The 72,089-nt window shown below is 39.1% G+C and overlaps 2 protein-coding genes across 2 annotated transcripts in view; one reads left to right on the top strand and one right to left on the bottom strand.

Moving 5' to 3' along the window:
• LOC137258370 (probable methyltransferase-like protein 24) overlaps positions 1-6,526 on the bottom strand; it is a 13,421-nt gene extending 6,895 nt beyond the window's left edge. Inside the window, exons 1-4 of the mRNA XM_067796029.1 lie at positions 6,518-6,526; positions 4,272-4,380; positions 3,894-3,971; positions 3,597-3,694 (exon numbers count right to left, since the gene is read on the bottom strand). Of these exons, the coding sequence (XP_067652130.1) occupies positions 3,597-3,694; positions 3,894-3,971; positions 4,272-4,380; positions 6,518-6,525 (293 nt within the window). The 5' untranslated portion in view covers position 6,526. The remainder of the gene's footprint in view (positions 1-3,596; positions 3,695-3,893; positions 3,972-4,271; positions 4,381-6,517) is intronic.
• A 26,792-nt stretch (positions 6,527-33,318) lies between these two features.
• On the top strand, positions 33,319-65,388 carry LOC137258306 (ankyrin repeat domain-containing protein 27-like). Its single transcript, XM_067795941.1, has 27 exons — positions 33,319-33,398; positions 36,571-36,722; positions 37,713-37,850; positions 38,584-38,643; positions 39,117-39,207; positions 40,132-40,215; positions 41,174-41,268; positions 42,108-42,167; positions 42,382-42,438; positions 43,715-43,857; positions 44,293-44,423; positions 45,367-45,445; positions 46,368-46,433; positions 46,965-47,052; positions 48,099-48,194; positions 49,375-49,564; positions 50,781-50,920; positions 51,631-51,723; positions 53,955-54,063; positions 54,898-55,052; positions 56,514-56,753; positions 57,439-57,582; positions 58,151-58,345; positions 59,284-59,403; positions 59,656-59,814; positions 61,408-61,507; positions 62,515-65,388. The coding sequence occupies exons 2-27, from the start codon at positions 36,618-36,620 to the stop codon at positions 62,946-62,948; spliced, it is 3,372 nt and encodes a 1,123-aa protein (XP_067652042.1). The 5' UTR covers positions 33,319-33,398; positions 36,571-36,617; the 3' UTR covers positions 62,949-65,388.
• Positions 65,389-72,089: the final 6,701 nt, after the last annotated feature.

The raw sequence follows: 72,089 nt of genomic DNA, 5'->3' as shown, positions 1-72,089 counted from the left end.
AAAAGGAACTACCATAACCATTAGCTAATACACTTGATTCAATTCCATTGAAAGAAGATAGATCCATTTTGTAAGCTTGGTTCAAAGTAACACATTTTTTATAAAGTTTCTATCAACGGAATCAAATGCTTATTCAAAGTCTACAAGTAGAAGGAAACCTGTGATTTGATAGGGTTCTGTGTAATCCATCAGATCATATACAAGTCTGGTTATCTCTTCTATGTATCTACCTTCAACAAATCCCTTTTGATCCTCATTTATTATTTCTGGTAGAACAGTTCTGATTCTGCTTGCAACTTGTGTCGAGTCTAATTTATGTGATGTATTTAAGAGGGACGTTAGGCACCAGTTTTTAAGAAATTGTTTTGACTTATTTTCTTTCGACACAGAAGACAAACACAGTTAAATGCATTCATGGCCAACCCATATTTTTCTCCGTAATATTTCGGTCCAATATTCTCCCGACTTGTTATGGTCTCATGACCCCTCCATTAAAGTTTATATGTACCTTTGACATTGTTATCGTATTTATCAAATGGGATAATATTTTGACAATGCACGGTTTCTTTATGTGGCTAGTACATTACATTACCAGTTCAATACAAGTAAGAGAATGGGAAAGCGTACGTAAAATCCTCGAAGCAAGCACGTCCGACAAAACACTCGGTATCGTGCTATCCTTAAATATGCCCTATCCTTAAAAATCTTCAACTGAAATATGTTTGTGCCCCACTGGTTTCATATGTTGGCGCATTAACATTAGAACTACTGCAAACAAGAACGATAACGCTATGGCTGTTTGATTCCAACTGTACTAAATATTACCGAGGCACTGTTATACTGTCTTTTTGTTTTTGTCTGCCTTTCTTTTCTGTATATCTATATATTTTCCGAGGAAGCTGCAGGCATACAGTACAAATACAGTGAATAAATGATCAGTTAGTAGAATTTTTTTAAGAATGCATTTTTCACGTGGGTGCGTAATAGATCTACATTGATAATCTTTCCAAATATATTTTACTAGAGTTGGTTAAAAGGGATATGAATGTGTAAATGTCAGGATATGCAAAGTAGCAGCTCTTAATATACCTGTTACCTATATTAAAATGGTTTGCAGGATTTGAATATAAATAAACAAAAAAAGTTTTCATTTCAGTTTTGCATGTAGATATCTTTAAGTCGTCGGTAAACACATAGCAGGAATAATGAGTGAGATTTTAGTTGCTGTTCATACCATGTACTACCAAATCCAATAGACAATAATCATTCGTTTGGGTTTGTGACCAAATTCCTTTTCCCATTTTTATCGCATAACACTTGGAGCCATACCCAATGATTTAACCAACATTTCCTTAAATACATAAGGGAAATCTACCACACTCGTCTTATACTGACTTGTATGTATTAATTGTTATTCCAAGATATTTCTTATCAGCGTATAAATGAACTTTATGGCATCGGACGCTTTGATTCCCCAGATCAGATCGCCATACAAAAGGACAGAGCATTTTTTAGCATCACAGATCGTGCAAAAAAGAGTTGTGTGATAGGTCACCAAGTGTTTGTATATGTTTCTTAATGCCTATTAGAATCTCTGCACCTCGCAATGAGGCTTGAACTGTATGCGTGGTAAATGACAGGTGGTTTGTAAAATCAGCGTCTAAATATTTATATGAATTACTTCAATAACATCTGGAATACCATCGTTCACCTTTTGCTATTCTTCCAACCATTTTAATCAACTATTTTTGTTTTAGATTTACTAGCAGTCAACGTATAATCATTGCTGTAATGTTCTAATTCATTTATCAATTTCTTGTCAACCACATCTTGAACTCGAGAGGACTATGATATTGTCAAATGATAATAATAATAATAATTATAAACGATTTGAATTGTGTCGGGATGTAACTGAATTCCATTTGAACTGTTTAGATCTGTATCCCCTATTCATTTGTCAAAAGGGAACATAAAAAAGGGCTTAGGGTACAGTCTTGTCTGACTCCAGGTTGACTGGTTATATTGTCTGAACATTTTCACATAATACTACGCAATATCTTGTTCATTTTAGAACTAACATGATGTCCAAGTAAGATATTCCATAATATATACTAGGCACGTAAAGAAACTGTGCATACAAAATTTAAAATCAAAGTTGTGTAGATACATGAGGATTAAAACACAGAGGTTAGTGACACGTATCCAAAATGCATGCACGTGCCACGTTCCGTGACGTCAGTGGTTTAGTCCTTGAGACGTGCAAAATGTTGTTGCAGGTGGTTTGTGGGCGAATGCCTCAACGACAAGAGGTTGTATATTTCCACCGCCACCGGAACACTATTTCTGCACAAATGAACACAAATGACGGACCACCGCAGGACTTCGCCGTATTCACCCCAAACAGTTCGACAGTTTACATTGCTGATTGTTCAGGATACCGTAACTGGGGTGGGCTACAGGGATCAGATTCTTCGACCTGTCGCAATTCCTCTTCTACAAAGTCATGGCCCTAGGTTAACATTCCAAAATGCAATGCCCGTATTCATGCGGCAAGGGTTGCTATGGATTTCTTGCAACGCCACAACGTTGACATGCTGCCTTGGTCTGCAATTTCACAGGGTCTCTCCCCGACACAGCATGTTTGGGACGAGATGAATCGACGTCTACCCCGTCTTCCTCATCCGCCAGATAACGTCCTTGCCTTGCAAGAGAACTTGAGAGAATCTGGCGTGACATCCCACAAGCCTTCCTTGCACGTTTGACAGGCTCTATGTGTCGTCAATGCACCGCTGTTCTCAATGCCGATGGTGGACATACCCGTTATTGAGCTTGTGACATGGTCGTTTGACCCCTGTCCCGCTTGTTGACCCGTGACGTCATTGTGATTTGACTTTTCAGTTGAAGTTCTCCCGACTTGTTATGGTCTCATGATCCCTCCATTAAAGTTTGTACCTCCTTTGACGTTGTTATCGTACTTATCAAATGGGATAATATTTTGACAATGCACAGTTTCTATATGTTGCTAGTACATTACTTTTAAAAAATGAACCAGTTCAATACAAGTAAGAGAATGGGGAAGCGTATGTAAAATCTTCGAAGCAAGCACGTCCCAGAAAACACCCACTATCGCGCAACGTTAATGGTCCTATCCTTAAAAATCTTCAACTGAAATATGTTTGCTATTCTGTCTGTAATGTCAAAATAAGGATAAGGATATCTTTTTTCTTCAGAATTTTTAATCACATAACAAAATGGGTGTGACATCCCCAGACCATCACTCCTAAACGTTTTTAAAGGTACCTAATGCGCTTGTTCTTTCTCTGAGACCCATGAAAGCCCCCGGGTAGAATAGGCCTTCAGCAGCCTATGCTTGCCATAACAGGCGACTATGCTTGTCGTAAGAGGCGACTAAGGGGATCGGATGATCAGACTCGCTGACTTGGTTGACACTTGTCATCGGTTCCCAATTACGGAGATCGATGCTCATGGTGTTGGTCACTGGATTGTCCGTTCACCATATAGCTGGAATAGTGCTGAGTGCGGCGTAAAACTAAACTCACTCACACTCACTCACTCTCTTCTCTGAGAGTATTTACCTGTGATAAAGAAGCGACAAGTTTTCATGAGACATTTCCTTTAAAATATCATCGGTTGGAATTGGAAAAGGTTCCTCCTCGTTTGTGTCCTCTTCTTTCTGAAAGTGAACATAAGAGTTAGCAAAAACAAAACATACTAAATAAAAGGCCTAGAAAAAATTACACTGATCTATATGGGGAGAATGACGAGCCGGTCATAAAAATAATATGTGTTGCAAGAGGGTACAAAAATACGTTGTATTAAATGACAGGGGATGAGGTCAACGACATATGATTCAATCGTAATACCAGTCTCACCTTCGTGATCACATCCTCATGACGGAAATGAGCTTTTGACAGGATGTCAACATGGGCGCTCTGCTGAGACGGCACCACCTCATGAAAAATCAACATGTCTTTTCTGATGACAAAGTCCACACAAACGTTTCATGACACTTTAGTACAATGAAATCATTACGATAAAAAATTTAAAGCTTTCCTGTACCGTTAATAAAAATGCAACCGTAATTGTGCACTGAATGTACAGTAATCATTTAAACTGTTTTCAGAATAGTTCTGCATAGGACAGTGAATAGTTCCTGGACTTCATAGGCAACATTTTCTTGAAAGAATAAAACTATAATTTGTTCGCTATGGAGCGTTTTTTGACATGACTCAAAGAAGCTTTTGGATTACCTTTGGGCAAATCTGTCTGTCCTTTATGAAGAATGACTTTTGCGCAAGGAAAACAAATATTCCAACCATTATCAAAGCTGTCCACGTTTTACAATTCTGTCTGGTCCACCTGGGAAACAACAGGAAAGGAATGCATTACATAGGAAAATATGCAAATCTGAGAGGTAAAAGACAGCATTCACTTTTCATTATGGTCAGAAGAGAAACAAACAAGGAATTGTTATTCAGCGATAGTATGATCTGACATAGTACATGAAATGCTCATGGAATTTAGTTAGCAGTGTTTCTGACGAGTTACTTTTTAAAAGGGATTATCATGTTTGGGCTGAATCTAATTTTGAGTTGTGTATGTTCTTTTGTCCGGTTTAAGACATCAACAAGAAGACAAAGTCATCTATATCCGCCTCAGTGACAAAATATTCTTCATGAATACTAGTATGTCTATTAGTTATGATCATGTCAAATGTTTTGGCGTGTTTATAACAAAGTGGAAGAAGAGTGTTGAAAGGTTTTTACGTTCTGTTCCACATAAGAGCACTACCACTAAAGTCAGTGAAATTCAAAGTTGTTGTCATGGAAACGCAACTACTATTTTATTCAGAAAATACCAAAAGGCAACAGTACATCACCACGTCTATCTATGTGCGAAGTTTGGGAAAGAAATATTGAACAGTTTTGAAGATCCTTTCCGGAAAAGACGAATGTACACGGACGTAGGGATGGACGGAAGCACGGGGTCCATTTTAATACCTCTCGCAATGACACATGAACGGGAACTAAACATTATAAGTTGTTCACTGGTCGCGAGGAGGCCATAGGGCCATGTACCCTCGAGGTTGGTTTATAAACCAGCCTCGAGGGTACATGAGCCCATGGGCCCCGAGGGACCAGTGAACAGTGTAATTATCTTACCGAACACCTGAATTTTAATTTTGAACTGTTTGAAGCACTTCTGTTGAATGCGAGGCGAATCACCATTTTGCAGACGACACAAGGTAAACAGATTTAGAGTTATCTCCCTTCAATCGATTTCCAATCGCAAAACATCGATAATTTCCGTGATTCAATGTTATTCGAGAAAAACAAAAGTACTACCGTGAAGTAGCAGAAGTGTTCTGAATTCCCAGCGGTGTACATTGAAAATAATACATCGCCTGTACGCGGGGTACATTGAATATAATAGAATAGAGCTTAGCCAATCAGACCCGTCACGATATGGCTGAAATACTACAGATGTGACATTAATTTATCAACTCACCCACTTAGCCAATCAGAAAGCGACATTCATGTGTGAGGTAAGATAAACAATCGGACACTATTTTGTGTGGTTGTATCACTCCATGGTTAATCATGTGCTGGTCTTGTCGTGGTATGACTGAAACATTGTCGATATGATGTTAGATGGAAACTCACTCTTTATTATTCTCGCTTTCCAACCCATTCAGTAAGAGATGTACCCCTAGGTACTTAACATTTTGATTCTGTACAAGTAGTACCACCACAGGACCATCCAACCATCCATTTCGACTCAAAGAACCATCTATACATCATTTCCATAACTCAGTACCAAAACCATTATAGCTTCCCACCAGTACATTCCTTGCTATGACCGTATGGTCTTGCATGGAACAAGTGTACATTTCCCACAAGATCTAAATCACCAGCCTCAATAAGCTTCTTCACTTTGATGTGCGCTAAATATATCTCCATCGCGGAGCAACCTGGGACAAGATACTTAGATCCACGTTGTCGGAGTTCACCCGGTTGTAAACTGTATACCCGTGAGGATATGCTGGCAATTTCAGCGCTAAGTTCATTGTGCTTGACAGGCAGCAGGGCTGTATGGTCCCCGGGGAATTGAAAAAGTGTCGGAAAGTACGATGTGCTGTGACTGGGGATAGTAATGTGTACATACCGCCATGGATAATGTGTACAATATAAGAGGATTATTCCTACTAATTAATTATGTCTTCTGTGAGAAACAAGTGCAGAGGCTCTAATGCCAAAAACATCTTAAAACCAGGAGGTAATTGTATGATGATCAACCACAAAATCCTTCTACTTCTTCGAACCTTTCAGTACTCCCGAATGCAGAATATAGGAACAAGCGGATACATTCTTAAGAGACAAACTTTCAGAAAGAATACACATGTAAACTACAAATACTGAGTTTAAGTAATCAGCATGTTTGCAAAAAAACATTAAACCTCACATTCCAAGAAAGGAACAGGTTGATCAACACTTACCAACCCATGATAAACTCTAATATGGCAGCTCGTGTAGATGTCATCAAGACGGGTAGATTCCGATTCGGTTGGTGCGCATGCTTGAGAGGGGAGGAGTGCACGATTAATTTGCATACGTTTACAACAGTCATAGACATTCAGGGCGCAAAGCCCCGCTTCCCCTCTGGACCCTCCTATGAAACGCTTTTGTGTTCATTCACTGCTTGTATTGGTCGTATCCAGCTTTTTGCAGCACACCCAACGTCTCCGTGAGACTCGCGGTTTTTACGCATTTGTCATGCTTTCACGGCAGACATTGATAATCTCCCGCTTTTCTCACAAAAAAAACACGTAAATTAATCAAAGCCACTCTTTCACTCATTTTCGCCTATCAATTCCACTTTTAGGGTGTTATAAACACTACCTTTCTTCAGCTTTAGAGGGGCGCAGTCCTGGACCCGGCTGGGGCCTGCAGCCCCTGGACCCCGGCTTCTCAAGCTTTTTTTTCTTTGGGGGTTGAAACCTCTGCCTTGGATTGAGTGACTGAGTTTAGTTTTAAGCAGCGTTTAGCAATATTCCAGCAATATGATGGCGGGGAACACCAGAAATGTGCTACACACCTTGTACCCATGTGGCAGCCGAGCACTCGTCTTCAGAGTAAGGAGCGAGCGCGTGATAACTGTAGCAATACCGTCGACAACATCGCTTTGTGAGCAGGATTTTAACGAAAATAAAATATCATATCCCGATCACAAATAGGTAAATAAACACTTACATGGTTTTCATGATGAAGTTTCCAGATATGCCGTCCGTGTCGATCCGGAAAACATTGATCCAGTTGGCCTGTTATCATACATGAATGTTCAACCCTGTTGTTATGTACCCATGGAAACAATTAATGAACAGGTCATAGCCATTTCACTTCTTTCGCCTAGCGTTCTATTGATCGTGCTCTTCGGTGAAATGTTTTTGTGTTTCCGCGAAGCTGTTCCCGTCTACAGTACAGCACGAGTAGGTTTGTTTGGCGGAGTTAACAATCGATAACACCAAATGCATAATCTGTTTGTACCAGCCATGCATACTTCCAATGTCATTCTCAATGTAAATATAATCATCAAAAGTGTATGGAAGTAAAATATTGAAGTGTTAGCGGAATGTGGTAGATATTGTTTTAGAATTTTTGGATAACATATTAAATGTATCCGGTACTGGTGTAAACTAAATATGTACTGCCAATGATAGCTACCCCAAGCTATTATATATTTTTATGAAAAATCTAGATAATTATAATTGAATTGCTTTGACTTTTCATATTTAAATATTGTTCAACATGTATGCATTTGGCTTTGAGTTGTTAAGGCCGATCATCTGTCTTATTAAAAATCATTTAATTTAATATTGAATTTGTAATGTCCATATACAGGAGCCGTAAATCTTCTTATATTTAAATATTATTAAACATGTATGCATTTGGCTTTGACTTGTTAAGTCCGAAAAATGGTAGTGAAAATACTTTTATGTCTGTTGATAAACAAAGACTTGTAGATTCTGCAAAGCACAAGTAGACATAACTTCCATGAGGCTAATCCGCAGTATAAATTGTTTTGGTGTCGAGCAGGGAAGCCATTTCAATTTTAGTAAAGACGAGGTAAAACGTTAAACTTGATTCTGTTTGGTATTGCTGGGGAAACGTCAACATAATTGCAAAGAATATTAAACTATCGTAAATGAGTTTAGCGTCCACGATAAAAATCTGCCACAAATACATTGAGTCCCGAACGATTTTGGTACTACCTCAGTTACAAAACTGAAAACTATTAAAGCTGCTAGGCCTCGATAATGCCATAAACGAGTACATTTATTCCATCACTGATATACATTGTATTTTTAGATATTTATGGAAAACTTCCTCGCATGTTTTTTTATACACGGGGAGTTTAAAGCTGATTAAATGAAGTGACAATGCCTATCTATAATAAATGAAGTGACAATGCCTATCTATAATAAATGAAGTGACAATGCCTATCTATAACAAATGAAGTGACAATGCCTATCTATAACAAATGAAGTGACAATGCCTATCTATAACAAATGAAGTGACAATGCCTATCTATAACAAATGAAGTGACAATGCCTATCTATAAACAAACGCTGATCCAAATAAACCAGAAAATCATAGCCTGTTACAGTTTTGAAGTGTATCGGGAAATTCTGCACATTTTTAACAATTATCTTACGAAATTAAGCTGTAATACAATAAAATCTGAAACACAAGCTGGATTTAGAAAATGATATTCTAGAGTGAACCATACTTTCACAATTTATTATCACTTGTAACTGCTTAAAAGTAGCTAAAGGAAAAAGAAACTGAATTGTGCTTTCATTTATTTTCAAAAAGTTTTTGATACTTTCTTCCTGGTGGAATGAACATGATTTGCCGTGAAATGATATGTCATATATCAAATACATTAGTTCAAATAAATGCTGTATCAATAGTATTGATTTATATTGACTTCGGTACGGTTCAATAAAACTCTTCATCACTGAAATTCTATTGTCTCTGTTCTTAGTCAGTGCCGGGAAACTCACATTTGAAAATCGCTGAACCAAAACTAAGACATGTAAAGTCCGTCTGCATTCTACCTATACGTATGTGCTTTGAAACGTCGCTTTCCCGGCCCATGAATATTACCTTTATTGCTAAATGTATATGAAATACTGTAGTATGCTCACATCTGTATTGTCAGGCAGCATACTGCCGCTCGTAGGGACAAAAAAAGGGATTATATGGATAATAAAGAAATCAATGTCAATAAAATCTGTCCGCTTAATCCTACCGGTCACTAAGTGTACACGAGAAGACATGTTGTCTTGGAAAAGAAAGTTCTTTGAACTACTATTTATCATTTGTATGTGCTCCTGGGATGGTAATATTCCTTCAGTTGTTAGCGATCCAACAGCCCGTTTTACACTGTTTTGTTCAAAAATAGTTGTCTACTTTTCAAGATATATGCAGGTTTGAACTCGTTTTGTGATAGTCTAGTAATTTTACTGTCCTTAGTTGACAGTTGGTTTTCTTTGTATATGTTATATGTATACACTATGAATATAGAACTAGTTGTAGACACGATATGGCTGAAATATTGCCAACTCACCACTCATTATGTTAAGTCTTATACTCAGACTACCAGTCTGTCACACGGCAAGGGTGCATCCTAAGTCCGTTGCTCTTCTCCTTCTCTGTCAATGAATTTGCTTTAGAGTCAAGGTGTTACCCAGGTATACAAATACACCATCTTGTACAATTATACCTTCTGTAATTTGCTGATGACGTAGTGTTATTTGCTGATACCATATATGGTCTACAAAAACGTATTCATGTTTTAGATGGCTTTTGTGAAAGACACCAGTTACTTGCAAACTTTAAAAAACTAAAGTTGTTATCTTTGAGAATGTCGACAAGTTATCGAAACATGAGAGTTATTTTTAATGGGAATCGATTACTCACTCTCTCTCATACACACAAACACACATATGTATGTGTGAGCGAGTGAGTGTGTGTGTATACTTATATATGTGTGTGAGTGTGTGTGTGTGTGTATGTATGAGTGAGTATGTGTACGCGCACGCACGCGCGCGTGTGTGTGTGAAAACAGGGCGGCGTCTGCTCAGCAGTCTCTCTTCGTTCGTTTGTGAGTAACCTGTCTGGCGTTCCTTATGCCTTCCTTGTACGACATACGCTGCCAATTTTGACATTTCAGTGGCGTCCTTTCTGCCTACTCTGAGTCTTCTATGTACAATCATATGCAAATAAAGGCGTCCGTTCAGCATTGCCTCTGCCTTCTCACCGACCGTTGTACCTTCCTTGTGCATTCATTGGTGTTCGCTATGCATTTTCTCTGCATTCCCTGGCAACCGGCATACTCAATGTACATGTATATAAGTACCTGGCTACCAGTCTATCGTTAGTTTAATACGAGTAGGCTCAGTGAAATCATCGTATAACGACTTCAGTAACGCGTGAACTAAGAACTGCGGTTGCATTAACCCTTTTCGCAAGGTCAGCAATAGACAACCAGACAGCCATCACCATCTTAATACAAGCATAAACAGACGTAGAAGAAGATTGAGAACCTTGTGGGTCCACATATGACTGGTGCCACACAAGCGGTTGCAATGCCGGGACTACAAACAACTAATGCAAAAACTGCTTCTGGAAGATGAAAGCTCATTTTACAATTATCTGAGAATTGGGCCACCCCACTTTGACGAACTCCTCCAACAGGTTGGCCCAAGAAAAGACCAAAACCCCTGTATATGTATTCTGGAAAGGCAGCGGGGAAGCAGAGTAATAGCAGCGGGGAAGCAGAGTAAAAGCAGCGCAAAAGCCGTAGTTGTTGGGAAGTCGCTGAATGAAGGCAGAGTGAATGCTCAACGAACGCCAATGGATGCTCGACAGACGCACAATGGAGGCAGAGAGAAATCAGGGACAACGCCAGTTTTTACGTGGCTTCCTTTTGTCGACCGTTGTGCCTTCTTTTAGACTAAGGCTTTGTCTCTGAGTGTATATAATTTTGATAGCAACAAACAAACCCACTGTAACTGAAAAGAAGCCCCAGGGAGACCAGAGATTCAGTTTTAGTTGTCCTGCCGATGTTAACAGACCCTGAACCTGAGGAAATCTAGACTTGCCTCATTTAAGGCGTTAGCATCGCAGAGAAGGTTTAGCATTAGGCAAATATAATGTGGTTCAGGGACTGTGAGACAGATTATGCCTTCACTCTGCGACCTAGGCACTATCTTCTCTCTGTCGTCCACCTGCGTCCCGCGACCACTCAACCATGGCGCGGTCGCTCTGCCATTGTTTTGAGCATGTCCAATACAGTCGCCACTGTAGTGGCGTTCCGGGTCCTTCTTGGCTCTGCCTTCTTTCTATCTTCATGGCGCTGGCTGTGTCTTCTCTCTGCGATCGTCGTACCTCCTTTAAGCGTTCAGTGGCGTTCTGAAAATCGGTAGAACGCAAAGGGAAGGCAGGGCTGTCGCCCTCCAGGGGGCTTAAAGGTAGAATAGGTGAGCGCCTTAACCTTACTTCCTGATCACTGTATCATGTAAGCAGAACCTGAAGACACCACTAAAGGTACATGTGGTGAGAAATGAACCATGCCATGTGTTTAATTCAACGCAAATAACTAATGGATCGCCACCCATTGTGACATATGGCAGGACATTAGAGACAGATAGGAATACAACATCATTATTTTCTGCATCCGTTCAATCTTGCTAGTTATCATGTTTCACAGTTAATTATTTACATTCACCAATCAAGCCCAGCCTGGCGTTCACGAAATTCAGTCGAACTTTAAATAATTCAGATAGAAGGCAGGACTTCGCCTATTGTTAAGTCTGGATCAATATCCTGAAGCTGTGTACCACGCTACACACTTGGGACAGCACACGAACAGATACAATTTACGCGCCTCGTGAAACAGCGCTGAAGCCGAATATATATATTCTACTTAAAGGTCACATGCAACAAAAAAATCAAACATAATTACAACACATTTATCACTTATTCATGACATATAATAGACATTGCTGCTTTAAAAAAAACCAAATAAACAAAATTATAAGCGTACAATCGCGATTCGAAAATGCATATTTTGTACTTGGGCTTACTTCCCCCGAAGCGAAGCCCTCGTTCGTTCGTTAGTTTAGTGCTTTTGAGGTCGCCTTCGCCGGTTGGCATGTCGGCAGACCTATCCCTCCTTGGGATGCGTGGGGTGTCCCTCTTTGGGACGCATGGTTGCGGACGTGGTTGTGGCTGCCAAGGGCTGGGGGTGTCCCACTTTGGGACGCATGGGCCGTTGCTGGTGTCGGTGCTTGATGGGGGAGTGGGGTACACAGTGGCCTGTGTAATGGGTTTTTTTTTTTTTTTTTTTTTTTTTTTTTTTTTTTCGTACGGGAGTAGACACGGCCACTCCCCTCGCTATTTGCTGGGGAGTAGACACGGCTACTCCCCGACTTCACCCTGGGAGTGGGCACGGCCATTCCCCTCGCTATCTACTGGGGAGTAGGCACGGCTACTCTCCGACTTCACCCTGGGAGTGGGCACGGCCACTCCCCTCGCTATCTGTTGGGGAGTAGACACGGCCACTCCCCGACTTCATCCTGGGAATGGGCACGGCCACTCCCCTCGCTATCTGTTGGGGAGTAGACACGGCCACTCCCCGACTTCATCCTGGGAGTGGGCACGGCCACTCCTCTGGCTATCTGCTGGGGAGTAGACACGGCCACTCTCCGGCTTGACCCTGAGAGCGGGCACGGCCACTCCCTTAGCTCTCTGCCGGGGAGTGGACGCAGCCACTCCCTCCCATACCTGCTTCTGGAGCGGATATGGCCTCTCCATTGTGGTTACCTATGCTTACCTTGTTCTGTTTTTGTCCCTCCTTGGGACGCATGTGGTTGTTAATTGCCGACGGTTGTGTTTCACACGTGCAATGGTCCCAGACTATGGTGGGGAGTTTCAAACCATGGTGCGGTTGGGTTGAGACCTTGGGGATGGGAGCTTGGGTGCAATAATATCCCTGTGTATGTATGACAATGCACAAAGTCGAACGAAGGCCATTCTGTGTTTTTACAGTATTTGGCGTTACCACTATTGATCACGAGATATATATTCCATTATATCAGTTCTGCTGTTTGTAAGAAAACAAATAAATAAAATTACAAGCGTACAATCGCGATTCAGAGGTGCAATATGTTGTACTTGGACTTACGTCCCTCGTAACGAAGCCCTCGGGAGACCAAACCCAGTTATAGCGGGTGGATGTGCACTCAAGTGTAACGACGGTTTCCGATTGGCTGTTTCATTTGCTGATATGCTGAGGGTTCATTGTGTGTACAGAGAGATGGACTGTTTGATGGGCAGTTTAGAAGTATGGTCACAAGAAAGTAAGATTCTTTATGGATAACAACTTCTTTTTGTGTACTTGATGCGTCGTTTCAGTATGGATTCATATACTGTTATCAAACAAAATCATATACACGAAAAGAAGTCGTTATCCATGAAGAATGTATATAGAGATGTTGGGTTTTGAAAATACATGTTCTCTGAATTTGCGCTCGATCCAATCAAAAATCATGTCAGTAGAGATGGTAAACTACTGCGTGGCTGGAATCTGTCATTCGTCCAAGTACAAAGCAGGACTTGAAACTGACTAGAGTTTGTCAGTTTCCGTCAGATCCAGTCAACCGAAAAAAATTGAATGTAGTTTGTTTGCAACCCACAGACATAAAAACATGTCACGTGCCTAATTACATAATGTGGCAGAGACGGGACTCGGGTGCACGAGTCATAAATCAACTTATTTTCTTTATGTCGTATAGTCTGATAGGTGTTAAGTTCAAACTGCACGTGGTCAATGATTGAATCTGTGTACTGCATGTTGTCTTTAGCAGACAGGCAGGCAGACAGATAGGTGTGAATAAACCAGACATTGAGCTTTCTCTTTGGCATAGACTGCTTACCACAATCAGACGCTCAGACGCTGGGCATGCATGCTGTTTCAAGCTCCGCGGACCGATTTCGCGGGCTTTTTTTTCATCGCGTTTTTTCCAACTTTATAGGTTGAATTGACATTTTTATGATTTGTTTCGGTAAGTGCATATCGAAAGGTACCAGAATCTGCAAAGTTGTGTTTTACGTGGCATGTGACCTTTAACGTTTGGTCCAAGGGATTAAAATATATTGAATACTCCAAATTCCCATCAATGAATAATCACAGATAAACAGTTACCTCAGAGTTGATGAGTGGGTGAGTGAGTTTAGTTTACGCCACACTCACCTATCTTCCAGCTATATGACGTCCGTCTGTAAATAATCGAGTCTGGACCAGACAATCCAGCGATCGACAACATGAGCTTCGATCTGCGCAACTAGAAACTGATGATGTGTGTCAACCAAGTCAGAGAGACTGACCACCCGATCCCGTTAGTCGCCTCTTACGACAAGCATAGTCGCCTTTTGTGGCAAGCATGAGTTGCTGAAGGCCTATTCTACCTCGGATCTTCCAGGGTCAAATGTTGATTGATAGCAATATGCGGACTATATCTCGACGGCCTGTAAATAAGCATACCTTGGTCATTACACAAATCACACAATATCTTCTTTCTCTGAATAATTAAATAGAGACCAAATTCAATTTGAATTTATGAGACAATATTCTTAAACGTGTAACACAAATTCAGCGGCAAGGTGGAAGATTGTTAAAATGTTTCTAATAGATGAATCGTATTTAATGTCATTTTTGGAAAGCAAGTTTATTAGTTTGGATAATATCTCTTTTTTCTGTACAAATTCAACAATACGAAACCAAAACCATATTAAAATAAAACAGATTTAAACAGTCTTCTGTATTTCTGCCGGCTATATATTGTCATCTGAGACATGACCAGTACTTCTGCCCCGGTGGATTCTCTGTTGACGAAATACACTATGGCAAACCCTTAGACAGCAACGTTATTTATTTTGACTGAACGGTCAGTGTGACTGGCCTTTTCGCTTTAAAATCACGAGCTGGATACCGTCGGTTTCAGTAGCAAATGTTTTTTCCCCATATTTCACAGCCATACTTAATGGTCGAACAACTAGCAGCAAGTACCCATTTACAATGAAATGTAAATAAAGCGAGCCCCAGAACCATTTGCGTCTTTTTGGTGTGGTGCAATAAACTAATCAATAACTAAGATCAATATGCCGCTTTGTCGATTGCGTTATACTACTCTGATATCACAAATTCGGCTAAATGTAATTGGTATGCGGCCTTTTTGGCAGTCTACTTCCAATTCACCTGCAGTTATCTACCACAAGAAAAAAATGGTGATTTACAAAAATTTACAAAATGTAAATGTCATATTTACAAACATTTACAACGATTGTAAAGGTGATGTTTACAAGGCTTGTAAGTTTATTGTAAATTTAGGAAGGATTTTACTACTACTTCTTACAATTTTGCCATTTCTCAAGAATCCCCATGATTCTGTAAAGTTACTATTTCTTCTGCTCTGTTAGAGTTCTTACTGTTGATATGCATAATGGATCTTGCATGTGACATATTTATTCATGAAAACTGAAGGAATAAGCCATATTTTGTATAGTCCATTTGTGCTTTATATCATTGCAACTGCGTCTGGTGCGTGAAAACATGAAAGTTGATGTGCACGGCCAGCATTGATCTATATACCAAATACTCGTGCCTGTTAAAACAGATGTCTTGCCTCATCATCACAAGCTCATTCCGGTGATTCTACCACTCTACTCCGTGGGAACTACCTGTATTTTCTAAATAACACCTGCCACTAGACCATTTATGTTGGTGCTCATTAGCGGTGTTATGCAATTGACGTATTCACGAAATCTCATAAACATGTCAATAGATAATTGGTTGTGTTGTCAGTACGTGTGGATTGGAGCAAATACTCAAATGAATTAATAAATCATTGTGTAACAAGATTTATATAATCACTTACAAGAAGTATGTTACAGAATATTTAAATAGTGCGTGACGGTCTATCATTTGTTTGTTTACGTTCAGCATACATAACTTTTTAATTTATCATTCATACATTAAACATAACATACATAACTGCACACTCTGCTTTGCATTTGGTAACTGCGTAAATATAAGAAATTCTTAAAGTGCTACACAATCATATATTATCAGTGTCAACAATGATAGTTCATTTCATACACAACTGACTCAACAAGATGGGGAAAAACTTTTCCATACTCTGTCATGGTCCTCCTTTCTGCTTGAAGATGTTTTTTGTCTCAAGTCTATGGTTACTTCGGTGAGCATCCACAATTTTACCATCAAGACACCAAAATTAATTATCTTACCAATAACATTCTCATAAATGCTCTATATTGATACAATTAGTTTGTGTGTGTGGAATCTTTAGAAGGGGGAAGTCAGATGTAAAACGTATTTAAACGTGAAGTCGAATGGAATGGATTGGCAAACAAGCTAGAAGCTTATGTTAATACCTCTCTAATGTTCTAAGATTATCATATGACAAACCACGAGGTTAATTCTTCAATCATATTTAGTATCAAATCTAAATAAGCAGTGACGATGAGGTGGGCAGATCTTCTTAAGATGGACAGATCATTAAGATCAGATAATTCACCATTTCCGTATAAGATTGTCTTCAAACTTTACCCATGTTTGTAATTCAAATGAATATGTGACAACACATGCTGCATTTAAATTTTGTATTGTATGTTGTATGGTACCGGTGTCGATATAAACTATAAAGCTGTTCACAATTCCATTTCACTTTTTATCAATAAAACACGATAAATAAGCACAAAAATGAGATGTGTAAATCATTCCCTCTGCTGGTGATGGCTGTGTGGGATTAGTTAAACGACCAAACCCAGTTGACCATGCCATATAATCCTCTTACTCTTAAAATAAACAGGTTCAGTCCACTGGCAAAGAGGATACCACTAGTGGGATTATTTGGCTGATTTGGGTTAGTATTTTGATAACACTTAGTCTTGATGAACAAGAGTCTATTTCAACACCATGGTCAATTGGTAAAATTCGTATTAAAGTGATATACCTTTATTTACATGTTTCAAAAACCGTTGTGTACACGTGCAATGTCCATTGTATTTCTTGTACCAAAGCATACAATAGGAATACTACTAGCTCGTGACATGCGTTAACAAGAATTAATGATGTAGACTCAAACGGATATGTATGCTGGTGAATGCAAGCATTTTGAGAAAGGGGTTTTAATTAGTAACATCCGGACTGCTGACGGGCAATTCAAGGCAGATGAAATCAGCAGAAAAAAGTGTTTGTGTGTCTGTCTGAAATCAGCAGAAAGTTTGAGAAGTTACAGAGAGGACGAGTAACTCAAAGTAATTTGATGACTTTTTGAGATCTAAATAAATATATGAACACCCGATGGGAAAATGTAGTTGATCATTGCACACCAACATACGGACATTTTCGCTATCGTGAATTTGAGAGTTTACATCAACAAAGCCGTTCAGAATGTCTGTCAGTGATATTTCTTCAGAGGGCACATTCAGCTCAGGTGAGTATATTGCAGATGACGCAAATATATTATTTGTAAAATCAGTAAGGCAATCCTGATGATGAATCTTACACTCAAGACTACCATACCATTTAGCAGGGAGCTCAATACACAGAGTCGTAGAGTATCCCTGCATTCAGTAAGTGTTTAGTATATTGAATCACGATATGAGAACAACAGCCCGACTATTTGGCTGATCAAAGGTTTATTACATGTGATAAATATCCTTCCTGGAACTTAATCAGGCTATGGGGGTGGAATATATTCACCAGGTAACACCAGCTGTTTTTTGTGGCTGAGCTCAAGGATTACCTGTTGCATGTAATTTCAATTATAATGTATAATTAGTATAAGACTGACTTTGGATGCATTCTTACAGACGTAAAACGTTGTGTTTTATGTTTTTAAGAGATCATCAAAAACAACAATGACGGCGCAATACAGACTAATCCCAGTATTCATGCATATACGTATTTTGGGTTCCCACATCACACGTCATTTTATGGATGGAATAGTGACTTTAATAGATATAAACCTATTTAGTCACAAAACACATCCTTTTCAAAATCGCTAAGGCATTTCAAAATCAAATTTAACACAAATATATTTTAGAAACTAAATTGGTTGTTTATTTCTTTGTAAATGTTTGTAACGTTTTCAGACAAGATATTCTTATACGGTGATGTATTAGCAGTATTTCGTCTTTATTTAAGACTTTAGTTGTAATACCTGCTAGTCATTTTGTTAGGTTTTTCAAAATGCTAATTTTCCCCATCAATCTACTTTCACAGACAACTGTGAGACAGGCTCTACGGAATGCTGTCTGTAACAGGAATGACCCTAAATCCACAAGAGACGTAAGGATATACTTCAATATGATTTAAATACAGTAACTGCAAGAGTTTCAATGCATTAAACCATTCAACAAGTAAAACTGCAGGTGTTTCCACAATAACCTCGCCATGAATTTATCTTCATTGTGCTGACAATAAATTTAGAATTCTATTTTTTCAAGTTGGAAACAGGACAGAATAAAGACGCTAAGGCAGCTCTCCCTGTTATTTCACACGCTGAGTTTCAATTTATTGCAGTTCTGCTTAATGCTCTGTTTTATATGCATCAGTGCACAACACAAAATGAGCACAACCCACTGTCATATAAATAAGAATGCTCATTCCTTGAGCTCCAACAGTGACTTTTGATGCACAATAAAATTATGCAACAAAATGTGATTTTGTTTAACCAGGGAGCCTATATAGAGTTGTAGTGTTGTAGAGTATCCCTGGTTTAACCATTTGAATCGGGTGCATGTGTTTGTTGACGACTTCCTGTTATAATTCTGTAATCACTATATAATATATGTCAGTTTTATTGAAACATAAAGTTTCTGTCAGGGTATTGTATTTTCTTTGTTGCAGTGGCTATGACAAGACGTTTGTAGACAAAAAAGGAAAACGTCTCAAGAAAGAAAAACAACCAAAACAAACACAATGATATCATGAGAAAATGTTCCAGAAAAACTACAGTAAGTAAACATGAAAACCAATTTAACTAGCTTTCGGGAATCAAGAATTAGATGAAACTGTTTTAAGAGGATTCACTACGTAACTTGGCTTACCATCAATTAACAAGGAAGAAGGCATGTTAATTGATGAATCTTAACTCAGATGATATCAATTAACAAGGCATTAGTGAACCTTCACTGACATGATTTGCTCATCAATGAACAATGGATTAGGTCTTGTTATATGTTGAGGCTTTGTTCAAGGCTGGGAGATACAGTAACAATCACCCACAGTATTAGGCCGTGTGATCTTTCAAAGGAGAAAAAAGGTTGTACCATACAACACCTGTGTACTAATGCACTAAATACACAAGTATCAATAATACCTGCTATGAGATTATGAGAATAACCATTGATTCTATTTTCACATTGGTTTACCATTCACTTAATGCAAGTATAATCGTATTGACTGTTTTCTTCAGAAATCGAGTCGAAGGGATGCGACAGGCAGACCTCCCGAGCCACAAGAAAGCAAAATATGAACCAGTATTAAAGAATGCACAACTACAATGCTACCCCATTGTTTTTTATTGTATATTTGATAATAATGTGTAACATATTTTCCGTAAATTTGTAAATGGAATGTTTTTGTATGAAATTCTTCCTCTTTCATGTTGTTTTCTGATAATTCCTTCCTGAAGGTAAATAAACATCTAGTGTAAGCTTGACACTGTCCATTTGCTTTGGGATTATTTAATTCGCATGAAAGACGGTAGTATTATAAAAGTGAAACAAATTCCGCATTATAGAATACCATTTCCATCAACAGTGCAGTATTGACCATGGAGCACTATCAAGCGAACATCAGCTTTATTTCAATGTTATGATATGCTAAATTCCTTGTTCACACGTCATAAACCAAATTCAGCACTTTACAACTTTCCCCACCTAAACAACCCACTCCTCGGTGCATTATCGCGATGATGACACTGCAAGATGTCAAACCAGCCTACAACTCAGCAGAAACAATTTCAAAATGTTTTTTTATCCAATCAAGATGCAGCACAGTACTAATTATAGCAAGGGAAATGGAAGCAGTGTGACTCACCACACCTCAAATATGGTTCCTATGCTATGTGAATAAAATGACAATGCACAAAGTCGAACGAAGGCCATTCTGTGTTTTTACAGTATTTGGCGTTACCACTATTGATCACGAGATATATATTCCATTATATCAGTTCTGCTGTTTGTAAGAAAACAAATAAATAAAATTACAAGCGTACAATCGCGATTCAGAGGTGCAATATGTTGTACTTGGACTTACGTCCCTCGTAACGAAGCACGCGGGAGACCAAACCCAGTCATAGCTGGTGGATGTGCACTCAAGTGTAACGACGGCTACCGATTGTCTACTTCATTTGCTGATACGCCGAGAGCTCATAAGGTGGGGCCCATAGTGTGTTCAGAAAGATGCATTTGATGGGCATTTTAGAAGTATGGCAAGTCACAAGAAAGTAAGATTCTTTATGGATAACAACTTTTTGTATTGTATTTAATGCGTCGTTTCAGTATGGACTGATATACCGTTGTCAAACAAAATCATATACACTAAAGGAATTCGTTATCCATGAAGAATGTATATAGAGATGTTGGGTTTGGAAAATACATGTTCTCTGAATTTGCGCTCGATCCAATAAAAATCATCTCAGTAGAGATGGTGAACTACTGGAATCTGTCATTCGTCCAAGTACAAAGCAGTACTTGAAACTGATAAGCATTTGTACCAGTTTCCGTGAGATCCAGTCATCCGAGAAAAACGGATGTAGTTTCTCTGCAACCCACAGACATAAAAACGTGTCATATGTACAAGTATCACACCTGCTTAATTACATAATGTGGCAGAGACAGGACTCGGGTGCATGAGTCATCAATCAATTTATTTTGTTTATGGCGTATAGCCTGATAGGTGTTACGTTTAAATTGCATGTGGTCAATGATTGAAGCTGTGTATATAGGTGTCAATAAACGTTTATGCTTTCTCTGTGACAGATGCTGCTTCTTACAATCAACATTGCTTTTTTAAATGTAACGAGTAGATTATTTACTTGTTTGTGTACACAACCAAGATTAGACTACTGCTTACGACCTCATACTCCGGGCATGCATACTGTTTCAAGATCCGCGAACCTATTCACTGCGCATGTGTTATGGGCGCAGCGCAGCACAACTATTGAAACAACTTCTTCCCCCAGTGCTGGGGGAAATTTAGTGAATTGCTTGAACTCCGATTTCGCGGGGTTTTTTCATCGCGGTTTTTTCTTTATAGGTTGAATTGGCATTTTTTTATGATTTGTTTCGGTAACTGCATACCGAAAGGTATCTGAATCTGCAAAGTTGTGTTTTCCTTTGTATGTGACCCTTAAGAAAGTTTCGTTCCATGAGATAACCTATCAAAATAATACAACATATCAATAATGCCCTATGTTCCAGGGTGGGCAGTTCTCTCTGGATGTCTTGATGTTTCTTTTTCTTTGGGAGCAGTGTCTGACCAGCATTATGTTGCACCATGTTCAGTTTATTAATTTGCGTCTCCAGTCCAACATGAAATGTATCATCTCGAAAACGTTGGGATGGGCTTTTCCAACAAGTTACTTTAACCTCCCATGCCAACCTCCAACCTGTTATTTGTCCAGGGCACATTTCTGTCATGGGTTCCATTCCTGAAGGTTATTGTTTAGTTATGTTAAATATAGCAGTATGTGTTAACTGCAACTAGCCCATGTACGACAGGTGTAGTCCCACGAAGGTACAGTTCATTCGGCTTATGGGACTTCATGCCTCAATGATTTTATTGGATTATGGTGGATTGTTGCTTGGCTGACCACAAAAAGGAAGAATCAATAGAAACAACAAAAATCAAATATGATTGTGAAATATTTCAAAAGGTGACCTATCCCATCTGTATCACTGGTACTATTGGTAAAGGTTGGATCGACCACATGATTCATAGCAACATATACTGTCATGTGTTATGTTATCACAACACAATCTCTATCATTTAGCATATTATCAGAGGTGACAAGGTGATATTGTTTATGGTTATTGTTATTCACCGTTCCCAAACACAAAATAAGTGGGATAATGAGTCGGAATTCTTTCTGAACAGCTTGCACATAGTGAAAGACACACCCATGCATCTTCACTCCACCGAACACTGTAGTAAGAGCATCAGCATCCAGCCCCTAACAGAGTGACCCCTGTCCACTGAACAGTGGTCTGTCCCACTCTTATTTAACGCCCCAATTATCTCATTAATTATGTCGAAGGGTCAAACTGTAATTAGCCTTTGGGATTTGTTAGGAGTGAATTTGAGGCCTTGCGAATCGTTTTACAATCGCCAACCACGTTATCTCCCTTGTGGATCTTTACAAATTGTAAATGTCTTGTAAACATCATCTTTCTAAAATCGTAAATGTCTTGTAAACATCATCTTTCCAAAATCGCAAATGTCTTGTAAACATCATCTTTACAAAAGATTTACAAGCTTGTAAATGTGAACCTTTTTCCAGTGTACGGAGAGGCGGCAAGTCAATCAAAAAGGCAACCCAATGAAAGAAACGTGCTTCATAATTTAAAAAAAATAAACACTGAGATCCTGTTACTTAAAAGTTATTTATTGCTATAAGTTGTGTTAGTCCAAATAGAAGTTGTATTTAACTGATTTTATAACTTCTGTCTGTAAGAGGATCGGTATTAAAATCACAAACTACAATTGTGTCCATATTGTGTATATTATGTTTAGTTCACTATTATTAGCTGGGCCTGGGTTAGGATGAAGATCAAAAGAATAAGAGACACTACCAAGGAGACTTTGGCATTGAAAACTCACGCAACATATGAACATAATGCGCTCGAACGTCAGCATTTTTTATATATTCTACATATGAAACTTTTACATAATGATTCTGTTAATACTGTTTCAATACTGACAGAAACTTGTGTTTGCAGACCATTTGGAAACAGGCTATTAAATTACACCTGCAAGGGAGATGGCATGCTAGGTAATGTGTTGTGATACTTGCGACGAAAGGGGATACTGTGCATTTTTTTCAGTCCTTTCAAACAAGCATCTCAAAATATCTGCCGGCAGTGCATAATTGACACTGGTAGGGGTTTTCTCGTTACCTCGTTTTAATCACAGGGACTTGTATCGTTTAGAACAGCACTCGAAAGACATATATGTGTATAGACCCTACTCTAGTAACAGCGGTTTTGGTAAAAATGTTTGCTTATTGTCGAGAAAATGACATGTAGATGTTGCAATATGTTTTCCGACCCGCGGAATGCTGCAGTCGATCGAATCCAGCCCAACGCTGGTGCTGTCAACGTGGCTGGAATTAAAAAAGGAATTTAAAAGGAGAGTTTTCGCCGTATTTGTTGATCCATAATTTTGGCGTGAAATAGCGGAGGTAGCTGTTTTCGATGATTCGTGACGTATAACTTTTGAAATAATGATCCGATTGTCGCCATATATAGGTCATTTTGTAGGGAAATCATCTGACTTTCGATCCGTTGGCGTCGACGGGGCCTTAAAATAGTTTACGCAGTGACATGTAACTTTGATCGAACAGGGAGTGGTTCCTTCGTTACATCCCTTTCCTTTTATATACTAGGGTAGGGTCTATACACATATATGTCTTTCGAACGCTGTTTCTAAGCTGTGGTTTTAATAACCTCCAACACCCCTGAAGCCACGCCCCCGCCCACTGTCGTTTTTCAAGGGTGGCAAAGCAGTCATGCGTGTTGATATTGAATAAAAGTAGGTCGTCGTCTCAAGTATTATGTGACGTTTTAAACATTTGATCACGTTTTAATGCATTTACACCTGTAGCAAAACAGGGTCAGTGAGGCAAGCATTACGCCGCTCTGAACAACATTCCGGCGGAGGACACCAGGCGTTGGTTTCACACGAAGAATTTGGTGAATCCACATTATGGATACAAATATGTAAATATTTGTTTGATGTTCAAGAAGATAGTATATATACCTCCTGAAAACTCAGAATACTTCACAAATGAGACAATTAATGACATTTAGCATTCGATACCTCATCATCTGTTGTCGGAAAAAGGGACGTTAATATGTTGTTTTCTGCCATTGTGGATTTGAACGTGTACATGTATATGCGTTTACAGGATATGCTCTTATACCACCAAGACGGTATATGAGAATAAAGAACAGGCATACATGCTACCCAGCCGCCCAGATTGCAACGAAGCCGTTTGCATTTGTGTTCCCAATATTTATTTACACCATCTCACTGATTATGTGTTAACTGCAAGTGCTTTATTTGTTATATTGTTAAAATTGAGTGAACTGTGTTTTCTCATATGTTAGTTTTTCTAGACATAGACATAGCGAACACCGTTAACATTACCATGATGCTTATTAAGCCTGGGTTCAGTTCACTCACATGCTGCTGTGAGTAATGTTGGCATGAACCGCATGCTTGTATAAGTAACTGTTTATAACAGTAACTGTTAATGCTTTTCAGGATGGTGGCAAAACGAGAACACTAGCAAACCACTGCACATCCCCTTTGGAAATTAACTCTCCTGGGAAATGCGAAATTTACATTTTAGCTTTCCCAGGACACCGGACAAATGTTTTCTCCTTCCAGGCAAAACGAGGATAAACCACTCGATAACCCCAGTAGGTAGATTGTACCCACTCATATCCACACAATAGCATTCCTGAGCCAAACAATAACATTCCTGAACCAAACAAAGACATTCCTTATCAGAACAAATGACATTCCTACAGGTGCATACAGGTTCGGTAACTCATACTATACACATTCCTGAGGTGCAACATTTAGACAATACACATTCCTTCAGACATTCCTGCAGGTGCACTCAGGTGCATACAGGTTCGCGAACTCACATTCCACGGGTGTGACATTTGGTCAATACACATTCCTGATTTGTTTGATTGGCATTATTAGAAGCTGGTGAGTGATAAGTGGGTAACATTCTTTATGGATAACAACTTCTTTATTACAGAGTGCTTGACAACGTATAAGGATCCATACCGAAACGTCGCATCATATGTAATAAAGAAGTTGTTATCCATAAAGAATCTTACCCTCTAATACACATTCCTTCTATACAATATCAAATTCTTATGGTTTTTCTTTGTTTTATGTAAAAATAAACTATTCAAGTTGTTTTACTCTCCATTTAAACATGTTCACTTCAAACCAGTTTTACATGTAGACAAGACTCATGTAACTATGCGGGGAAAGGGTTAATGGCACTTCTTCATCACATGTGACAAACTCTCCCGGGTACACTCGAACGCCATGTTTGCATAACAATAAAATGTAGGTCACCTCATCTCGCTTCGCGTTTCATACACAGTATAGTTATAATCTACCTCCTTAGTAGTGCAAAAAAATTAAACACAAAGTATACTAGAACAGTGAGTTGAATTCAAGTCATAATGTACGATGTCTCGTCTTGCATACTCATTCTTAGAATTGTTTACTAGAACAGTGAGGTAAATTCAGGTTTAATCATTCAGTTTGTTTTACACTCATTGTCGTGCTACTAGCCAAGTGCATTCACACCTCATGCTGTCATAACCTGCTTTCATAACGTATATAATGTAGGTCGCTTTATCACTCATACAGAGTATCGTTATGTAATGTTTGCTTGCTAGCAGTTCAAACATGCATTTTTAGAACTGATAAACTGGGTCAGCTGACTCTATGTATATATTTTTCAAAAGTAGACTACAAAGTAAATAGGGTCTATGTGATACAGAAAGTGAACTGAAAGAAGCGTAAATATCCAAAACTTACTGATCCGAAAACTAGAATTGCAAAGTCCTTAACATTGATAAAAAGTTCACCACTTTTAGTTTAAAATACTGATTTCATAGAAAAGAAAACAAATAATTGTTACTTAATGAACATATTATAATTTTACCCACATTGAATGCATACATAGGCGTGACAAATCCAGCATCAATACCAAAAATCTCATTCTCTTTATCCAATCAATCCTGTCACTGCAGATCAAATCCCTTTTCGTGGAAGAACAATCCGATAAAAGGTAATAGCAGTCTCTTAATTTTATTTAATTTGTTTTCTCTCGGCATTAATATAGATCTAGGTCGACCTGACTGCCCATTCTTTTTGTTAATCATTGTGTTTATTTTTCATAAATACTTTTTATACCACAAGAAATGAACGGTTTTTAAAACTCCTCTCATGCAAGATTCTAGAATGATATCAAGACAGATTTCAGGACATATGACTATTTTTTTAACTTGAACCAGTACTTTAGAACTGTGACGAATCCGCTGATATGTTATGGATATGTTTCCAGTTACCTTTAGACAGCAACGTTATTTATTTTGACTGAAGGGTCAGTGTGACTGGCCTTTTCGCTTTAAAATCACGAGCTGGATACCGTCGGTTTCAGTAGCAAATGTTTTTTTCCCCATACTTCACAGCCATACTTCATGGTCGAACAACTAGCAGCAAGTACCCATTTACAATGAAATGTAATTAGAGCGAGTCCCAGAACCACTTGCGTCTTTTTGGTGTGCTGCAATAAACTAATCAATAACTAAGATCAATATGTTGCTTTGTCGACTGCGTTATACTACTCTGATATCAGAACTTCGGCTAAATGTAATTGGTATGTGGTCTTTGTGGATGTCTACTTCCAATGCACCTGCAGTTATCTACGGACAGGCGGTCAGTCAGTCAAAAAGGCAACCGTATGAAAGAAACGTGCTTCATAGTTAAAGACATAAACACTGAGATTCTGATACTTCACAAGTTATTTATTGCTAATAGTTGTGTTAGTCCAAATAGAAGTTGTATTTGACTGATTTTATAACTTGTGTCTGTCGACTTCCTCTACACAACTTTGGGCATACTGTTCACGACATCATCGCCACCCTTACCAACTAACAAACGGCAGTGGGCGGGGCTTCAGGAGGGTTGGAGGTTATCAAAACGAGGTAACGAGAAAGCCCCTACCAGTGCCAGGTATGCACTGTCGGTAGATATTTTGTGGTGCTTGTTTGAAAGGACTGGTAAAAAATGCACAGCATCCCCTTTCGTCGCAAGTATCACAACACATTACCTAGCATGCCATCTCCCTTGCAGGTGTAAGGGTGGCAAAGCAGCCATGCGTGTTGATATTGAATAAAAGTAGGTCGTCGTCTCAAGCATTATGTGAAGGTGAAAAACAGGCACTTACGTTTTAAAGCATTTAAACCTATAGCAATGCAGGGTCAGTGAGGCAAGCATTACGCCGCTGTGAGCAACGTACCGGCGGGGGACACCAGGCATGGGTTTCACACGAAGGATTTGGTGAATCCACACTATGGATACAAATATGTAAATAGTGGTTTGATGTTCAAGAAGATGATATATAGACCCCCTGAAAACTCAGAATACTACACAAATCACAAATGAGACAATTAATGACATTTAACATTCGATGCCTTAGCGTGTGTGTGTACGTGTGTGCGCGCGTGTGTGTTCTACATCTATCATCTGTTGTCGGAAAAAGGGACGTTAATATGTTGGTTTCTGCCATTGTGGATTTGAACGTGTACATGTATATGCGTTAACAGTATGTCCTCTTATACCACCAAGACGGTATATGAGAATAAAGAATAGGCATACAGGCTACCCAACCGCCCAGATTGCAATGAAGCCGATGATGATTTAAGGGGTTTAACGTCAGCTTTTGGCCGTGCCAATCTCGCCGACGGGGTAGGTGGGGGTAGTAAATAATAAATAAGGAGGAATGGGTAATAAACCACTATATCACAAAAACTGTAAATAACGGGGTATAAACCTATGTATAAAGGAAAAATAAAGGAAAAATAAGATTAAACCTAGCGAAATTAAAATAAATGTAAGCTAAAGGGCAATGAAGCCATTTGGTGTTCCCAATATTTATTTACACCATCTCACTGATTATGTGTTAACTGCAAGTGCCGTATTTGTTATATTGTTAAAACTGAGTGAACTGTGTTTTCTCATATGTTAGTTTTTCTAGACATAGACATAGCGAACACCGTTAACATTACCATGATGCTTATTAAGCCATGGTTCAGTTCACTCACATGCTGCTGTGAGTAATGTTGGCATGAACCGCATGCTTGTATAAGTAACTGTTTATAACAGTAACTGTTAATGCTTTTCAGGATGGTGGCAAAACGAGAATACTAGCAAACCACTGCCCATCCTCTTTGGGAATTAACTTTCCTGAGAAATGCGAAATTTACATTTTAGCTTTCCCAGGACACCGGACAAATGTTTTCTCCTTCCCGGCAAAACGAAGATAAACCACTCGATAACCCTTTTGGAAATGAGCTCTCTTGGGAAATCCGAAATTTATATTTTAGCTTTCCCAGGACACTTGAAACATAAGTTTTCTCCCTCTCGGCACGACACCTGGCAAAACGAGGACAAACCAACCCGCTGGTAGCATGGACGACTGCAGCTTAATAAGATGTGTTAGTTTGCATGATACTGCTTTCTTTGTAAGACCCCCTTTAAAATATTTCCAACCTCAGTAAAATTTCAAAACCTCCTATAAGTGAAAGAAATGCATTGGAAATACTGTAGAATCAGGCATTTTTTGTGGTATATGTTTTTTTAATTAATGCTTGGAAACACATGAAAATCCGGCCATTGCATGGTGTACACTTCGACTTTTGGTCCTGTGACAAGATCCGTAAGGGCAATCAATGTCGAACGACTCAAACTACAATCAACAGAGATATGCACTTCTCAAGAGTAGGGGAACCTGATAGAACGTATTTATTTATAAGCGTTTTGAGACATACATGTTATGAACACACTACAATTTCTCTTTATTTTGTACAAAAAATGTCAATGGTAATAAAAATGACGTAAATTGTAATACGTACATTGTAATACGCAAATTGTAATAAAGACTGTGATAATTTAAGTTGCGGTAAAATGTAATAACTAATTAGGTAAATTGTAATAACAGTTGTAATCATTCGGAAAAAGTATGTGCACTAGGTCAAGGGGACTTCAGGTCACTAGGGTACCTGTTACAACGTTCTTCTGGAACTTGAATAGGAAAGTCTCTTTGGCTTTTGTTGAAAAGTGCCACTGTTCGCTTTCATCGCAGACTTGAAAGTTCGAACAAATCTTTCTGCACAACCATTAGAACTTTGATGGTAGTGTGATAATCGGATATGTTTCACGCCATTCTTTTTTGAGAAATGCAGAAGAAATCATTATAAATGAATTGTGTTCTGAAAAACGTTGTTCCGGACAGGATGCAAACAAACATCGGAAAACCCGAATAGTACTGGCCGATAAGGCTGATTTCATTTGTATCACCTCAGGCCAAATGGATTGAGCATCCACAAGAAACGTTTCACCCAAAAACGGTCCAGCAAAGTCAACATGAATATGTTGACAGAGATTCGTGGGCCAAATCAAAGGGGTTCTCTTGTCATCGGTAATGAAGACTGAATATTTTGACATGATTCACAACAGTTTCAATGTCCATGACCCTGTTGGACCACAACATATATAACGTTGCCAGAGCTTTCATCGTAAATTTACTATTGTAGGGTGGGCACGTAAGTAGAATTTCCAAAACACTTTCCATGTACTGATCTGGTACAGTTACACCGACTCCCCACAACAAACAGCCTTCTTCAGTACGCAGCTCATCCGCTTTCCTGAAATAGGGGGCAAGATCCGGAATCCTGGCTGTCTTGTTGATGGTGTTTCAGACGAGGTCCATATTACTGTCATAAACTGTTAGATTCTGTTTCTGCTGATCGATGGCGTTGGTTAGGGTTGCATATTTTCCTATACTTCGTGTACGTTTGATCTCTCTGGAACATGCAATCTATTGTTGACATTCCGGTGATCCCTACTATAGATAAATTTGCTTAGTAATTGCCCGTAGTTTAGAGAAACTCCCCCAACTCTTGTCCGGCCATTTTGTTCAGGCAACTTGAAAAACACTTCAAGGTACTTACCTCCTTTTCCTTTGGCCGGTTAATGTTTGGTGGAATTTCTTTCTTGAACCAAGAGACATCAAGGAGGACCCGGGTCACTGCACCAATAGAGGATCGCCTTTACTTGTAACAAAGTAAGGAATTAGACAGAGGTTGTGGGGAGTATATGTTGTTGATTCGTCACATCAACATGCAGTGGCTTGGATCCCCAGGCAGTGAAGAAGTCCTGGCCTGTCTGCTAAGATCTGCTCCTGCAGTTGCTGGTTCTGTTGCTGTCCTCCATGATTCTGTTTTCTGTCTGACCACCTCCCGTTATGTAGTCTCTTGGTCAGTCTTAAAGGCTCGGCCATCTGCATCCCACATGTCATGCAAACAGCTGGACAGATACCAAAAGGGTCAGCGTTAATTCCCAATATGGATATGGTTTCTTGCAGGTCACATGTAGTATCCAATCGATTATGTGTTAATGTCATCGCGTTGGATTATTTATTGCAGCAGTTCCTTACAGTTTCTTTAATAAACAGTTGCTGACGCATTCAGAGGGCTGACCATGGATTGACCTGGCTCTGACCGGGGGTGACCATAGACTATGTTACAAATGTATATGCACAGATTTTAAAGGAATTAGTTTTGTTCAATGAATATGTTTTATAGACAAAATAGTGGTGCTATAATGATTGACCAGACGATCATTTATCACGAATATTTTACGAATCAGTATAATTGTTTTCGATAATATAATCCGTTTATATTCCATTAAAAATATTGAGATGACAGGATATAAAACTGTAACAATATTTCTTCGACAATTGTTCAGAACAATATATACAATGTCATGTTTTAATTTGGACAAATAGTATGTCATTAATCTATAGTTCCATGCAAAGAGCGCTATCTTTTTGCATATTTCGTTGTATACTTATGAAGAGAAATAGCCACATAATCATAAACAAAGAAAAGTCTTATCCTAAAAACGATATTCTGGTGTTGTGAAATATACTATTTCATTTATGTTAAATTGATACAAACGCACTTGTTATTGACATTAAAATACACAATCAAACCGTCTAATTGTCGATCCAGTCAGGACACTAAGACGTTCAATCACACATTTTAACATCTGTCGAAAGAGCGTTAATACAATTAATGGAAATTCGGTGAGACATCTACTTATCAAACCAATGTCGTCTAATCAAACCAATGTCGTCTTTCTCTGGTGTAACATGATCCCCTTCTCAAAAAAAATATATCTCCCCCCCCAAAAAAAGGATATTTCCACTTCATTATACTCCAATGACTCCCCATCTGCTAGAAACACATTTGACACATATGTTACCATCATACGTATTCGCATGTTTGACCCCAAATTCTCTTTAGGTAGCCGAAGTTACATTTATATGCTCCTTACTAACAATTACGTCAACAGTATGGTACGATTGTAAATGTCAACTGAAAGCGATTGTCCATAGCGAATCAGCTGTTTGAGGTTACAAGTCCAGTCACCCGGTGGTTCTTATTTCATGGTTCTTCTTTTTAAATTGCATTATGGGTAATAGATGGATTAGTCAGTAAGTGAGTTTAGTTTTACGCCGCACTTAGCAGTATTAATTCCTCCTATATGGCGGGAGTCGGTAAAAAATCGAGTCTGAACCAGACAATCCAGTGCTCAATAGCATGAGCAGCGATCTGCGCAATTGGGAATCGATGACATGTGTCAACCAAGTCAGCGAGCCTGACCACCCGATCACTTTAGTCGCCTCCTACGCCCTCGTTGAAATAATGTTCAGTGCCTCGCCGTAACCACTCGTATTCTCTAGGTGTTTTAGAGTCGCGTAAAGCTGAGAATCATCACACCGCATGCAATACAAAACTCGATTCCGTGATTCTTGTGAAACTCGTGAAAGATTTAGCATCAAAATCATTAACTCGTTTTCTAAAAATGGTATTACACGGAAGGTCGTTTAGGATCCTCTATATCTTTTCAAAATATGTTGTACTACCAAAAAGTGTCTGGTCACAATGGGGATCTTGATACTGGAAACGAATTATTCACAGTGAACGAAAACATCACAAACATATAGTGTCCGTATCCACAGCATATTCGTTTGACAGAATGAGATATTTATATAGAGCACATAACTATGCGACTAGTGCTTGCTCAAGGAGATGGTATTTGTTTCCCTGGATCACTGAATGTCAGTCCCAGTATCACATCGTATTATCAATCTCAGCTCCCTGGGGTATACTACTCTTGCTGCCACTAGGTGCACAAAGTTTATCGTGGCTCACTCATCCTAACGAGGTACCCAGTTGACAGTTGCATGGGTGGTTTGGGACACATAGTCACAGTACTTTGTCCAGGTTAACAGCACGTTGCTACTACGTGAACATGCATGCACGTATTCATGTGGCCACCATCTGGTCATAAACCAAGGGATCCGTGGGTTCTTTTAAGTGCACAGGGTCGTGTACTGCACACAAGGGGTTGTGACAACACTGAAAGAATCTGCACACTAAGTTGACCCCAAGCTTTTTACACCCGGTCACAGGTAGACTCGATCCCGACACCTCAACGTACAGCGTTGGATCACTAGCCTGGCGCTGTTATTAACCAGCTGGCCCACCGCGTCCCTAACGATTTGAGTTTCAGTGCCCCCTTTTACGTGTATGACCTCTCTGTCGTCGTTTGACGTCATAGAGGAAATTCCATTTAAAACATTTACTGCCAGTCATTTTCAAGATTGAGCGTATGATATCCAACATATTTATAAGCACAAAAATTAACCCATTTCATAAACATTTAAGTCATTTAATTTCTTGGATATATTTGTATCAAGGTCTGTATAACAGACTAGGCCAGCTTAAATTGTTTACTCGGAATTGGTGACTCTGTGACAATATACATTTTACCTCTCTCTAAACTAATTTCTTCCTTTGAAGACATGAATGAAACTTTATGGTGGTACACGTGTTTAGCAATCATTAGAGTAGCTTCCCTTCGAACATTTCGGACGCGCTCCTTCCCAGCACGTGACACCTTGCTACTCTAAGCTCCTGGTTCTAGCTATCGCTGTGGGGAGCTGAATGGTCGGACAAAGTGCAGATACAATTCTGTATTCAGTAACCTCCCTTCATTGATAACAGATAGATTTCATAGACGCGAGTGGGAGCTGAATTGCACGAGTCAAACAACTGGCGATGTAAACATGGAAGAGGGTGGCGATGTTTTCCGTTAGTTCTTCTCGGGTAGGCGTGACAACACATCACAGTTTGACACCAACCACTACAGTGACAGACATTTATATACAACAAGGGCGAATAGTTATTGGGAACGTTTCCCGTTGCCAATAAGTTTAATGCGTAGTCCAATAAGATAAATTAGTCATCGTCAACATCCTTTCGTTACAATTTCATCCGGTTGTCAGAACTTTCGTAGATGAACATTAAATTCGGCGTATGATGTGTTGCAGCCTTGGTCTGTATAACACGTCAGTTGTATAAACAAATTATGATGTTTCAGTTTTCAAATACACTCGACTTTCAGCATTACGAGCAGTTGTTTCACTTCCACCGTTTCAACATTCATATGATATGGGTTAATTTTCTGGGACACTACATCAAATACTCCAGGTGTGTTTCAGTGTTCACGAATGGTGTTTCAAAGTAACAGGACGTTAGGTCCTGTAAGTTTCAGATGTCAGACTCACTGAAAATTCACAGGACCCAAAAAATAAAATTAAACACACATTTCAGATTTAACATTTCTCATTATTGGCATTGAAATTATTAACATGTAATGACAAACATTATAAACATATATTATAAACAGTGAACAAGTGTCACATGCCACAAATAACAACTTCAGACAAAGTTATTGTGATAAATTCAGTCAGACACTGGGGCCAGCAGGTAGGGGACTTCTGTCTGACCGTTGGCAAATCTGCAGGATCACTGTTCATGAACACTGGTGTTTATTAAGGTTAGGGAGCCATGCACTGACTGACTGACCTCAAGAGTGATCGATGAAGCGACACCCAACCGTTCGTGAGGTATTGATCCATTCTTGAACATTCACTGAACCAGTTGAATAATACATCAAGTGGTTATTTGTAATTCTATTCCGACCTGAGAAGCTCAAGGTTGGAATTGTCTTCAGCAACCCATGCTTGACGGGTAATAGGGTCGTTGATCAGTGTCATTGATCAGGGTCTTTGACCTGGTTGCAGCTCAGTTTTAACAGGACAGTGCAGAATGTTTCATTGAGATTGAATGGTATGTCAACAGCATTAAAGCTACAATATGAAAGTAATTTTACTTTAGCCCTGCAGACTGTTTGTAAAAGCCTAGTGGTCAGTTCTCACTTCACTGACTGGCAACAATCAACCATAATAACCTCTAATGTCCATGACTGACACAAGCGCGAACTATTAGGGTCTTTAATGACAAGACAATTACAACCGCAGCCGAACAGGGACCAAGAGGTGTACCTACCCAGTGGCTTGGACGTCTTTTAGATCATGACTGTCTTTTACCTACATCTGCTGATCACTTGTATAAACTCCCTTGTGTAAACAATGTACTTATTACTTATATAGACCAGTGAAGGTCCCAGGGTAGAATAGGCCTTCACTTTCGAACAGCACTAGTTTCATATTGTGCGATCTCACATTGTCCTACCCAATTTTAATATTGTTGATATATATGTCAAATTAAAGGGGAAATGTTGCTCTTTATGTAACACAATGAAGCTGATTGAAAATGCACTTACCTTGAAAATGGCGAGCACTTGAAAATGGGGGAGTTTTTCAAACGTCAGTTCCACACAGTTCCTCTTAATTCATCGAAATATAAAATATACCACAGGAAAGACCATCTTCTGATCTTATGGTACACCAATTTTCAAGTCATTTTAATCTTAGAATGGCAGCACTGCGGTGTTTTGAAAATACCCCAATGAAACTGGGCACTGCCATCAAACGGTCCACGGGACAGGACCTTTGACAGGTTGCCAAAGCTGACATTCCCCTCGCTGTGGCTGATTAACTAAACAAACAACAAACACCATTTTTGAATATTATTTATTTTGATATGTTGTCTAAACATATCAGAAGAAATAATTGAAAAAGATTCAATAGTTTTTCTGTAGTATACCAATAAAGAAAATATTCCAGGGTCATTAGCCAAATCCAGTCAGTTAGTGGGAGCCAGTGGAATGCTTGTCGTAAGAGGCCAGTAACAGGATTGGTTGGTCATGATTGCTGACTTGGTTAACACATGCTGACATGATGGTCATGCTGTTGATCACTGGATTGTCTGGTCCAGGCTCGATTATTTACAGATGGCCACCATAGAACTGGAATATTGCTGAGTGTGGGGTAAAACTAAACTCACTCATTCACCTGTACATCTTGCCGTCTCAGCGACCTCTTAGCCATTTATTGTATATTGTAACAACACTGGCTTCTTGTACAAATAGGTATATACACTCATGATGTATCTTGTTTGTATTGATCTACGTGATGAAAGGGCAAGGAATAGCCCTGAAACGTTGTGACATTTAATAAACAAGAAGCTGTCATCCATATTATTTCTTTATTTACTTGTACATTGTATCGTCACTATTTGATTGTGATTCTGAAGCAAATGCTCTTGATACACATGAATTTGAATTTGTAGTTTGTCCGATACCGACCATGTTATTTGCAGGTATTGCTGATAACTCTGACACAAGTTTTGAATAGCTATATATGCAGGCCTTACTTCTTATTGTAAACCAAAAGTCAGTGTGTTCTGTAATCTGATTGGTTGAAAAACATGATCAAATGGTATTTGATTCCCAGAAACTGTAAGACTATCCTCTGCGTATTGACACGTAGAAACATCGTAAACATTATGTTTTGTTGTGTAATTCAAATCATATTGTGAAGTAAATTCAGAATGATGTCACAAATGAGCAGCTGCAGATGCTACCATGGGAACTAGCTGAAACGGTCAGCTGATGACACTCCACTGCTGTACCCGTACTCGATGTAAACGAGTGCAGACAGTAGAACGCTTTGGTTTACATTTTTGTTGAAAATGTCGACAAACGTCATGTGTTGGCCAATTTCCGGGTGTTATTGAGTATTTGAAGCATGGGAATATTTCATTTGGAACCGACGGTATCAATTTCCGGGTGTTATTGAGTATTTGAAGCACGGAACACCCGGAAATTGGCCAACACATGATGTTTACCTCCTATTTTAAATACGTGCCTGACTCTGAGGGCGTGGTTTGAATCTAGAATAGTAATAGATAGTACTAGAATCTTTACTTAAATAAGAAAGTGTAATCACAAATAAATGTTTCACATCAATAATTAGTGGATCGATTATTCAGCATGGAACAGGAATATTGCAGTGTGTTGGTATTTTTACAGATTCCAGTTATTCATCATGAGCACCAGGAAAGCTGAGACCTATCAGTATGAGTGATAAGTATGATGAAGATCTGTACGACAATCCCTTCTTCAACGCCCTCCAGTGCCAATTTCCGGACATCCTTAACAAGGCAGCAGCGGATGACTGGCTGGTAATGTAACCAAGGCATTTCAGTAAAATATCAGCTCCCTAGGGAGTATACAGCCCATGTCACAGTCACATTATCCTATCATAGTATCAGGTATCTATTTACTGCTGGATGAACAAGTATATATTTTGGAGAAAGTGACTGAAGGGAAACCACATGTACTTCATAGTGGACCCGTGAAGGTCCCTGGGTAGAATAGGCCTTCAGCAACCCATGCTTGCCGTAAAACTAACTCATTCACTCACTCACTCACTCTCACTCGCTCGCTCACTCACTCACTCCATACATAGTGGTTCAGGACTAAGTCACCTGAGTTTCATTCCTCAAATGGCAGTGTATGAAATAGCGTCTGCCTGGCGACCCGCTGCCTACTAGTTTCATGGTGGGACAGTACTTTTTCTAAGGGTATATATTTGACCATGTCATTGACTTTGGGACATATTTTGAAAATAGTTTACAACTGTGGTAGCTTGATGGTGTCTATACAGTTCATGATCAATCAAACCTACCCATTTATCTAACTCTAAATGTGACTGGTCTAGAGAATGCTTTCAGCCAATGAATAATGTTGTTCTTTTCTGCTTTTCTGATTCTGATGGCAGTGACACTAAACGAATCAACAGTAACCATCAAGTTATGATTTTATTAAATTTGCTTTTGCATATTGTTTATGTTTACCTCACTACAAGAAATTCATTAGTTACTTTTTTTCCCTCACCATATCTCAATTTCCTATTTTTAATACAGGGCTAGTTACATGTTAACAGGGCTGGCAACATTTTTAGTTGTCAGTCCTGTGGGCTTCCTGACTTGTTTTAGGAGTTTCATACACTGCATGTGGGTACACTGTGTGAAGCTCATTTCTGGTGTACTTGCTGTAATATATCTGGAATGTTACTACAAATCGCGTAAAACTACGCTCACTCACATAACAGTGCCCTGTCTAAAAAGTCCTATTTGTTCAGAATCCCTGTGTATCCATTTGTGTTCCAGGTTTGCATCCCCCAGTTCAAGAGTGTGCCAAAGCAGCCAGTGAGCCCTTCTGATGTGGAGGACCACGTTCTAGTCCCTCGGGGCGGGGCCGAGGAGGCTGAAGATGCCCACCAGCTGTACCAGTCCTTGTCCTCAAAGGTGGTAACCAGCCCTGTTACAACTTACAATTTTGCTGCAAGCAGTGTTTTTCACAATATGTTTTTTTTTTTATTATATGGAAAATATGAGTTTTGAAAGTTTTGAACGTAATCATTTGCATGAAATGTTTGTCATTTATGCTTTTTTTATGTCAGGTATAAGATATTCACAAATATATATTTGTATTTGTTGCTATTTATTTGTATTTAACTTTTTGTATTAGTGTCTTTGTTGCCGAACAGCGAACTGAATTAATTTTTGATTGATTAGATCATTGGTAATACTTTTTCAGAAACAAATGGTTTCATAATGTGTTTTAAAGTTTGGTGGTGTTATCGAGTGTATTTCCTTTTTGTCTCCAATAGATCTTGGAATTTCTAAAATGATCATCTTGAGGTGTCTAGAGTCCAAGATGTCTTATGTTATAACCTAGTTATTGTTTAACCAATAAGTCAAGAAACATCTTTTGTGTAAGAGAAACTAATTATATGTAATCATTTGGTCTGGGCTGTAATTTGATACATTTGTGAGTGACCTGCATAAAAGGTCAAGGTCACAGAAAATTTGATTCATTTAGTGTGTATGCCAGTTTAGGAAAATGCCACTTCACTAAGCTTACAAGTTGTGGATGTCATCTGTGACATGACTCTTTGCAGCGCTACTTTAACACTTCATTAAAGGACTGAGAGATTGTGAAAGCATGTTCTGTTATTCTCTGCTTCTTTCATTACAGGACTGTGAGATTGTGAAAGGCAAGATTGTCACAAAGCAGGGATATGAAGTTTCACAGGAGGTATAGAAAATTGTTTGGTATTTGATGACTCAGTAATGTTTCAGATGCATTGTAGCAGTTTTTATATGATGCAATCTACTATTTCACATGAGTTTTTTAGGATGCAGTGGCCAGTATCATCTAGTCCGACCACACCATTCCTTTTATTGTAAATTGCTAAGACATAGGGTATGCCTATAGACTACTTTCTAAATGGTATTGTGTATTCACAGCTGTTGTTGGATAGCCTAGTGGTTAAAGTGTCAGTTTGCTGTAGACCTGTGCTTGTTTCCCCACATGGGTACAATGTGTGATCTTGAAAAAAGCAGTGTAAAACTAACTCACTCACTCTTAGCTGTCGGACATGGGTATCGACTACTGGTTGTTTTGTGGAAGTCGTGGTGGCTGAGTGGGTAAGACGACTGACTTTGTATGCAGGCAGTTACGTGCCTCACTCTCAGGGTCATCACAAAAAGGTTTGCTTTTATCTTCAGGTGAAGATTCTGTTTGAGGAGACATTTCACACGGACAATGATGAAAGCTACAGGGTGGTGTGTCTTGACAGATACCTCAACTCAAAAACAGGTATCTAACTCAGTGATGTATATTGTCTTGTCAAATTGCCTTTTTTATAACAAGAATGTACATAATGTTGGTAATAGCACAGTGCGTTTGAAGAGCACCATACTCATCACTAGTGCTTGCTCAAAGTGCCACAACTTTTGTTGATTATTATCATGATTATTACACTGGAAAATCCAAGCTGTCTCTGAGGTGCCAGATGGTTATAGTTATTCCACTGGGTACCCATTCACTGCTGGGTGGACAGAGGCAGTTTTGAACAAACTCACTTGCATAAGCTCAGACCACATGTATCCCATGTGTTTCATTGCGGCACAGGACTGAAGTCCTAGAAACTCTCAGGAGTCAAGCTGTCAAACACTGTCATCCATCGGAGGACTTTCTGAGCTCTTCATTGCATAAATTCACCTAATTTGTGACCTGAACTCTATGCACAGGACCCCTCACCACACAACTATGAAGCTGCACAACTGATGCAGCTATGTTTGATGAAACTAGAAGACCCCAACGACACATTTTGATGACTGTGTTGCTGACATGTTATCACAAATTGTGGATATGGATCCTTGTTTATAACATCAACTTGGGTGGTTGGGTAGACTAAAGTTAAACAACACATATTGTCAAACTCAAGTTTGAGAGGGGAAACATTCCAACAACTCGCCACAAGTTTGACACGTGTGTTTGATGTGTTAAAGAGCGAGTTTGATAACTTTTAAAATTGCAACAAGATGTTTAGTCAAAGTTTAGTTCGTCATGCGAAGGACGGTTTAGTGCTACAGCTTTTACACCAAGTCCTTGCTCGATTGCTAGTTCTCCACACTGCTCTCTGTCTCTTTTAAGATATTGTAACCAATTTTAATTTAAAATATCTGGTGTGTTTTTGATAAAGATCTTTGTACAGATATCTCAATTTGCCTCTTGTAGATGCAACTGTTCCTGATGAGGGCAGTACCATCAAAAGACCCACGTCGTATGAGCAGTGCATTGACCTACTATGGAACCATACGGGTACGTTAGTCAAGAATTACTATTGGATTGTTGTGAACTTTGACAGTTGTTTTTAATCATTGGGTTCAAGTTCTCTTCATTCTCTTGCGATCTTTTGACATACTTGATCTCAATGTCAATGAGTTCAGATCTTAGTTCTCTTAGAGATCATTATTCTGTAGACATAGATCTTAGCACATGCTGAAAGTATCATAGTTACAAGCTGTTCATTTTTTAAATTTTTAGTTTATGTTTTACTCGAAATATTCAGGTGTTGAAGTCTTCAGTTCTACTGAAGATGCACTATTAGTGCATTTGAACCCCAGATTTTCTCTGAACAGCGTGCAGTTGTAGTCTGGATGGCCTCTCTTCCGTTTGAGCCTTACTGTCCTACCCGGATGAAGTGTCCTCTCTCAATATAAGGCAACCACTAACCGAGCACTTCTTTCCCCATAGTTATAACTTGCAGACCTGTGAAGATCCGGGTTAGAACTGATCTTCAGTTACCCATTTTATCATGAGGCAACCTGCGTGATCAGATCGTCAGATTTGCTGACTTGGTTGACACATGTCATTGTATCCCATTTGTGTAGATCGATGCTCATGCTCTTGATCAGTGGACTGTTTGGTCCAGACTAGATTATTTACAGACTGCTGTCATATAGCTTGAATAATTCTTACTGTGGAATTCAACAACAAAACAAGACAGAACCATTATCTGTCCATGTAGAGGTATCTATCCCTCATTGCTTGTTGTAAGTTACTGACCCATATATATTTAGTTTGTGTTATCAGGACCTGGCTAGCTATTCTCAAAACATTCATTCCTTACAAACTTTTTAAGTCCATTTGTAACACAGTTATGATTTCTTAGGGCTTGTAATGTTTCGAGAATATAGACCCTGATTATTAAGTTCAAATGCAGCTGAATGCAGTGGTAAACAAAACTTTCAAACAATCCTGCCATTTTTGCCTGCAGGAGGATGGAAGGCGAGAGACAACATTGACAAGATGCTCAACACTTTCTCCATGGCATTTGACCAACTTGAAGGTCAAGGACTTCGCAGTATCATGGTCAGTGGCAGTAACTTTTGTCAACAAAACCATTTAAGTATTTTTTTAAAAAAATATTCAGTTGTTCTTATAATTTTAGGAAAGTGTAAATATGGATTATAAACATTCCAGTCTGGGAATATCAGAGATGGGCTTCACATCATTTACTGATGTAGTGAATTGACCCAGGAATTTGTATCCTTGATATCTCCCGGGTGTATGTTCTGATAAATCTCCACTATACCCTGGATGCATCTACAGCTCTGCCTTATAATTTTATTACCTCCCTTTGCTGGCTCCATAGTCTCACAGTAGCAAATCATCTAAGCCACCAATACAACCAAGTTTGCCAGTGTCAGCAAAGATATGGGTCGCAACAGAGATGATTTGTTCTCAGTGCGACTCTGATTTGGGGGAATCATACAGACAAATTGACAGGTCCGAAACTTGCAAGAACTCTTTCTTCCTCTTTCAGAGTAATTCTACATAGGTTGTGTTGCTAAGTTTAATCAGTTAGATAATTTAAAAAATGAAAGTGATTTGTGATGGGTATGCTCATCTTCCCAGCGTAGACACCTGATAGGATAAAGAGCCAGCCAAGGGAGGTACTAAATTGTTCGGGCCAAGCCGTAGATGCGTCCAGTTTATAATGGAGATATTTTGGAACGTATACCCTAGAGATTTCGAGGATGAGGACTTTGGTGTGTGACAAGCAAATGCTTTAACTACTAGACCACCTTCCACCCCTTATTAATTTGACAGGCCGAGTTACTTGTAGTTTTGATGCAGTATAGGTTTGGCAGGCATACAGACTTAAATTTGGCTCTGAATCAACACTTTTGTTTTGGTATTTTCTTCAGGATGCTGCAAATGCTCAGTTCACCAAGGTCATGCAGTATGTGCTGAAGGATGCAGTCCTGGTGAGATGAATATTTATCATGACAAAGTTTTAGGAAAATAAAGGGACATGTTGTTTGGCACTGATCATGTTGTGCATTATATCTTATCCTATTTAAAAACAAACTTCATTTGGCCATATGTGACTTGCAAATCTTACTTTATGTACTGTCGTTCAGGCATTTAACAGATTTTTTGTATAGTCATGATTCAGTCATAATTCAATATCTTTTACAGAAAAGAACAGCTCGCCATAGCACTCATTACATGGAAAACATAAAAATTGCTGTTGAGGTGAGTAGCTTAAATAAGTTGTCGTTTTGAAGTAGTTTGTTGACCTTAAGTGTGTGGTGTATTCACTGCAGCATTACAGAACATTTGACATTGGTATTGAAAGTTGATGTCATGCAAATGCTTCAACATAGTATGCACTGTCATTTGTATGCATGGAGTGTTCTTTGATTTCAAGTTTAGTATGGATACCCAGCAATATATTCTATTAACAAATGATTGAATGGAGTCTGTGAGTTCCTAGGCTGTGTGTTGACATACGAACATGTTGCTGGGTACTATCAATAACCTAGACATCTTGTACAGTTTTGATTTGCTAAAACATAATAATACTAATGGTAATGGTTTACTGATAGTGATGATGTTGATGTATTGATAGTGATGATGTTGATGTATTGATAGTGATGATGTTGATATACTGATGGTGATAATGTATTGATGCTCATGATTTATTGATAGTGATGATAACGTATTGATGGTGATGATGGTGTATTGATGGTGATGATGTATTCATAGTGATGATGATGTAGAGGTGGTGATGATGTATTCATAGTGATGATGATGGAATACTGATAGCAATGATGTATTGTTAGTGATGATGGATTGATGGTGGTAATGATGATGATGATGGTGTACAGATTGTGGTGATGTATTGATAATGATGATGATGAATGGATAGTGATGATGTATTGATAATGATGATGTGTTGATTATGTACTGATAGTGATGATGTATTGATGATGATGTACTGATAGTGATGATGTATTGATGGTGAGGTATTGTTAGTGATGATGTATTGATTGTGAAGATGATTTTGTATTGATGGCAATGATGATTCTGTCTTCATGGTAATGATGATTATGATGTATTGATGGTGATGATGTGTTGATAGTGATGACGATGATGTATTATTGATGATGAGCATGGCGCACTGATAGTGATGAAGGTGATGTATAGATGGTAATGATGATGATGGTGTACTGATAGTGATGTTTATGTATTGATTGTGATGATGCATTAATGATGATGATCATGGTGTAATGATAGGGCTGATGATGCATAGATGATGATGATGATGCTGTATTAAAGGCGATATTGATGTATTGATAGTGATGATGATCTGATAGTGATGATGTATTGATGGTGGTGATGATATCTTGATGGTAATGATGATGTATTCATGATGATGATTTATTGAAACTGATGATCAGGATGTACTCATAATGATGATGATGATGATGATGATGATGATGATGATGATGTTTGTGTCCTATTTCAGACATACTACATGCATGCTGTGTTCAGGAAACTGTTCCGTGTTGTGACTGCATGTGTGGGTTCTGAGGATGCAGACATGAATAAAATGACTCGGAACCTGACTGATCTGACCTTGCAGGATCTGGGCATCAAGAAGATTTTCAGGTGGGTTGGACATATGAGGTCAGTTACCTTGCAAATAATTCTCTCAGACAAAACAGCATCCAGGCTGAGTCACTGTTCAACTTCTTCTCAGATACCCTGCTTTGAACTACAGAGGTGATCGTGATCACCATATTTTAATATTGGTGTACAAATGTTTAATTTCTTTGAATGTGAAGGACAGACTGAAAAATATTTGTTATTCATAAGTAAACTGTTTGCCTTCTCTGGGGAAATGATGATAAGTCATAAGGTAAAAGTACCTTCCCTTTCATCTGAACTATTTTATCCTTCACTCCCAAAACTTTAACAAAGGTTCATACATCTAAGTGAACCTGGTGGCAGAAGGTTTATGAGTGAATTTTGTCAATCAGGATTTTGTTGCAATTTGACAGGACATCCTTTGAACTCAAAATATTTCTTATATGGTTATTTCAGCAAGAATGTGTCCTTGGCAAAGGTTGAACTGTCGAGGCTGAACAACTTCACAACTCCTGTTGGTCGACTATTTTGTGTGAAAAGAATGGTGGCTGCTCTCACCAAGCCGAGGAAGGGATCAGGACCCACAGGTGAGTGTTAGCAAGATTAGGCCCCACAGGTCAGTATTACAGAGATTGGGACTCAGAGGTCAGTGTTAGGGAGATCAGGACTCAGAGGTCAGTGTTAGATGATTGGGACTCACAGTTAGTGTTAGCGAGACCGTGACTCATAGGTAAGTGTTTGTGAGACCGGGACTCACAGGTCAGTGTTAGCAAGACCGGGACTCACAGGTCAATGTCAGCAAGACCGGGACACACAGGTCAGTGTTAGTGAGATCGTGAGTCACAGACCAGTGTTAGCAAGATTAGGACTCTCAGGTAAGTTTTGGCAAGATAGGGACCCACAGGTTAGTGTTAGCGAGACCGTGACTCATAGGTAAGTGTTTGTGAGACCGGGACTCACAGGTCAGTGTTAGCAAGACCGGGACTCACAGGTCAATGTCAGCAAGACCGGGACACACAGGTCAGTGTTAGTGAGATCGTGAGTCACAGACCAGTGTTAGCAAGATTAGGACTCTCAGGTAAGTTTTGGCAAGATAGGGACCCACAGGTTAGTGTTAGCGAGGCCATGACTCTCTGGTCAGTATTAACAAGATCAGGACCCACGGGTCAGTGTTGGTGAGATCAGGACCCACAGGTCAGTGTTAGCGAGATTGGCACTCACAGGTTAATGTTTTTGAGATCAGGACTCACAGGTCAGCGTTAGCAAGACCGTGACTCACAGGTTAGTGTTAGGAAGATCAGGCCCCTCTGGTTACTGGTAAACGGGATTTAAAGGGCTGGTATCTTTTAATGCAGAAGAGAACGTTTCACATTTGCAAATTGATATTTTTAACTTACCTTACCATAGGACTATGCATATTACCTCAAGCTTCAGTTAGATGAGATCAGACAGTCTTTGATTTTGTTTTGTTTCGAGAATTCATAAAGGTAAAACATTTCTTTCTGTAATGCTGTTTTCTGTCTTTTCCAGCTGCTGATGACTTGATGACAACAGATGACTTTCTTCCAATTTTGATATACCTCATTGTGAAGTCAGAAATACCGAACTGGTAAGCCTCATCGTATCAACATCCTATGGCATTCCTTCTAGTAAATGCTTCCCCAACCATAGCTGTGGCCAGTTCAGCCTTATAGGTTGTACCTGGCTGGTATGGTTGGATAGGTCTCCACAAGTCCAAAAGCCTATCAGTGGTTCCACAATACTTTATTTGGCATGGAAATATGCAATTACATGATAGTGCAGCAGCATCCCAGCAGCATCACAGTGGCGATTGTCTGCCAACCTGCCTAAAGGGGCCATTGTTCGGGGGTCAAAAGCTAACATTCTCTGTTTATCTGGATGTATCAAATCCTGATCAGACTGTACCCTTTGCAACAGATGTCTGATCAGCCTGTAGTATCCGACAGCTCATCCACATTACCATGCTTTAATGGCCAGCCAGCCTGTGTCTAACTGTTATTGTTTCCAGGTGGTCTGCTAATGACTCTCTGTTGGTGGCCATTATGACAATGGTCAAGGTACATTGATTTCTATTCACAGTGAAATCATTATTTAGAGAGAAATTTGTCCAAGTTCCTATGCCAAAGTGCCTTCTATAGCTATTATCAGAAGAGAATATTTGAACCTGTCTGTCAGTCTTCCATGTATTGTTTGATTTTCAGTGCATAACTCAAACACTGTTTAATGTTTCTTGATCTCAGTTTATGAGGATATTGATGTATCAATGAATGTATACTTCTGATTGTTTTCTGATTTGTGAATAAATGATGTTCCCAAAACATAACTCAAAGATAACTCAGATGAGATCCTTCAAATATTTCTTGTTTTTATGAACTTGTGCACTGTTCTGTTTTTGAATTTTGAAAAATCATGACAAATTCCAGTCAGTGAAGGGTTAATAATATTGTTGCTTTTACAATTTGAAAAATGGTTTCTCATACTTTTCACAAAGATTACCTTGATGTTTTCAGGACAGCAAACCTTGCCTTTATGACACACTTCCATTTTGCAAAGTGCTCAGAAGATGCAGAATTTGGGTAAGTCAGAGGCTGACCTTGGTTGTTTATTGTCTGTTTATTACGTAAAACACACTCTGCTGTTTACCTTCTACAAGATGGAAGTGTGGAATCTTATTAGACTATCCAGTGGGTTACATTAGATGCATTGGCCTGTGTAATCTGTGTAATCAAATTCATCAACCAACTCATTGAGCCTAACCATCCCATTAGTCACTTCTCAATAGAAGCACTGGATGTTGATGATCGAATCTAACTGGCGACTTATGACAGTGCACGTTTTAGTGTATGACAACTAAAGAAAATCGGGTGTTTATGAGTGATTGACCGAGATTAGTTATATGGCGCTCCCAGCAATATCTCAGTTTGGACCCGACAATCGACGGATCAGCAGCATGAGCATCGATCTTTGTAATTGGAATATGATGTTATGTAGTCAGCCAAGTCATGACTAGAGATGATATTAACAACAGGTGCAATTAAACATGTTATATTTGGGATTATTCTGTCTCAGAAAATGTTACATTCTAGATGGTATTTGTGTATTCATAGGTTCTACCTGGCTTCAATTGAAGCAGCCCTGGAGCACATCAAAAGTGGGAAGGTGAAGGAAGAGGTTTTCAGCAGGGACATGATCAAGGTAACAGTCTCTCTACCTGGTACCCACTTAATGCTTTGTGGACAACAAAGTAACAGTGGTCTCCTAGCTGGTACACACATATTGCTTGACAAAGAGGCACATGATGAAGATAACAGAAATTTTAATTGCCATGCCATCCAGGTACAAACAAATTGTTGGGTACAAGATACTAGTAAGTCTTATTTAAGTAGCTCATGCCCTCTGGATAAGAAATGGTATCCTCGTTATCACCATAGACTGTTCATGTTGACACTCTTGATAACTAGGGCTGTAATAATGCATGAAACAATGAATGGATTACAGTTGTTGTTGCATGTGTGGTGAATATCTCTTGTGTATTCTGTTGATTAACATCTTACATGTCTTTCTTTCATAGAGTTTATGTTGAGATGTGTCAAAAAGTATAATACCTGATACCCATAGAAAAGCATCGTATATAGGTAGCATGACCACTTGAACATCAACAGGACTAGATATTGTTCGTAAATTGTTATGACATGCCATGAATTTCCACTGTTTTATTCTCCCAAGGGATTATCATATCTTAGCTGATATCTCTATCCCTGAGCCTGACCCCAACCATTGTCTGCATCACCTGTCCTTGTTTTGCTTTTGAGATGGCCCCTCCTACCTGTTTCTTTTCATAGTGATTGTGAGTCTCCATGGTAGCTACATCCTTGATAGTTTGAGCATGAAAGTATATTTTCAAGAATTAGGAAAAAATAGAAGTGAATTTTCCCTGCTCAAAAAATAAAATCCTAATGTTTGCATTTGCCAAATATGTCAACTGACAAGAAAATCTTATTTTTGATTGTTATTCGCCCCAAATATACCTCATAAATTGTCAGATGGAATATTACTTTTATTGGTTATTTTACTTTTATATTTTTTCCCTTCTGCCCTTGGGTTTTCTGAGGACAAAATCTGTAAAACAACAAACAAAATTGATCTGGCCTAAAGTGTTGAATTCATCAATTTGAGTTTTACCTGTAACCATAACGATATTTTAAATAGTTGGTCATGTAAGTAAAATGTGTTTCCAACAGGACCACAACTGGCAAGGAGTGAATGGTGTGATAGACGATGGCCTACAGCGACAGTCTAGTGGCCCCAACCTGCCCATTGTTGAAGAATTCTTTAAGGTGAGATCCTGGCACGTGTTCACCGGTCTATTATAGTGTATTGCATCTCCACATCAGACACATCTTGGCTGCATTTAACAGCATAGTGAGTGAGTTTAGTTTTATGCTGCTTTAGCAATATTAGAGCAATATTACAGCAGGGACCACCAGAAATGGGCTTCAGACATCGTACCCATGTGAGGAATTACACCCGGATCTTCAGCATTATGAGAGAATGCTTAACCCACTAGGCTACCCCGTTGCCTGTCAGTGGTATAGTGGTTAAAGCCTTCGCTCATCATTCTGAAGACCTGGGTTTGATTCCCAACATGGATACAATGTTTGAAGCCTGTTTCTATTGCCCCAGCTGTGAATTTGTTGGAATATTGCCAAAGGTAGCCTAAAAAAGTTCTCACTTACTCGCTCACTCAAATATTCTGCTCATGAACTTCAATCAGTAACATGTTATAATGTCCTCTTGCGAACACGTGCACAGCATAGGTCTTTCTAGTCACTTCCTCATCCAAGCCTCATCATGAACACATTTGAATTTGTGTTATAGTAAGTTTTGTCAGTAATGACTTGTTCATTTTTGTTATTACAAGACAGTGCAACTACAGTTATTCACTGGTGGATTCACTGGTTGTTTGAGTGTCTTTTGCAAACATTGCTTCATTTGAGCATTCTTGGAAACAAAAGTGAAGACCTTCTGACAAACACTACCTGTAAAGATCTGGGTTAGATTGGTCTTCAGCAACCCATGCTTGCCCTAAAGGGCGACTGATAGGATCAGATTATCTGTTTCATTAACTTGGTTGACACATGTCATTGTATCTCGTGCATAGATTGATGCTGATATTGTCAATCACTGTATTGTCAGGTCCAGCCCTGATTATTTGCAGATTGACATCATATAGTTGTAAAATTGCTGAGTGCAGTGTTCAACAACAAATAAATCTGACAATATTTACACATCTAGCCAAATGTTGTCACTAAATCAAAGAAAACAATACGCATTGAATTGAGTTGTTGTGGCAGAACATTTCTTTGCCGCCATTTTGACACCAGCTGATGGATTGACCTCAGTGCAACACACGTTACTAAAGGCTGGACAAAATCTCTCTTAAACTTTCTATGTGTGTAATTTGGAGTAGAATATGTCCTGACCAAGCTGTATCATTTTTCCACTGATTTGTTGCAGCAAGTACAGAATGGTGATGAGCCTGCGGTGCAGGAGATGCTGGAGCAACCAAAGAAGGCATCAGATGAGCTGATAAGCAAACTGTGCCATCCATTGTGTACCTGTGACAAATGTGAGAAGATTCATGCTCACATACGATCCAACTCAAACCTTGTTACTGCCTATACCAGGGATACCCGAGGATACACAGGTATTCAATGTGTATTTAATGTATCACTAGTGTAACTACAGTGAGACCTCAGATATCTGGACACATTTGTTTTTATGTAAATCGTCCAGAATATCCGGATATCTGGATTTTAGCTTTTCATCCACTTCAAGGAAAACCCAAAATGTTTATAACCACCTCTCCTTTGTAATTCTTCTTTGAAATGCATAGTGCTAGGTTGACTAGCCATTGTTGGCACCAAGTAATCACTACGAATACCTTGTGAAGCGGTCATTAATCTGAATGTTAACTCAGTGTCAGCTATGCCTAATAATCACTACAAATACCTTGTGAACCGGTCATTAATCCGAATGAGCAGACAGTGTCTCCTGTCAAAACATGTGGGACTCCCACGCCTCACCTCACACAGTCAGCAGTAGATCAAAGCTGTGTCTGGATATGTGAGTCAGTTTTGTGTTGGTTTAGTAGGTTGGTTTGTAAAATATACTGTCCAAAAACAGAAACCTGAATATCCGTTATAGACAGTCACTTTTATACCGTATAAAAAGATTGTTTATTTCTGAAAATTGGACCCGTGAAGGTCCCGGGGTAGAATAGGCCTTCAGCAACCCATGCTTGCCATAAAAGGCGACTCAGCTTGTCGTAAGAGGCGACTAACGGGATCGGGTGGTCAGGCTTGCTGACTTGGTTGACGCATGTCATCGGTTCCCAATTGCGCAGATCGATGCTCATGTTGTCGATCACTGGATTGTCTGGTCCAGACTCGATTATTTACAGACCGCCGCCATATAGCTGGAATATTGCTGAGTGCGGCGTAAAACTAAACTCACTCACTCACTCACTGAAAATTGACCGGAAGGCAAGGTTTCCTGATATCTGGGGTCCGGGTATCCAAGGTCTCACTGTATTCAGGTATAGTAGACTTTCTGTCAGGTCATTGTGTAAAGGTATGTGCTGTTCATGTAGCACTGGTACACTGTCAGATCATGGAGCACAGGTTTATGCTCTTGTTATGTACTACAGGTACACTCCCATAACAGGAACGTGCTCAGATCATAATTAACATGCTTAGATCTTGGGACACAGACACAGTGTCAGACCATGGGCACAGGTACATACTCACTTACTGCATGTCAGGGATAAACTCAGATCTTCGTCACTAACTAGGTATGAAGATTTATTTACAATTCAGATGACAAAACAAGTTTTGTGTGATCAGTCTAACTCATTTTTCCAGCATTACACATAGCAGCTTCCTGTGGCCAAGCCCAGCTGATTGATGTGCTGGTGAAGCACGGAGCGGTCGTAGATGCTACTGACTACCTCGGTCTCACGCCGCTACATCTGGCCTGTCAGAAGGGCTTCCAGAGTACCATGGTAAGTGGGGTCAGCCATACTGTATTGTGGTTTGTGGGGTGGAGATTGGGTACCTTGGTCTCACATCACTACATGTGGCCTATCAGAAGGGCTTCCAGAGTACCATGGTAAGAGGGGTCAGCCATACAGTATTGTGGTTTGTGAGTGGGGATTGGGTACCTTGGTCTCACATCACTACATCTGGCCTGTCAGAAGGGCTTCCATATTTTGGCAAAAATGAATGATAGCATGTTTGTACGTCTGGATGAAAAAGAGCTTTTATTATGCATAACTGGATTGTCTAATCCAGACTTCAATTTTCAACAGACCACTCTCTTATAAATGGGATGTTGTTACATGTGGGATGTAACAACAAACTAAATGACAGTTGTTTAGCCCTGGTATAACTATATTGCATTAGGATCTGTGTTTATGAGGGTGCCATTTCTTGAATACAGTACTTCTGGTAAAGATCCAAGTTAAAATTGATCTCCAGTAACCCATGCTTGTCATAAGAGGCACTTAACAGGATCTGGTGGTCAGGATCATAAACTAATACATATCATCATATCCCAACTGCATAGATCAGTGCTCATTATGTCAATCACAGGATTGTCTGCCCCAGACACGATTATTAACAGACTACTGTCATATACCTGGAATATTGTTCCATTTGTTCAAGCAGACAGGTTTGAAGTTCTTGTTGTAACTGATCATGTGTTTCTTTTCAGCTGTTACTGCTCCACTTCCATGCCAGTATTACAGCTGTGGACAGTGACGGCAACACACCTCTACATCTGTGTGCAGCAAATGGACATGACGATGTGAGTAGGAGTTGAATGGAAGGGCTCTCTTGCAGTTACAATTGATGCCTGTTAGGATGAGAGGATAGTGTGGCTGTGATATATGTAGTATGCTCTTTTCATAGAATTTTGAAAAACTAGCTATTGCTATGTTCTATCAGGATTGGCATTCTACCCTTCAAGGTATAGGGCATTTAGAAGTTTACGTCAGCCTGAAATATTTTCAATAAAATTTTTAGCAAATTTAGTCTTGGTTTGTTAGATTTAATGATAAACGAAGATAGGAAAATGTTCATGGAAAAGAACAGGAAAATTTGTCTGTTATATAAGTCATCAGTTGAGAATGACATCCACTTTGTGCTAGTTTGCTCATCCTACTCTATTCTCAGAATCGAAAATGTACCACACCCGTTTTTGTCAAACCACCTGCTGTAGCTTATACATTCTTAATGGTCACATGCAACGTAAAACACAACTTTGCAGATTGTGATACCTTTTGGCATGCACTAACCGAAACAAATGATAAAAAATGTCAATTCAACCTATAAAGTTGAAAAAAAATGCAATGAAAAAAAGCCTGCGAAATCGGAGTTCAAACGATTCACTGGTTATTCCCCAGTGCTGGGGGAAAAATTGGTTTCAGCAGCTATGCTGCACTGCGCTCATAACAGCTGAAAACAGTATGCCTGCACGGAGTATGAGGTCATGAGCAGTTGTCTATTCTTGGTTGTGTACATAAACAAGTAAAAGATTTACTCTTTACATACAAAAAAGGCATGTTGATTGTCATAAGCAGACTCTCACTGAGAAAACTCAATGTCTGGTTTATTGACACCTATATGTCTGCCTGCCTGTCAGCTGATGACAATATGAACTGCACAGTTTCAATTACCATAAACAAAGAGCCAGCTAAGCATATAGGCAAATGAACCAGTGGCCATTGAAAAAACCCTGTTACACTTAACTGCACACCCATCGTCACTGACTGGGTTCTGTATCGCGGCTGCTTCGTATCGAGGGGGATAAACCCAGGTACAAAATACTGCACTTTTGATTTGTGATTATACGCTCATAATTCTGTTTATTTGGGTTTTTTTTCACAATCACCAATGCATTTTATATATCATGAACAAGTGATGATTGGGTTTTAATTATGTTTGATGTTTTTGTTGCATGTGACTTTTAACGAAGTTGGATACCACGGTTAGCATGCATGCCATATGGGCAGATGTTTATTTGATGCAGTTATCTCCCTTAGCCTGGCTTCTACTCTTATTGATATTCATGATATTTTGGCCACATAAGCATTTATCCTGAGGTAAACTTGGGCAAGAGTTATCTCCCCTTACAAAATTTTGTTTTGGTATGTTGTTTAATAATATAATGTTGATACCCTCGGGTAACATATTTTTTGTATTTTTGAATATTAATCTAGTTTTAATTGACTGTTTAAAAATTCCTTTTATAGAAAAATCTATATGAATATCATTTTTCTATGGATGAATCAATATTTTTTCATAATTCATGTTTTTCTTAGGAGTGAATGAATGTTTCAAGTACTACATAAAATCCTGAAAATTGACTTCATATCAGTACTGAAATATTTGTATGAAAATACGCATATTGAATAATAAAAGTAAACAGTTCACTTTTAAGAGAAGTTTTAATGACATAGTCATATTACTTATCACAGACGGTGCCACAAAGAGGTCACCACTTGTCAAACAAATAATTTGGTGACTCTCAGATTTTATTACATAATTAGATTCAGGAGACATTTTCTACAAAATAATACTAAATTTAGCAATTTTTTGACATTTTAATATCTGGAATGCATCCTTCTTGATGTCTTCTCAATATGATAATGTTCTTAATCTGTCACTATTTATAAAATATATATAATGACTTAAATATATATTGAGATAAAGAAATGGGCTGTTAGACAATTTAAAACACTGAAACAAACTTTTGCAATTGCCTGTCATTTTGTTCTCTCCACTGTTTGTATTGTATATTATCTGTATATCGTATATTATTTAAAATTGTATGTTTGTGTGTGGGCTTAAGGGATTAAATACAATAAACTCTTTTGAGTTTACCTTGTAGGATGAGAGGATTATGTGGATGTAATGTGAGTTGTATACTCCCTTGGGAGCTGAGCATGATAATCAAGGACACTTTGATTCATTGACATGAAAATAATATGGCAACCAGACCTTCAAAATGGGCAGTTGTTTGTGTTTCTTCTTCAGTGTGTGAAGGCCCTCATATTCTTTGACAATAATGCCAGAAGAATCAGCATCAATGCCTTGAATGACATCGGAAACACACCACTCCACCTCGCCTCCAAGTGGGGATATGGTATGTATACTGACACTATATGTTCCAGGCTTGAGGGTCTGTGTGTCATTGTACCTTAGTAGGATTAGACATTGCTCGTTTCACTTACACACTTCGGTTTCATAAGTGTCTGAATGATGGGAAGGGTGTCTGTATGGGACTGTATTCTAGTGAGTGAGTGAGTGAGTTTAGTTTTATGCCACAGTCAGTAATATTCCCGCTATATATGGCAGCTGTCTGTAAATAATTGCTTCTGGACCATGTAGTCCATTGAGCAACAGCATGATCATAGATATACACAGTTTGTATATGATGGCATGTGTCTACACATCAGCAAGCCTGGCTTCCCAGTCCTGTATATGCAGTTTATGACAAGCATAGATTACTGTAAATAGGTTCCAGGGTTAGATTCCAGCAGCCCTGAGTGTCCTAATGAGTTCCCTGAGGTACAGTTGAAAAGTTTAATTTTACATCACCTTTGGCAATATTCTAGCAATATCACACAGGGGGATGCCAGAAATGGGCTTTGCATGTTGTACCCATGTTGGGAATCAAACCCAGGTCTACAGTGTGATGAGTGAACACTTTAACCACTATACTACTCAACCGAGTGCAGGGTTAAAGCATAGGGCTGTTTGTTGATTATGGCAGATGGAATGATCTTGTATCTGACTGAACAGATATCTTACATTTCTTACATATCTTACATTTGCTGGATCCAGGCTCAGTTTTAGTCTTCTCAGTCTTGGCATCATGCTGCCATCAAATTGGAATGTTGCTGACATTCATAAAACAACATTCATTCACTTATTTCATTTCTCCAGTTTTCTAAATGTTGCTGTTTGTCTATTGCAGAGACCATCGTGAAGGTATTGCTGGAGAACAATGCAGACCCCAATATTCGGAACCGGAAGAAGCAGACACCCATCAGCCTGACGCAGAATGTTAACGTCCAGCGGCTGCTGACGCTGAGTGGGCGTGGCATCATGATCGTTCCGACCAATACTGAAGTGAGTATCATGTGCATACACTGCTTCATTACTGACCTGGGCCCCCTTTCACAAAACTCTCGTAAGCCTAATATCTCATAAGTTTTCTCGTAGCATTTTGCACCTCCTATGGCCCAGTCTGCCCAGGTACAAATGCTACGAGAAAAGTTACGAGATCTTAGGCTACGACAGTTTTGTGAAATGGGCCCCTGGTGTAGATGTGAAGCTATGATGATGGTATGATCTTAAAAATTGTATGGTGTTCTAGGTTGATGAAAATACCTATGGTATAGTGTTCAGAAAACGGTTGTTATGTTACTAAATCCAGACAACAAACTATTTCGCCCAGTTCCTGTAATGAGAAGATTGTTGTTGGTATATTCCAAGATTATTTGTGCGTTCTTCTTCTATATGGTTTATTAAAAATGTAGATCCATTATTTGGGTGGAACTTAAACAGAAATGCAAACAACAGATCCAAATACATACAATACAAATGCATCCAGTACAGATGATCAGGCAAGTCATGATTAACCGATGCACTGGTGCATCACCTGCAAGCCTTGCAAATTAGGATAGATGAGTCATTTGTTTTATTATCCATTCAGATATATATTGACATATATCAATTACTATGTTGATGTTGCACACTTGTTTTGTCTCGCAAAACAGGACAGATTATATCACAGCTTTTCATATTGTTTCTTATAAAGAACAACTGATATGGCTTAACTTGGTGAGTGTGGTCGAAGGGTACTTGGCCAGTTGTTACTAATAACTAGCAATACAAGATTTGTCTTAGATTAACTGTTATCAGGTGAGCTATGGTATCAACTTTAAACATGGGTAGTGACGGGTTGTTATGCGCTAAATGTTGGAAAAGCAGTATTACGATGTGTATCATACCATGACCTCAGAGACAGGTATTGTGAGGTACTGTATTGCGACATTCTACAGTCAGTACATATTGTGACCTCACAATGCAGGCTATACATGCGGTACAGGTACATACAAGGTGATTGTCATTTTAGCCCAGACATTATGTCCAAACTTGTGTGTGGCAAGTGGGTAGCATAGTGGTTTAAGTGTTCATTATCATGCTGAAGACCTATGTCATACATGGGTACAGTGAGTGAAGCCTATTTCTGGTGTCCCCAGCTGTGATATTTGGGGAATATTGCTACAAACAACGTAAAACTCAACACACTCAATTCTAATTTATGTCTCTTTCTTTAGTGGTCCAGCCCTTAATTTTTCAAGACATTTTCGTTTTTTGTAGTCATGTTTGAATGCTAACATTCTAACTGCTAACATATCTTTTTCCATCTCTGATTTATTTGTACATTTGTTCCCTTATGTTAATGCTCTGGAACATAAACAGCTAAGTAGTTGTAGGACATGAAACCAGAAAAAATGATGTCTGTTACTTTACATTCTCCCAAATCTTTGTGTCAGTCAGTGTTTCATTGTTCCACCCACACAGCCAATCATGCCAGCGGTGAAGCCTGTTGTCCTCTCACCCACATCTCCCACTAGCCCCACGGGGGTATCCCGGGTGCAGCGTATAAACAGCGTCATCAGCACCACCAGCTCCGCCAGCTCTGCATCAGCCGACAGCACCTTCAAATTTGAGACCGCCACCCTTGATGATTCTCTCAATGAAAAAATCAAGAAAAAGCTGGATAAACTCTTCAGAGCCATCATTGATGGAGATACACAACTGGTAAGGTGGAGTTGCCACATTGCACATTGTGGGCCCTGTTTTTTAGCCATCCTGTGTATTTGATATTCTGATACATATAAATAGGTGTTTAGTGGGAAAATTCTTTTGAATTTTCAGTGTGTCTATGTATTTACCGAATAAACATTTTTTTCGCAATCACAGAACATCCTGCTTAAAATTTGTTTATGTGTTTGTTTAAGGCTGAACTCAGCAATTTTGCAGCAGTATGGTGGCTTTTTCACCCAAGTGTCTACTGGTATGAAATACATAAACACGAGTTGATGACGTAACAAATATCCGAAGCTTTGCGAAGATATTTTTACCTTTATCAACGAGTGTTGATATAATTGATATCAATAGACACAAGGATGAGATTCTATTTATCATCGAAAATCATTTCTCCATTAGGTTGCAATGAAAAATGTACATCTCCAAACATAGCACTAGCATTAGATTTGCAGTGCAGTAATGTCATATGCATTGTGATATCATCAAGCTCATGATGTCATAGCATCGCCAGGGCATTGTGCAAAATCTACTGTCAAAGCGATATCTCGTAGGAGATATCTAGGAAGTCTAGACTTGCTTCATTTAGGGCTGTAGCATTGTATGGAGAGCTTGGCTGTAGGGAAAATATTATGGTTCAAGGACTGTGAGACAGACCGATGCTATGATGATATTTCAGGTGAAGTTCTACCTCGGTTTTGACACTCCGATGGATGACTTTGATGACTTTGATGACAACACTGATGTATTTGATGGTGCTGACCCGTCACATGAAGCCTGCCATCCTCTGTGTCAGTGCCCCAAATGTCGGAGCCATTTCAAGGTAACCAACAGATTTGTTAGTGGGAGATGTGAATATGTCAAGTTTATCATGCACTTGTATCCCACACTTGTATTCCTGCCTTTTTCCTATCCACACAGTTTACACTTGTTGTCTTTCCTTGTAATCCTGTCATGTACTTGACCTGTCCTTTTGTTCTACCCTTGTATTCCGTCCTTGTACTATTCTTTTTACCAACCCTTCTGTCCCACCCTTGTGTCCCACCCTTGTACCCTTCCTTGTACCTTTCCTTGTGTCCCACCCTTTTGTCCCACCCTTTTGTCCCACCATTATACTCTTGTCCCACCTTGTGTCCACACATGTACCCTTCCTTTCGTTTCACCCTTTTGCCCATTCTTTTGTCTCACCATTGTACCCACCTTCGTACTCCTCATCTAGTTCCACCCATGTACTCCTCCCTTAGAGCACATTCTAATCTTTTCCAGAAAGTCTTACCGTACCCGATTGGTTAAAAAAGATATGAAGAAATATAACAGTTATTTACTTCCACCCAGGCAGAAAAACGTGTCTTCCTCTTCAACTTGACCTTTGTAAAATACTTTGGTTCCAGACTAGCCCTCGATCTTCCAGTGAGCTGTCTGTGAACACACTGTCCAGCAATGGCTACTCCCCTCTGCACATGGCTGTTCTGCACCAGCACCCCGACCTGGTCAACCTCTTCCTTCAGCGCGGGGCAGAGGTTAATGTACGCAACCAGAAGCTCGTCACATCTGTGCACCTGGCAATCTGTGTACAGAACGAGAAGGTGACAAGAAACATTTGCTACTAATAACAAATATGAAGACTGAAATTTGTGACGTATAACAATTTCTGTATAGTTTTGTCAGATGAAAGGGCAAGAAATAACTCACCATGAAAAACAAGAAAGAGGGTGTTATCCTTGACAAGTTCTTGTCTTCAAGACAGTGGTGCCATTTTTGGTACAGACAGCAAATCTGTATTTGAAATCTGTAGTCTTTTGTACCTTCGATGCATTTGTGAAAGAAAACAGTCTAGCTTGACCTTCAAGGTGTCAGAAATAATGTCCCAGACAATAGGGCTGTTGTGTATATATACTCATTACATGTGGGAGCCAAGGTAGTATGTAGTACAATGTATTTTAACATTCGCCCTAGTAGTGATGAAACATTTCTGTTATCAGTATGGATGTTCTTGTTTATTAAGTTTACAAAGTGGTCTTGGTTCTAAGGTAGCGCAGCATCATAAATTAATCTTACTAAACAGTCCCTCCTGGATTCCTCCATTCCGCGGTTGCAGAAAAAATCACAGAATTTCCCTTGCCATGCAGGGTCCGTGGAAAACACATTTTTGTGCAGAATCCGTGCAGAATTTGCCACTTTTGTGCTGCGGAATTTGTTTATTTTAAAAACTGTGTGAAAACTGACTCAGCTGAAACAAAAAGTAGAGTTAATGTCAAAAGTAGGATTGGTTACACGTAAAAAGAACTGACATATTTCTTGTGATAACATTTTCAAAATAATCATGATTAAAGATGCTTTATTAATAAAGCAAGTTTTAATCATCTTTCACCTCATTTCGATTTACAAAAAATATTCAAGAAATATGCTGCATCTGGAACACATCACTCTGGCTGTGAATCTGTGCAATAATAATTAAAAATAATACACATTACTATACATTGTAGTTTCTTCTTGAAAGGATTATCTCCCCTTGTGTTGTCAGATTCTTAAGCAGTTGTTGGATGCGGGAGGTTCAGTAGAGGTTCAGGACATCCACGGGGACACCCCACTTCACATCAGCTGTGCTAAAGGCTTTGCTGCTGGTGTTAATATGCTGCTACAGGTATAGGTCACAGTCCATGTTTTTGTGCTCGCAATCTCAAACATTGGATAATCTGGTCCAGATTTGATTATTTAGAAAGACTTGTAGATTATTGCTGATTGATCGCAGCATTAGAAAACAACAAACAAACCGTCAAATGATGTTTAGGACTAAGCTTAGCAGAAAAGCATGAATAAGTAAGTCTCTCTCTCTCTCTCTCTCTCTCTCTCTCTCTCTCTCTCTCATTCACTCTTATGAATAATGTCACTCCAGCATCGAGCCAGTGTAATGACTAAGAACAGGAGAGGATCAACCCCTCTACATTTAGCGACCGAACGAAACCATCCAGGCATTGTACAGATCCTCCTCAACCATGGTGCTGATGTGAGAGTAAAGAATATGCTGGGGCTTATACCAGCAGATCTCACACAGGTAGGCTGGCTGGGTTTGTGTGTAGGTGACATCGCAGATTGAAGGTAGCCTATGTTCTGCTTTTATGTGTTCAATAGCTGTTAGCCTGTATATACTTTGTTGGTTAGTATGAGGTTAATCTCATACTTTCCTTTTGCTTTGATGTTATTTGGTGTACAAGGGGAATTTGTCTAATGTATATGAATGTGAACAGCTATGTGCCATCAAAATATTACTTCACCAGTAACCTGTGATAATCCAGGTGAGAATTTAGCAACCCATGCATATCCTAAGCCACTGGGTGAAGTGACTCATGTCTTTGTATGCCAATTAGAGCATAAATTGATGCTCATGATGTTCATCACTGGACTGTCAGGTCCAATTATTTACAGACAACTCCATTTTAGCTGGAATATTTCCAAATGTAGCACAAAATAACAAACAATCAAATAAATTTGTAGTCCAACTCTTCTGTAATTTGCATCCATTACTGTTGCCACAAAAAGCCAGTAGTTGTAGCATTTGATCATCCCACTGTAAACAACAAACAAATGCTGCTTTTGAATTTTCACTTGCTTTTAATATATATATATATTCAGCAAATTTCTGATTAAATGTTCAGTGCTCTTTGTCTAATTCAACTAAAAAGGTTGAATTAGACAGCAGTCCGTGTTACACAGAAATATCCTCTATTGATGCCTGTTAATCTCAATTGTAGTTTACAAGTTAGTATAAATGGCATGAAAAGGAAATATGCATTCACCACTGGACAAAATACACAAAACAATTGATTAGGTGTTGATTCAAGTTGTATTGGCCTAGTGAATTTACTGCTCAGTAAATAAGACAAAACTACCCAAACCAATTGACCGTTTGTATATTTAAGGTTTATTGGACAAGCACACATCCTGCAGAGCCTGGATTATATAGCATTGGTTTTACTTGTAGCTATCTTACCTTTTTGGGCAGACATTTTGGTCTGAAATCAGAAATAATAAAGAGGGAGAAGCAGAGTTTTTCATTGTGACAAAGAAGGATTAGGTCGGAACCCTCACTTCAGTTAAACAGCAGTCCAAGCACAGAGTGCTCAATATTTGTGAAAATAATTTAGAACTTATATTTGTGTTAAAATACCATTTAGAAGAATCATTTCAGCTGTGACTAGAACTCATTCATTGCTCTGTTGAGCATGACAGTGGGGTACACTAGTGGTTTTAGTGTTTGTTTGTCTAGGACCAGGGTTTGATTTCCCACATGGGTACGATATGTACCCTTTCTTGGTGTCCCCTCCCTTGATATTGTTGAAATATTGCTAAAAGAAGCATCATACTCGTTCACTGTTTATAATAAGAGTGATGGAACTGGAGGCATCAGCTATTGTTTGGCTGGTTTATGTGTCAAGTGTATTTTTCATCATGATTATGGATATGTTATGCTTGAAAATCAAAGTTGAAGTTTCTCATACTCTCAAACGTGTAATTTTCTTGACCTTTGCTTTAATTAATATATTGCACAATTAACACTGTTGTATTCTAGGCCCTGCAGGAAGCCACATCTGCATTTTTGGTTGGTTTTCTTATGACAGTATCCTGAAAAATTACCTTGATATTTTAGAACTCGGCCTTGCAACGTCTCCTTGAGAGTCAGAGGAGTCAGTCACAGTCAGATCCCAGGAGGTCTGGTTACGCAGGTGGCACTTCATGTAGGGATACAGGTGAGTCACGGTCAGATCCCAGCAGTTAATTGCATTATCATATGTTCTGCCTAACTATATGATTGCACAATGCCTTTCAGAAAGTGGTGTCAGACCTAAGGCCATTATCTATATCTCTGGGGTATACATCCCGATAAATTGCCTATATACCCAGGATGCATCTACAGTTCAGCCTGATGATTTTGTTACCTCCCTTTGCTGACACCACATTCTTGTAGTAGCATTCAGCTAGGTAGACGTTACAACTGAGCTAGCAAGTGTCACAAAGATAGTGGTTGCAGCCATGAACGTTTGTTTGCAGTGCAAATCAGATTTTGGGGGAAATCATGCAGGCAAATTGACAGGTCTGAAACTTTTAAAAAATGTTTACAAAATCTCCTTTTGCCTCTTTCAGAGTACCTCTGCATCATTTGTGTTCCCAGGTTTAATCAGTTAAGCAATTTAAGAAGTGAGTCGTGATTGTTATGATCAATTTCTCAGCATAGACACCTGATTGGATAAAACGCCAGTCAAGGGAGGTAATAAAATTATCAGACCACACCATGGATGCATCTAGAGTATGGTGGAGATTTATCGCAACGTATACCCTGGAAATCTGAAAGATGACCTAAGGCATGCAAAAGTCTAGTCAGGCTGTGTTGATATCACGTCATGTTTTGGTTGTGTAATATGATGAGACATATGGTAAAAGCATCATGTCATTCAAACAGCTGTCATGACAAAATTAAGATGGTAGATAACTTCTATGAGAGGCATTTAGAAAATGGAACAGTAACAGAGAGATTGTTCATCCATATATGTTTTCCTTCCTTGAGGTGGCAGACATAGGCCAAAGGATTATTTCATGTTAGATGAAAGATACAGTAGTCTGGTTGGAAGATGGATATATGTAAATCTGCACATCTCATGTTTCCTGTGAAGTTAAACAGTCCCATTGCTCAAGTTGGTAATATGTAATGTTTTTCAGATGTACAGATGTGTTTTCATGTAATCCTCTTTTATTTCAGACAAACGTCACGTTGGCATCCAGGACCTGTTCGCAGCATTTGAGGAGTCGGACCTTCACACCTTGAAGAATCTTGCGTCAGCAATCAGGTCCTTTGACAGACGTCACAGCTTGAGGAGGACAAGCACTCGTGACCTCAGTGTGCCTCGGCTTGATGCAACTCTGGCCAGGAATCTATCCATCCGAAGCTTTGACCACAGTCGACTCCGCCATACAGATTCGGTGGACAAGGCTGAACCCCTGTACATATATAAACTGGCCATGCAGGGTCAGCAGGATAGGGGGATACCGGCACACGATGTTTTGGATTGGGAGGTGATATTCTCGGACAGTGACTCCGACGATGATTTGTTTAGAAATGCCAAACCTGTTAAGGTGACTCCGAAAGTGTTGGCAGAATCAGAACTGAAGGATCTCATTGATGTTGAATTGTGATAGCTTTTGGATTAATATTAACCCAACGACATCAGATGGTCTAATATGACCTCTCAAAGAGTACATAAAAGAGAATTCTTCCATAGAGAATAGTATCAGAGAAACTGAACAGCATTGGCCAGTCAGTTTAGTAGGGCCTGTAAATCTCGCGGCACTGCTGCCAGTACTAACGGTTCCCAACTCCCTCTGATATGTGAGACTGGGCTGAGCTTACATTCCAGTGACAAGGATATATTATTCAAGAACCAGTTCTGGTTGAAAATTGTGAGACCACCAAATGTGAGTTTACTAGACAGGACCAAGTGTACGACCACCCTTGGCTGTCACAGCTGTTGACAGTCATAGTAGTTGGCTAATTTTGGGATGGTTAGATCAGATATTTGTTATTCCAGCAAGGATTATCAGTTCTGTTCTGACAATCGTGAGGCCATTCACAAAGGTATTAAGTGTTTTCTTTCACTGAGAGTATTATGGTTTCACAAAGTGCCAGGACCTACCTACTTACAGGCCTTTCGAAAGATGCAGGATCCTGGGGCCTGAGATGTCAACTTTCTGAGATATTTCGAGGCTTAATTCCTCCTCGAATGCTCAAGTGAGCTGGTCATGTATTTCCTTTGTTTGTTTGTTCGTATGTTAATATTCCAGCTATATGATGGCAGTATGTTAATGATCAAGTGGGGACTAGACAGTCCAGCACTGTGGAGAATTTGTTGCATTATGAATAACAGTGAGTACTGCAATACATGTGATATGACAAGGTGCTGATGTTTGTATCAACACATTGGATAGAGTATCGTGTCCATTGGAATGAAGCACTCATTTGAGTGTTATGCAAGAGTGTTAGACTGATCTTTCCTTTTCAGTGCTGAACTTCCTCTGCTGAGCTCTGGATTGGAATGCTCACCCCAAGCAAACGTGTTAAGTGTGGGTTAGAATTACTCCTCAGCAGCTCATGATTGCCATAAAAGGCAACTAATGGGATTGGGTAGACAGGCCTGCTGACTTGGTTAACTCATGTAAGTTTTACAAATCAGTACTCATGCTGTTGGTCACAGGATTGTCTGGAAAGAGTCGATTATTTACAGACAGCCATCATATAGCTGGAATATTGTGTTAACCAAACAACACAACAAACCTCTGGATCATATGGGTGACCAGAGTTGTCAGACTCAGTGCCTTAATGTTGCCTCCTGATATCAGATGGGGAGGATCACTGCTCACAACGTTGATCATTGGATCATCTGATCCAGATTTGATTCATCTTTCGTCTGCCACATGGGTACAATGTGTGAAGCTCATTTCTTGTGTCCCCTACCGTTACAATGCTGGCATATTGCTTAAAGCGGCTTGAAACTATGTTCACTCACTCTTTACTCCAGTTAGTCTTTTACACATCAATAACATGTAAAATCGTAATTGCGGCTGTTGGACCTGGAGCTGTGATGATACATTGTAGTATTGATAACAGTGATACTTTGCTGGACAATAAATATATCCATTTTTGTGTTCGTATTGGGATACATATCATTGACAGTTATTGGAAATTTACTAGAAATGACGCTTATGTCAAAATTTACTCTATTCCTTGATATGAAAACATACGTTTTTAAACAGCATGACTAAAGACAGCATATCGTAATATGCATCAAATCAAATCATATGGTTCCAAGACATTGCAATATGTATCGTATCATGAATTTTCTGTATCGTCACACCTCTGGTTGCCCCTGAAAATGGGAGCAGATTCCCATGGGCTTAATTTTGCATGGGCCTAAATGCAGGAAATCCTATTATCATGACACCCAACTAACTGCAGTAATACTACATGACACAGTATCATTATGTTTCCACATTCCATTCACAGCACCATGTAAAATCTTTCAATTTATCATGGATACTTTAGAAAGAGAGGTGACCCGTGAAGGTCCCGGGGTAGAATAGGCCCTCAGCAACCCATGCTTGCCATGAAAGGTGACTATGCTTCTGGTAAAAGGCGACTAATGGGATGGGGTGGTCAGGCTCGCTGACTTGGTTGGCACATGTCATCGGTTCCCAATTATGCAGATCGATGCTCATGTTGTTGATCACTGGATTGTCTGGTTCAGACGCGATTATTTACAGACAGCCACCATATAGCTGGAATATTGCTGAGTGTGGCGTAAAACTAAAATCACTCACTCACTAGAAACAGATTACCCATAAAATACCTAATAAAATACATCCTTGACATGAAAGTGATAAAAGTGTATGTTTAGATGTAGCATGCACAAATGTGAATATATGGTGCTGCTAAATGGTTTGTATGATGTAAGAAAGATGTGATGACACTGTATATATGAATGATTATGAACGTACTGTACATTTAAATATGTATAGATAAATATGAACAGATTGTGGAACTAAACTGTTTTTGTTTGCAAATAAAAAGGTGAATGAACTGTACATTTAAGTCCAACAAAAGAATTGAATGCATTGTACAGATAAAAGGTTCATATGATGAAAGTGTGAGATGTGATTTACATTTGAATGATTAATTTAACGAAAGAATGCTTAATAGACTATGAGTGAAATTTGCAAAAGAATGTTTAATGGGCTGTGTGAAATATGCAAAAGAATGTTTAATAGACTATGTGTGATATTTGCAAAAGAATGATTAATAGACCATGAGTGAAATTTGCATATCACCAAAGTAATGGTATTTTGCTTTTCATGCTTCCCCTTTTTCGATTTAATAACTTTAGTGTGTAAAGAAAAACTTCCTCTTCTCAGTTATTTATTTTCCTTAGCAGGAAAGGTCTGTGTTATTCACAATTATGTCCTCTTCATCAAGTCTTTCATCCAGTGTGTAAAATAGTTTCCAAATTTTGCTAGCCAGTTGAGCTAGTTGTGGGCGAAAAAAATCTGCAAAATAATTCACTAGCCAAAAATACAAATGTAGAAACAAAGTGAATGATCATAAAAATAGATTAAAATAAGATATTGTCAGGATGGCATAATTAATAAGTTGATAGAAATTTTATTAGGCCATAATCTTGCGTGACTTAAAAGTGTATCAAAACGGAGAGAACGATATATTTACAAAATGACCCCGTGAAAATTCACTTGACATTCAGGCCAGTGTCTACAGACATTTACCTGCCTGCTTGGATTTTTGCTAGCCATGGGCTAGTGGGTCAGTGGTTATTTTGCACACTGCTTTCAACTTGTGAATTGAGAATATTACAGTTTTCCTTTTTTGTCGTAGCTGGGATTCAGTATCTGAACGTGCTGATGCGTGGCTCTTTTCCATGTAGTGTGATACCCTGTTAATCTGGATCATGACCTCATGTATTTGCTGTGCTCTTGCAAAGTTCGGACTGGTACATCATGGATTTTTTTTGCTCTTGCTTATGTTCTCTGATTGTGTTCTCTCACAATGTTCCAGGGTGTGAAGATCATTTCTGTTGTGCCCCTCAATGATGTTACTGGAATGTTTCAAAAAGCAGTGTTAATTGGTCTAAAGCATAAGCTAACAGCAAAATTGCCCAGAAAAGGTTATCGTAAAGATTATCAGGATGATATATTGGGCATTAGCTCCAAGAAACACAAATGGAAACTTACATTACATTTATCCTTCTGTTGATGTGCTCTTTTAGATGTCAGCACAGATATTAAACTTCAATTTGGCATGGATATTTGAGGGACTGTTCCGCTGCTAGTCAGTGAACCAGTAATTATCAAGTGCCTTGTATTTCCCAGGATTTTTTGTGTCATGTATTCATAGATGTGACAGTGATATACTTAATACTATGTTATATTATTAGTTACATATGTCATATTAATGATTTCACTTTCTTAGTAAAGTACAAATTCTAGTACTTTTTTGGCCGAGTCCCATCTTGGATTCGAACCCACACTCTCAGAAACAGGCTGAGCGGGCTAGGCGTCTGACTTTGTGTGCTGCCGATTAGGTGCCAGACTCTGAGGGTGCGGGTTTGAATCCGGGATGGGACTCAACCAAAAAAGTACTAGAATTTGTACGTTACTAAGAAAGTGAAATCCCAAATATGACGTGTTGCATTTGACCACTTTCTAAATGGCATTGTGTAATCATATATGATTAGTTGTTCACTAGTCATGAGTGGGGCATGGGTTGATGTCCCTTCATCAACCCATGGGCTCCAAGAGACCAGTGAACACTGTATTTATCTCACCGAACACCTCAATGTTAATTTTGAACTGTTTGAAGCATAGGTATCAGACCGTACACTTCAGTCAACCTGTGAGAATGAAACGATTCAAATCTTGCATCTTGGTCTTTTTCCTGCAGGTATTGGTCTTAGTAAAGCTGCCCCAGTGTATTCCTCTTCTTAACATTCACAGTGACTACGTTTGAACATTTTGTCAAAATTTATGTATTGTAATGCGAGGCAGATCTTTTCATAGTCATCGCTAGACTTTGCAGACAACATAAGAAAAACAGATTTAGAGTTATCTCCCTTTCATCAATTTGTATTCTCAAAACATTGGTAATTTCTGTGCATCATGCGTGATTCAGTGTATTTTGAGATAAGGATTTACTACCATGAAGCACCGAATAAGTTGCCATTGGCGGCAGGGTACATCGAAATGTAAGCGAGGTACACTGAAAATAATAGAAAAGCGCAGAGCCAATCAGAAAACGACATTTATGTGTGAGGTAAGATAATATTGTGTGTATATTTTTTTGTGTGTGTATACATGAATATTTTTGTAACAGCTAGTGTACAAACTATTCAGTGAAGCAATAGTTGATTGTATGTTGACATTGACAACCCAACAGTTCGGGTTGTGTATTGGCAAATTAATCGTAATGCAATATACAGGTAATGTTTTGTGATATGTTGGGAGCTGAAGTGTTTAATAGTGGGTGGCAAAAGTTGAATATGTAGGTACTGTTTTCTGCATACAAAGAAATGTGGTACTGATTACATCAGTCTCAAGAACGGGATGCATATGGATTTCCTTTTACTACAATTCATAGTGTAAATTGTAATGTTTAGTCAATAAATTCTCAACAGAAATATCATAGGTAAATGAAAGTAGATTTTGACTGAAACCATAGAGATTATCACAAAAGTTGATTTTATTTTTCACACAATATGCTTTTTCTTGGAAATAATATTGCGAAATGTTATGTTTCAAAAGTGTATTTTGATATCCCAGTATGTTGGTAATGCCTACCTACCTACAATGTCATTAAAGTCAGACATTTTCCTCTGATGCAAAACATTTCAGGTTGAATATCTGACAAGTCCTCCATCGGTCGCAAAAACCCCGAGCTTACTAACCACCCAAATTAGCAAAGGAATTGAGAGCTCTTTAGCTGAGCAGATGTAATCTTTTATGATGATGTAACTTTATTTTCACTGACATATTAAATGACTTTGCTTTTATGTTGACTTTCAGAACTGTCTGTTTCAATTCATTTTTACATGAATCAGGAATGCTAGTTGAAATGATTTGCTCTCTCATAATGAGAATTTAGAAGCTTTGAATTTGAGAAGATGATAAGAAAATGTCCACCAGATACTACAGCTCTTGGAGATGTCAGATCTCTCTTACAGGTGTTACTGTATTAGAGTGTAAGATTGGAATTTAGAGATACCAAAGCCAAGAATACGTGATTCATTTATACCAACTGTGTCTTTACATAATCCCGGTTCCAAAGGTTTTGAACAAGTCCTGATGAATTAGTCTCAGATTTGTAGTCAATGAATGATCATGAAGTAGATTATTTGCCTGGAGTAAACTGAATCTGTAAAGAATGCAGATTGGTGCGTATTTCCATGTGGTTATTAAATTTGAACTTCAATTTATATGTCTTCAAAAATAAATTTTCATAACAAAACATTTGTTGGGTTACTCCATTAAGTTGACATGCTGGATACCCATCAAAAGAATACACTATCCATCTAATTTATACATGACTGTAAAATCTGAAGTCGATTTGGTGGAAAGCCATGCTAATGTTGGTTGCCAAAGTGTGAAGTGGATTGGGTGAAACAATCGAGAGCAATGTTGGTGTCAACTTTCTATGCCCACAGGAGAGATGCAGTGTCATTATCTGGATTTTCTGAAAACATACAGTTAAATACCAGTATTTTACTTCAAAATATGCGTAATCTATGGTTTAAAAACTGAGTATGGATTTGTCTTGCGGGGGAAAATGCAAGGTACTTGTCGCAGAGGGTTGATGAAAAGAAGGACGTCACGGTTGACGAGACTGTTGAGAAACACCGAACTTTAGAATTTTCGAGCAAAGAACTTTCTTCACCTGGCCTAAATAGTACAAACATATGAAACGTGTGTCAATGAAGATTGGGGACCCACACTTCATCAAACCCATCTGGCAAACAGAGCGAAAACATTTGCAAGGACACTGACCTTCAATTTTGTTTCAGGCAAACGTTCAAAGTACCTCAGGAAACATGCGTAAAATGTCCCTATCTGACATCTATGTCCGTTGTAATCAAAATGGAAAGCAGATGATTTATCAGAGATAGACCTGCTACACGCTTGATTAAATAAAACATATCGAAAACACCAGCTACTTGACTTTGTATCATTCTACACATTTACTTATGCCATAAAATGCCTGCACATTCAAAATGTTTCCAACGAGAGGCAGTTATTCGTTACATGTATTATACTATTGAAAGAGTATGGATGAAATCCCACTTGTGACCAATTCGTGATTTTTCCGGGATAAGCCTTCTTGGAGGTTACGGAAGGGGGCAAGTGGTGACGAATGGATGAAATCCTCGGTATATTATAAAATTCACGTACGGGAGCTGTAATCCGACGGAGAACATTATAAAAGTATGGGTGCGATCTTAAATTCTTCGTATATTGTCTGTAGTTCACATCTTCTTCGCGACGCTGTATTTCTATTCTGAAGTGAAATAAAACAAGCGTGTCCCATTTCAGTGTACTCCGTCTGAAACTGATGCTCTGATGTCAGAACCATTACACTCTTACAGTTTCACTCGTATATAAAGACAGGATGTTCGGGTGACCTAAAGGTTCATGCTGTAGCCCCGGGTTCAATTCCCTACATGGGTACAATTTTTATGAAGCCCTGTTCTGGTGTCAGCCGCCACGATGTTGCTGGAATGTTGCTAAAAACGACATAAAACTAAAGTCACTCACTCACGCTTGTTGGTTGGCGCAGGAGACGAGAAACACACGGAACAATACGCTTGGCCTTTGGTGTTAGGCCAAGTAATACTAATGATATTTGCAGATGTCTCAGAGATAACGTGTTTGGTATTATATACTTTCCCAGCGTGGCAAAAGAAAAAGGTGTGACGTGTGTGAGTTGGCTTGTAATATCAGTGTTAGTGAGAAAGATTCTAATGTACGTATGGGTAAGATAGAATGACGACCTTCGGGTGAGGTACATTAAATCCGTACATGAGTGAGTGAGTTTGGTTTTACGCCACTTTTTGCAACATCCCAACAATATCAGGGCGGGGACACCAGAATGGGCTTAACACACTGTACCCATGTGGGGAATCGAACCCGGGTCTTCGGCGTGACGAGCAAACGCTTTAACCACAAGCCACCCTACCGCCCCCTATTCACAAAGATTTCGTAACGTTACGACCTGTCTTAATACAATAGTTAATCATTGGGCTACGAACGTCGTAGCTCCTCGAACGTTTAGTTTCTGTGTTCTCGCCCCTGAATATCTCCTGCTCTGTTGCTGAATTCTTTCTCTACCCTTCTGTTTGTTGTTACGGCTGCGGTCTGTAAATAATCGAGACTGGACCAGACAATTCAGTGATCAACAACATGAACATCGATTACGCAAATGGGACACAATGACATGTGTCTACCATGGCAGCCAGATTGACCGCCCGATCCCGTTAGTTGCCTACAGGTCTTCGGCGTGACGAGCGAGCGTTTGAACCATTAGGCCAACCGATCAACTCGGCGCGTACATGAATAAGGTTGCAATTTATTGATTGCACGATATCTCTTAAGTAGTAGTAATGGTTGTTTGGGAGAGGTTGTAATGAAGTTGTAGGTCAGGAAGATCCTAATGGATTGACGAGGGAGACAGCTGAGTCTGACCGAACCCGAGAATACGATAAGAACGGAATTGTCTTCGAGTGACCAACAGATGACAAACACATGAAACGTGTGCCCATCAAATGTTGCAGCTAATGACCACACCCTGTGAAAACTGATCGGACTACTAAACTAATTGTCCGATGATTATAGTCATGCGCACTTAAGACAAGAACAAACCATGATGAGTACTGTCTTATTAAAGATGTCGATCTATGGATGCCCGAGGTCCACTGTCGTATTACTGGTTAAGATAAAACGGATCTGGTCAGATAATAAGGGATGGAATTGTTTACGACATGGGGCAAACCTTACGTAAACAGCCAACTTTTTTTCAAATTGTTAAAGCCACACAATTTAAAGACGAGATATGAGTGATTTATAATAGAATCATGGCTTGGGTGTTTGCATTTGTTTGTTTTTTTTCTTTTATTGTTATGGTTAACGCCACACTCACCAACATTTTAACAATATGTCTGTAAATTATCGTGTACAGACCAGACAATCCAATGAGAAACATCATGAGCATCCATCTACTCAATGGGGATGCGATGACGTGAGTGAGTCAGTTTAGTTGTATGCTTCATGCAGCAGTATTCCAGCTATGTGCTGGCTGTCAGTAAGTAGCCGTGTCTGGACCAGTCAATCCTGTGATCAACATAATGAGCGTCGATCTACGCCATCGATGACATGTGACGACGGAGATGTTGAATGTGGGCTTCACAGCAGCAATAACCCGTGCAGACAAAATACCCATTATAGGACTGAAAGAATGTCTTTATTTTACTAAGAAAGTCTCATGCTCTATATTTGAAGCCCTTTCTGGTGACCCCGTCGTGATATTGCTGGAATAGTTTTAGTGCTGAAAGCGGCATAAAACCATATTCATTCACTTCTTTGAGTGCCATTTAACAGGTTGGGAAGTACACTATAGAAAAAAACTTCTTTAATTCGTGAGAGCAATGTTTCGTTCGATACAGACTGGCAGCGAAACGTTGCTCTCGTGAATAAAAGAAGTTATAATCCAAAAAGAAAAGTATAATCCTT

The sequence above is a fragment of the Haliotis asinina genome, chromosome 12, assembly GCF_037392515.1.
Source record: "Haliotis asinina isolate JCU_RB_2024 chromosome 12, JCU_Hal_asi_v2, whole genome shotgun sequence".
NCBI classification, from domain to species: domain Eukaryota; kingdom Metazoa; phylum Mollusca; class Gastropoda; order Lepetellida; family Haliotidae; genus Haliotis; species Haliotis asinina.
This window is presented reverse-complemented; position numbering and strand designations above follow the sequence as displayed.

Bases quoted from the DNA above. Each gene is read 5' to 3' on its own strand.
- LOC137258306 (XM_067795941.1), top strand. From the start codon at position 36,618: ATGAGTGATAAGTATGATGAAGATCTGTACGACAATCCCTTCTTCAAC. The intron at 36,723-37,712 runs GTAATGTAACCA...TTTGTGTTCCAG, and splicing joins CAGCAGCGGATGACTGGCTG to GTTTGCATCCCCCAGTTCAA. The intron at 51,724-53,954 runs GTGAGTAGGAGT...TTTCTTCTTCAG, and splicing joins CAGCAAATGGACATGACGAT to TGTGTGAAGGCCCTCATATT.